We start from the raw sequence: 72,089 nt of genomic DNA on the forward strand, positions 1-72,089 counted from the left end.
GGCATACTGCTGGAAGACTGAGAAATACAAGCATTATCAGACATCAGGAGGAAGGTCTGGTGGTGAGGACAAAGAAGGTGTTGGGAGGAGGCCATGGGGAAGTAGCCCAGGGAGTTGTAGCTGTTGTGCAACTATACCAGGAGGCACTCTAGACAGCTGCAGTCCACAGGGCCCTGGGCTGGAGCCCAGAGTAGAGGGCGGGACCGGGTTCCCCCAAACCTCCCAACTCCTGATCAAACACAGGAGGAGTTGACCTGGACGGTAGCTTCTACCAGAGGGGAAGGTCTCTGGACTGTTTCCTGACCCACAGGGTGAATCTGTGAGGCAAGCAAATCTGCCAATAAGCTCAGGACCCACCAAGGTAGAGGAGGAACTTTGTCACAATGCTTATAATCAAACAGGGAGATAGAACTCTCTTCTTATGAACACTGGGCTGAATCCACAGTATGGCCTAACTCCACTCATCACTCCGGGGAAGCAGATAGGCAAAAGTGCATTATGCCACCCATCCCAGTCCTGGGACCAGCCATTCTCTGATTCATCTCACTGCAACACAGAGCAGACTCAAGGTTGTCCCAAGTTATGCTGACTGGTAACAGCTTCTGAAGGGCTGTAGTACCAGCCAGGGATTGCTGGAGTTCAGCAGAGCTCTGTCCATCCCCCAACTTAGGCCAGGAAGGGGGATATAGCACAGAGCTCCCAAACTGAATATTCCCCTATCTCAAATGCATCCCCAATTAGCCAGTTAAACCAGTTTCCTTGAGCAGCACAAAGTAGATGGAATACAGGCCAAGATAAGGCATATGGTCTATTTAACTACCCCAATTGCAAACCATTTTAAAACATGATTAATAAAATAGTAACTGGGCAGCAGTAATAGAGTCTTTCATAAGTGGAACCATAACGATTCCATTTGCTAACCATTATTCTTAGCTTAATAGTTGTGGGACTCTTATTAGTTTATAATCACCACAAGCATAGTCAGTGCTGCACAAAATACAGTTGCTGCCTTCAGTAATTTACAATCTAGAAGTTAGACAACAGGGTATGTCTACACTGAAGCTTCCCATCTCAGGTAGACAGACATGCACTAACTAGTTTGAACTAGCATACAAAAAGTAGCAGTGTAGCTGGTGACAGCCTGGGCAACAGCTCTGGATAGCTGCCTAAATGCAAACCCATCCAGATCCCCCTGCATATGTACTTGGTCAGGTAGCCCAAGCTGCTCCCCATGGTACCCCTGACTACACTGCTATTCTCATTGAACCAGCTAGAGCAGAACGAACGATTATCCTGGGAAATACCTCGTCCCACTGGGATGAGACGGAGCGCATTAACACAACCCTTTTCCTGGTCCACCAGTACTGGCTTCACGCTGTGTGACCCGAGCCATTGAGTCTTTCTTAGCGACTTCCTTCGCCTCGGGTAGCTAGATGCAGCTGCTGCCCTGCTGCAACTCCAATCGCTCTGAACATCTCTTGAATCTCTTTTTAACAGGGTGACTGGGCAACAAAATGGCAGATGAAATTCAGTGTTGATAAATGCAAAGTAAAATACATTGGAAAACATAATCCCAACTATACATATAAAATTATGGGGTCTAAATTAGCTGTTACCACTCAAGAAAGATCTTGGAGTCATTGTGGATAGTTCTCTGAAAACATATGCTCAATGTACAGCAGCAGTCAAAAAAGCGAACAGAATGTTGGACATCATTAAGAAAGGGATAGATAATAAGACAGAATGATTATGGGTATGGAACGGCTTCCGTATGAGGAGAGATTAATAAGACTGGGACTTTTCAGCTTGGAAAAAAGATGACTAAGGGGGGATATGGTAGGGGTTTATAAAATCATAAGTGATGTGGAGAAAGTAAATAAGGAAGCATTATTTACTCCTTCACATAACACAAGAACTAGGGGGTCACCAAATCAAATTAATAGGCAGCGGGTTTAAAACAAACAAAAGGAAGTATTTTTTCACACAATGCACAGTCAACCTATGGAACTCCTTGCCAGAGGATGTTGTGAAGGCCAAGACTATAACAAAAAAGAACTAGATAAATTCATGGAGGATAGGTCCATCAATGGTTATTAGCCAGGATGTGCAGGGATGGTGTCCCTAGCCTCTGTTTACCAGAAGCTGGGAATGGGCAACAAGGAATGGATCACCTGATGATTACCTGTTCTGTTCATTCCCTCTGGGGCACCTGGCATTGGCCACTGTTGGAAGACAGGATACTGGGCTAGATGGACCTTTGGTCTGACCCAGTATGGATATTCTTATGTTCTTAACAATGAAACTGTTGAATCAGGTTCCAGCTTTTGCTATCTGGGTTCTATACTTACCAGCTCTTCCAATTCTCACACTGAGGTTCTCATAGAATCATAGAATATCAGGGTTGGAAGGGACCTCAAGAGGTCATCTAGTCCAACCCCCTGCTCAAAGCAGGACCAATTCCCAACTAAATCATCCCAGCCAGGGCTTTGTCAAGCCAGGCCTTAAAAACCTCTAAGGAAGGAGATTCCACCACCTCCCTAGGTAACGCATTCCAGTGCTTCACCACCCTCCTAGTGAAATAGTGTTTCCTAATATCCAACCTGGACCTCCCCCACTGCAACTTGAGACCATTGCTCCTTGTTCTGTCATCTGCCACCACTGAGAACAGCCGAGCTCCTTCCTCTTTGGAACCCCCTTTGAGGTAGTTGAAGGCTGCTATCAAATCCCCCCTCATTCTTCTCTTCTGGAGACTAAACAATCCCAGTTCCCTCAGCCTCTCCTCATAAGTCATGTGCTCCAGACCCCTAATCATTTTTGTTGCCCTCCGCTGGACTCTTTCCAATTTTTCCACATCCTTCTTGTAGTGTGGGGCCCAAAACTGGACACAGTATTCCAGATGAGGCCTCACCCATGTCGAATAAAGGGGAACGATCACGTTCCTCAATCTGCTGGCAATGCCCCTACTTATACAGCCCAAAATGCCGTTAGCCTTCTTGGCAACAAGAGCACACTGTTGACTCATATCCAGCTTCTCGTCCACTGTGACCCCTAGGTCCTTTTCTGCAGAACTGCTACCTAGCCATTCGGTCCCTAGTCTGTAGCAGTGCATGGGATTCTTCCATCCTAAGTACAGGACTCTGCACTTGTCCTTGTTGAACCTCATCAGGGTTTTTTTGGCCCAGTCCTCTAATTTGTCTAGGTCCCTCTGTATCCGATCCCTACTCTCTAGTGTATCTACCAAGCCTCCTAGTCATCTGCAAACTTGCTGAGAGTGCAGTCCACACCATCCTCCAGATCATTAATAAAGATATTAAACAAAACCAGCCCCAGGACTGACCCTTGGGGCACTCTGCTTGAAACGGGCTGCCAACTAGACATGGAGCCATTGATCACTACCCGTTGAGCCCGACGATCTAGCCAGCTTTCTATCCACCTTACAGTCCATTCATCCAGCCCATACTTCTTTAACTTGGTGGCAAGAATAATGTGGGAGACCGTATCAAAAGCTTTGCTAAAGTCAAGGAATAACACATCCACTGCTTTCCCCTCATCCACAGAGCCAGTTATCTCATCATAGAAGGTAATTAGGTTAGTCAGGCATGACTTCCCCTTGGTGAATCTATGCTGACTGTTCCTGATCACTTTCCTCTCCTCTAAGATTTTTTATTATTTTTATTTTATTTTATTTTTATTTTTTTTTATTCTCCATCGGATTGGCATTGTAGTATCTACCATCAGCCGTTTACAACGGATATGGAATCAACATCATCTTTGTATGACAACCAAGTTAAGGATTTATTTGAGCTGCAATCTTCCCATACTGTTTTATGGCTGTGAAACATGGACACTGCACCACACAGACTGGAAAAAGCTGGAGGCTTTCCACACAAAATGTCAACGTCGTATATTGGGCAAAAAGTGGAATGACTTCATCTGTAATGCAGATGTTTATGATCATTCAGGTCTACAGACTACTGGGGCCATTGACCACCAGCGGCGCCTTACGCTTTTCGGACATGTCGCAAGGATGCCACAAGACGTTCCAGCGAATGCCGTTCTCCAGATGACTTGTAACATCCGGGATAAAATTCCACCAACTGAGGGGTAGAGGCGGCCCAGACGTAGACCCCCCATTACACAGGTTCATCAAGCCTGTTCCGATGTTGGACTCTTAGGCCGTCAAGCCTTTGCATTTGTGCAGGAACGGACCAAATGGCAAACGATCGCTACGGCCGATTGTCTGGATAAGCATTGAAGAAGAAGCAGCTGGAGCAGAGAAAGAGTGGGTGTCTGTCTACCCAAGCTGGGAAGAATGCTCCCAGCTGCACTGCAGATGAACCCACAGTGGGAGACGCAAAGTGGAGAACTACTGGCTTTTTTTATTTTCTCTTTACACTTTATAGCTAGTAGCATCTCTCTTCTTGTGGGCATCAAATCCTTAAAAATTCACTTTTTCCTTGAGTGATGAAAGGTTTTATCTATCCATTTTGGCTCCCATACCATGCCCCTCAACACACTTAAATGCACCCTGTTCCCTAGAACTTTTGACTTGTGGATCTTAAACTTCCCAAGTGGCATAGGCACTCTATTCGTAGATGAGTATCTATAGCATGAAATAGCAAGAATTTAAAAATGTGAGAAGGAACAAATGAATATTCCATGAAAGTTGGCTTTAGAAAAAAAGTCATTTTTGCAATGAATGACACACTTACGATCTCCATTTTATCGTCTAAGAATGCAGAGTGGAGACACAGTGGTCTTGGTGAGTAAAATACATGTTACAAGGTCAGAAGAAAATCACCAAGCAAATTTTATTGTCTGTTTTTCATCAAGATGCTGAAAGTTGAAAATTTCACTCAGTGTTAATAATACAGTATTAGTTACACATGACTGCTTTATTGGAGCTAAACCAACATGACTCCTGCTCATTCAGTCCTAAATTTCTCTAGCGGCCAGCTATTTAAGAAAACAAAAGCCTTCATAATTTGTAATATAGGTCAGTGCTTAGCTATGGGAGTTTTAACACACACCAAGTGTTATTTTGAACTCTGAACATTTGAGAAGCATGCCACAGGAACATTGCCTTTATAATGAAAAACATTGGAAAATTCACATTTACAAACAACAATTTTTATTTTTTTTTTAAACTGCTTGAAAAATAGGCAGTTCCTTGTGTTGGGAAGATATCTTGACATGATTGTGGGTCAGATTCTCAGATGGTGTAAACTGACATAGCTCCGTTGGATCTGAACAATTAATTTTGATACACTGTGGGTTCCCAGGCTAAGGTGTCACCCCTGAAAAATCTCCAGGGGAAAAAAAAGACTCCTGCACAATAATGTACATCTCCTGTGAAGGTGAATAGAAGTCAAAAGCACACAGCAACTCCCAAGGGACCTTCATCATTTTGCAGGATCAGCCGTCTAGCTTTTCCTGGAAAATTTTCCAAGGTGACACCTTGGATTGCAAATCCATTCTTTGAAAAAAAAATGTCATTGCTATTCTATCAGTGGGAACTGAAAGCACTCAGCACCTTTCAGTACTGGATCATGGGTATTTCCCAGATTTACCATTTGACTACACCAGTTTTATGCCGCTGTAACAGAGTGGAGAATTAGGCCCACGTTTAATTACAGTATTAATTGATCGCATTCCACTCCTGGAAGAAATTAGCTTTAAGTTAAAGGTCGACTCTCTTTAATATATACAGACATCTTATTTTTATTAGCACCAATGAATGCTGTGACTACTATGCAATGAAGGGAAAAGAGACCCTGAGAAATGGGATAAATATTTGGGATATAAAATATTTTAAAGGGATTACAAAAATCTCCACATTAAGTTAATGTTGCAATTGCACTCAAAAGTCAGGAAATGCCAAAGTTTTTTCCGGTGACAGCAGTGGGAGTTGAAGTATTGTGTAATGTTCCCAAATCTTCTGACTTGAACTCATCCAGCACAGTTGTGATCAGCTGTGAAAGCCAGGAACTTTTACATGTTTGGACATTCTTTTCTATGTGACTTGACTTTAAATTTGTATCCATCAACAGTTTAAGTTTTTGGCTTTATTTATTTATTTGGCATGTGTCTTTTATAGGTTGTATATTTGATTAAACAATTTGTAAGAAACATATGAAGAACAAGGCATTTGAAAATTAAGCTTTCTCCAGTCCTTCGTGTTCAGAATATAATCTCCCCGTGTCAATTTGTTTTGAGGACAGGGATTCATGGGTCCTATACTCTGCTAGTGTAAATCGGCATGGTGCAATTGAAAGCTATAGAGGCATGCGGGATTTACACAAGACAAGAATCTGATACCATGTGTCTTCTTTCTTTTTATTTGTTTCCATGTCAGATTTCAAAGTAAAAACAAATAAGGCTGGGAGGCAGAAAACTTGATAGTATCTACAATAAACTAAGGAGACCATTTTTATTATGTTTTTGTAAGGAAACACATGTCACAATAGTGTTTATGACCTAGATTAGGTATCTTCTAAAAATTATCTACTCAATTGGTGAATATGGACCCAACAAAGCAGCCCTTTTGTGAGAAGTCCCACTTAAGTAAATAACCCTCTCTAAGGGTGACTACTTTACGCTGAAATCAATGGGAGTTTAGCATTGACTTCAGTGGGAACAGGATCAAGACTAGAACTGGATGGAAAACAAGAATTCCATTTCACAAAATCTGTTGAGGTTTTGACATTTTGTCTTGTTTCATATTGTGATGAGCAGGAGACCTTTCAGAAATTTTTGGAATAAAAACAGAGGAAGTGCTACACCCCAGGATAGTCAATAGCCCAGTAGTTTGGGCATTCACCTAGAATATAGAAAACCCAGGTTCGAGTCCCAGCTCTGAATCAGATAAAGTAGGGACTTCATAGATTATAAAGGGACTGCTGTGATCACCTAGTCCTGCCTAACACAAGCCATAGGACTTCCCTTAATTTATTCCTCTTTGAACTAGAACTAGAACTTCTCTCTTAGAAAAACATCCAATCTTGATTTAAAGGTAGGTCCATCCTAAGTGAGTGCCCTAATCAGTGCGTTACTGGCTACCAGAAATTCCACCCTGGACCTGAAAATCCTTTCCTGACAAAAGTTTTGTCAAAACTATTAACATTTCTGAAAAAAGTTTCAGGATCAACACATCAGTATTTTCCAACAAAAATCCTTTTCATCAAAAAATTCCCAACCAATGAGGCCAGGGTTTGCCACAGGGCATTTGAAATTTTCACCACCCCTTCATGAAGAGGCAAGACCACGCTGCCCGGTGCTTAGGAGGACAGTACATTAAACAGAGAGTCCGAGGGCTCCTCCATCTCCTCTGCTTGGAGGTGGAGGCTTGATGCCACCCTTTTTAAGAGTTCTTGGTGGGCCCCAATGTCCTCCTGCAGGACAGAGGGAGGAGGGGCCGCAATCGCCTCATCTGGGGAGGGTGAGGAGGCCGGTGCGGTACTTTGTGTATCCACCGGCACTGGAGGGTCCACCGCCTGGCCGGTCTCTGGGCACGGTGCACGTCCCACCGACTCCTTCCTCGGAGGTCTGGAGAAGGAGGCCGATGGTCCTTCTCAGGCTCCGGCCACCGAGTGAGCCCCCACCGTGGGCTGTGTCAGGGGCCACAGTGCACAATGGTACCATTGGGCCAGCCATGGGACAGCCTGCTATGGCACCAGTGGAGCCAGCTGTTCGGCCTGGCTGGCCTGGCCCATCGATGGATGACTACAAAGGGAGGCTGGGCTGACATACGACCTGCCGCTGTCCCTGGACCGGGAGGAGCGGCAGTGCCAGGAGCGATGCTGACCATGGGACTGCAATCCCAACATGGAGGACCAGTTGGTAACAGCTGCTCCGCAATCGGCTCTGGCGGGCGGACCCACGACAGTGAGACGAAAGCGATCGATGCCAGGGGCTGCGGAGGTGGTGCCATGACGGGGTCCTGGAGCGGGACGCCGAACGGGAGCAACGTTAACATTCGTGCCGTGACCGGCTGTGATAGCCCCTCTGAGATGAGGACCTTTGGCGTTGTCTGCCTCGGTCCCGTCAGTGTTCGCGCCTCGAGGCGGAGTGGTGCCAAGAGTCTTGGTCAAACGGAACCCAACCAGACAGCCTGGTAGGCATCGAGGGCGATCCATGTGGACTTTGCCCTGAATGGTCGCTGAATGGTGTCGGGAATGTTCCCTTGACTAAGACTGGTACCGAACCGGGGGCGACTGTGGTGATCCCAGCGGCAGCTTGCCTCTGGAGTGTGGAGCCAACATCGGCGGTGCTCCTGGTACTGGCATGGACATAACATCCCGGGCCGCCTGCAGGGCCTCCGGTGTTGAGAGCATCTGGACATCCAAAGAGGCCTGCTCTGAATGGGCTGGGCTACTCCACTTGAGTTGGAGGCCTAAAGGCCGGTGGGGATTGAGGACTGCCCAACATGGGTCTAGCCTCTGTCCCGAGTTAACTCTGGTGTTGAAGCAAAGAAGGCCTCTTCCTAACCTCCTTGGTGTGCCCCGTGGACAGGGAGCGGTGCCGACTAGTCGATGGTGCCAGAGGGTCGCCGCACCCCAACACTGCGGTGCCCGGTGCAGACTCGGAGTGGCGCGCCAGAGCCGGAGTCAGCGCCGACTCCATCAGAATAGCCTAATGTCCCTTTCTCTCTTGGTCTGAAGCTTAAACGACTTGCAAATCTTGCAGCAATCGCTGAGATGGATTTTCCCCCAAATAGTAAAGGCAGTCCGCGTGCGGATCACTCAGTGGCATAGATCACCTACAAGTATTGCATGACTTAAAACCCGGGACACAGGACATGCCCCGGCCTGGGCACTCTAGCTAAACTAAATAAATAAATAAATAACTACAGGTACCATACATTGAATGAACAAGCAGTTTTGGGGACGAGCCACAGCAAAGCTGGAGCAGAGCAGTTCCGAAGCACCTTCACTGGCGGCAAGAAGGAACTGAGGGTGGGGGGAGCGTGCAGCACTCCTTATACCGTGCCATGGAGGCACCACTGTAGGGGTCATTGGGGCACTCCCCTACGGATACTGCTAGGGGGAAAACTTCTGGCACCAGTGCATGTGGCGAGCACACACATCTATTGTGGAATATACATGAGTAATCACACGAAGAAGAACAGATTTTGTCCAGGAGTGTTTGTAGAGTACAGAGGAATCATCAAATAATGGTGGTCAAGTCATTTTCCCCAACTGTGACAGGGGGCTTGCCTCACTGCTGGATGGTGCAACTTCCTACCCGTTTTGAAGATTAGCTCTGCCAGGCCAACGCTCCTTCCGGCGATTGCATTCTGTCACTCTGGCTTTATCGCTCTCTGCAGCCTCCTCTTCAAGTCTCAGGCCTCCAGCCAGGTCACTATGTGGGTTCCCCTTCCAGAGGTTACCCCAAGTCCTTCCGCATGGACAGTCTCAGGAAGTGTTCTTAGGCACTGCCCTGATGGTCTCACTTCCTCAGCAGCTGGTAGGAGAACCCAGGCCTATTTAATACTCCAGGTTCCATTCCAGGAATCCTGGACTTGGCAACTGTGGTCTCCTTTTCCTAGGACCCTGTTGCTCCTTCCCTGGACCCCTTCCTACAGATTCTGATTCACCCTCCCTCTTCCCCCTCATGTACCAGCTCAAACTCCCTCCTCCTAGGGAGTAACTATAGACTACTGAACCCTGTAGTCTCAAATACCTCCCTACACCCAGGGAGTAGGGTTGCCAGGCATCCAGTTTTCGACCAGAACACCCGGTTGAAAAGAGACCTTGGCATCTCTGGTCAGCACCACTGACTGGGCCATTAAAAGTCAGGTTGGCAGCGCAGCGGGGGTAAGGTAGGCTCTCTGCCTTCCATGGCTCCACACAGCTCCTGGAAGCAGCGGCATGTCCCAGCTCCTAGATCTAGGGGCAGCCAGGGGGCTCCCTGTGCTGCTCCCACCGCAAGTGCTGGCTCTGCAGCTCTCATTGGCCGGGAACCAGAGCCAATGGGGCTGTGGGAGTGGCACCCGTGGCACTGCACAGAGCCGCTTGGCCCCACTTCTGCCTAGGAGCTGGAGGGGGGACATGCCGCTGCTTCTGGGAGCTTCCTGGGTAAACGTCACCTGGAGCTTGCACCTCTCACTCCCTCCCGCACCCTAACCCCCTGCCCCAGCCCTGATCTCGCTCCTGCCCTCCAAACCCCTCGGTCCCAGCCACAGCCCCCTCTTGCATCCCAAATCCCTCATCCCCTGGCCCACACCAGAGCCTTCACCCCCCCCCTCGCACCCCAACCCTTGGCCCCAGCCCAGAGTCCCCTCCTGCACCCCAAACCCCTTGTCCCTGGCCCCACCCCAGAGCCTGCACCCCCAGCCCTCATCCCCCCACACACCCCAACCCTCTGTCCCACCTCGGAGTCCCATCCCACACTCTGAACCCCTCCTTTGTGGCCCCATCCCGGAGCCCTCACCCCCTCTCTCACCCCAACCTCCTGCCCCAGCCCAGAGCCATCTTCTACACCCCAAACCCCTCATTCCCAGCCCCACCTCAGAGCCCACACCCCCAGCCAGAGCCCTCACCCCTTCCCAGACCCCAACCCCCTGCCCCAGCACAGTGAAAATGAGCAAGTGAGTGAGGGTGGGGGAGAACGAGTAACTGAGGACGGGGGATGGAGTGAGCAGAACTGGGGCCTCAGGTGGGGCAGGGCAAGGGTGTTCAGTTTTCTGCCATCAGAAAGTTGGCAACCCTACCAGGGAGTGACTGCAGACTACTTCCCTGCAGCCCCCTTTCTCTTGCCAGCTTCCTGGCTTTATAAGCCCAGCCCAGCTCCTTCCCTAGCTGGACTTTATCAGCCAGTTAGGCCTTAGCATTCCCTGGCTTTCCTCCAGGTGCAGCCTACAGGTTAACTGGCCTAATTTACCACTTCACGACTTGTTTGGGCGGCACATCTTGGCAGCACACACACAAAAATTCTCAGAATAAATGAGTGATGAAGAGCAGTCATGCAGAAATTTAACCATGACAAGAGCTGGTCTGAAAACGGAATTTCTGTCTCACTGGAGAGTCTGACATTTCAAAACTTGCTTTTGTCCTGGATCAGGAAGAAAAGTAAAAATCTTGAAACATTTTGCAGGATGGAAATTCCAAATTATTTCAGTTTGGAAGCATCCAGATGATCTTATCAAAACATTTATTTTCTATCATTAATATAATATAATAGTTTAAATGAAACAAGAAAGTGAACGCAAAATGAAACGAGTCAGAATGAAAGAAAATGAGAAAATCAAAATGAAATACTCTATTTCTATTTCAAATTGTTTCAAAACTTTTCAGTTGAAAGGTTTGTCAAAATCAAAAAGTTCCTGTGAAGCATTAATGGGAGCTGTTGGGTGCTCAGTATTTCTGAAAGATGAAACCGCTTATTGAATATGGATCGAGGAGCCTAATTTTAGGCTCTTTGTTTGAAAACCTTGGCTAATATGTTCAGGGTTTTTCTTAAACAAATTGAGCTTGTTCCAGCACGTAGCTCACATACTGGAGGCAGCCAGTAGAACCATACTAAAATATATCATAATACAATTTATTGTATATGATTGATACTGGGAGTAGCGATTGTAAATCAAAAGTAGGACATCTGAAATCACATCTTTATTTCATTCCCAAGTAATAAAGGATTGTTGCAGCCTGACATGTTTATAACTTCATGTGGAGGACTCAATTATGTACCAAACACTTGTCTATTGTTCAAGCTATAGCCCCTACGACTTATAGAATAAGATGTCATATTAAATTAACGCAAGACTTGCTAGTACAGCTGTTCTTTATATCAAGAGGACCACTAAGATGCAGCCTTATCAAAAGTCCATTGAAGACAATGGAAAGACTCCCATTGATTTCAATAGGCTTTAACCCACAGGTCAAAGTTGACTTCAATTTTCTCAAGTTCTAACAGTTATGGAGATGAGGGTCTTAATTTGCGATTTGAGATAAAAGGATTAGCAGGAAGGGTTAAGAATGTTGTGATTTTTTTATATAGCGTATAGAGTTGTGACTGACTGAATATGGCTGTCAATAAAGTAATAGACAGGTGTGGGAGAGGTGAGTTGCAGCTTTAAAAAAACTTCCCCCAGGCCAATGAAACTATCTTCCTCAATGAATTATGTGTCTGGCCTATCAGAAGCTACTTTTCTCCATGGGCAGACTGGTCTGGGAAATGCAGTTTCTAAGATGGGTCATCTGGTCTTTGAAAGGCAGCTATTAAAAACTGCTGTATCCTCAATCAGCTGTCTCTTAACCTTATTACCAAAAATAGTAAGTCCACAACTTTATTGTATGTAGGTAATGGGGATGGGATGGGGGGGAACTAATTTGGAGAATGGGTGAGTTCGTACCTAGATAGGCAAGTTGACCCACAGGAAGGAACAGGGGGAAGAGAGCTCTCTGAGATGAGCTAAAACAGACTCTCACGCTCTCTGGACAGTGTGGGATTAGAAGAACTGAGGCTTTGTCTACACTAGCACTTTTGTTGGCAAAACTTTTGTCAGTCAGGGGTGTGAAAAAAAAAAACCACCCTCTTAAGTGACATAAATTTCACTGACAAAAGTGCCAGTGTGGACAGCGCTATGTTGGAGGGAGACACTCTCCCACCAACATAGCTACTGCCACTCATTGGGGCATTTCTCCCGCTGCCATAGAGCGGCCACATGGGAGACTTTACAGTGGTGCAGCTGTAGCGGTACAGCTGTGTCGGTGTAAGGTCCGTAGTGTAGACATAGCCTGACGCTGGCATCAGGGCCACAGATTGCTTTTTTTGGAACAAGTAAACATTTTGTCTCCTTTCTGTAAAGGAAGCTGAGACTACCTTACCAAGTGCAGCCAATGCAAAGTGTAAATCTAGGCATTTTGAGCGTACTTTTTGTTTTTACTCCATTTTCTCTCTGGTTTTAATAAATGTGGTTCTTAAGAAATCTGCTGTTGAGGAAGGGTCACCGAGTCTGCTCTCAAGGAGAAAAGACCAGTGCTTAATTTGTAATGAAAGAGATGCTGGGGCTCAAGCAATTAGGTGCCAGGGCTCAAGCAATTTTTTTACATTCATAACTGATGTAGCAAAACCAAGAGGTGCTGGGGCTATGAGTTGCCAAGCCTAGAGGTGCCAGGGCTCAGCCCTGGCACAAATTAAGCACTGGAAAAGACACTCTGCAACCTTGAAAGTGAACTGGAAGCAAAGGAGCTTCAAATCTGGTTACTTGAGATTAATGCTCCTGTCGTTTATTTTTGTTTCACTATATTTTAGTTGCCTCACATCAAAATTCTGGATATTGGAAACAGGCTTGTAGCTCACAGCCTGAGAACATTAACTGACAACCTCATGTTTGTCCAGAGGACATGGGATCTCTCCACTTGTTTTCTTCCAAACCAGTCTGAGATGAGACCAGAAGTGAACAGAGGGAAGAGCATACTGGGGAGATGTAGATATGGCAAGACTGTTAAGCACATTCAACAATCATGTTAGTATTAGGGACAGCATGTCAGGCTAGGTAAATCTTATAACCCCTACAGACAGAGACACTTTAGAGACTAAGGGTACGTCTATACTTACCTCCGGGTCCGGCGGTAAGCAATTGATCTTCTGGGATCAATTTATCGCATCTTGTCTAGACGCGATAAATCGATCCCGGAAGTGCTCGCTGTCGACGCCGGTACTCCTGCTCTGCGAGAGGAGTACGCGCAGTCGATGGGGGAGCCTGCCTGCCATGTCTGGACCCGCAGTAAGTTCGAACTAAGGTACTTCGACTTCAGCTACGTTATTCACGTAGCTGAAGTTGCGTATCTTAGTTCGAAGTGGGGGGTTAGTGTGGACCAACCCTAATACTATGTAGACCTCTCTCTGTCTTTTCTTCAAAGACCAGAGCAAAGTTCCCACTCACAAGCCTTGTCTCCCTTTTAAGATTATTTAGCACTAAACTATGTTGTACTTCTACAGTGCCTCTTCCCTTTGTGTGGAATTTCTTCATACCAAGCCTCCCCCCTTTAAACAAAGAGAAGCACTTCACAAACCTGACAGCCTCTCTAATCTCCCTGAACATTTCACAATCACCATCACCATCCTTGTCAGGTGGTCAGTAGTATTCCTACTGCTACACTCTTATTATTCATGCATGGAATTTCTGTCCATAGACATTCTGTGGTATGGTTTGATTCATTTAAGATTTTTACTATATTTGACTCTATGCTTTCTTTTCACATATAGTGCCACTCCCCCCACCAGCGCAACCTACTTTGTCATTCCTATGTATTTTGTACTCTGGTATTATCGAGTCTTGTTGGTTGTCATGGTTCCACCAAATTTCTATGATGCCTATTATATCAATATCCTCATTTAATACCAGGCACTCGAATTCACCCATCGTAGTATTTAGACTTCTTGCATTTGTATACAAGCACTTATAAAATTTGTAAATATTTAGTCGTATGCTTTCATGTGATGTAACTGAATGGGCCTCTCTTTCATTTGACTGTTTCTCTTTAGTTCCTACCTTTAGTTCCATGTGCTAACATATTGTGCAGCACTTGACATGCAAATGGATGAGAAGAATTCTATTAAGTGCAAGATTAGGGCTTTGTAAATAATTGTGATAAATGATAGCATCTGCATGCACTAATTTCCCTCAAGATTTGTTAAATTAATGAAGTTAATGTCCAGAATATCCATTTTTGTGACCACCACTTGGAATCAGTTTGAGCCCTCCCACTCTTTATGTGGTTTCAAGTATCAGGAGGTAGCCGTGTTAGTCTGTATCTACAAAAACAACAAGGAGTCTGGTGGCACCTTAAAGACTAACAGATTTATTTGGGCATAAGCTTTCGTGGGTAAAAACCTCACTTCTTCGGATGCATAGAGTGCACTAAATAAATGCCCAAATAAATCTGTTAGTCTTTAAGGTGCCAGCAGACTCCTATGTGATTTCAAGGCATTGTCCGGGTAGGTAACAAAAGGAACGATGAGTCAGGGAGCCCAGTTTTCAAACATGGGTCCCTGAACTGGGTACTACATCTGTGCAATGAAATCATATTTAGGTGGATAAACCTGTTATTTAAGCATTTCAGTGTCTGTTTGAGCAGAATTTGGGCACTCAGTCAAGACATCCAAATTAAAATTGAGCCCATGATGCCACAAGATGGCTAAGGACCCATGCTTCCATTGGTTCTATAAGCATTCTTAAGGTAAGGAACGTTTATGTGATTTATTTATTATTAATGGTATGTGTTGTCTGGCCTGACCCTGCAATCTTTACACATGCCAGATTCCCAATGAACTCATTGGCATTTTGCCTAAGTAAAAGATTGCTGAATCAGGCCTGTTCTTGAAGCAGTGAATACTTAGTAACAGGCAGAGAATGCTGTCCTCAGATTCAGGGGGAAAGGCTGGTTTGCCCTGTGCAGACTCAGTATTAGAGGAAAAAGTGTGCAAGGAGCTACTTCCCCCACTTTGCTGGAACCATGCTGGTGCTGGCACTCCGTTAGTGCTGGGAGGGGGGCACTGTTACAATGCAGGTGTCATCTTTCAGCACAGATGTAAAACCGACATAAACCCTCTACTCCACCTCTCTTGGAGGTGGAGTTATTATGTTGGTGTAGTAGGGCACTTAGGCTACATCTACACTACAGGGGGGAGTCGATTTAAGATACGCAAATTCAGCTACATGAATAGCGTAGCTGAATTCGACGTATCGCAGCCGACTTACCCCGCTGTGAGGACGGCGGCAAAATCAACCTCTGCGGCTTCCCGTCGACGGTGCTTACTCCCACCTCCACTGGTGGAGTAAGAGCGTCCCAACGGGACGCGATAAATCGATCCCCGGGAAGTCGATTTCTACCCGCCGATTCAGGCGGGTAGTGTAGACCCTGCCTCACATGAATAGGAGCAAGGATGTAGTTTGTACACTAACATAATTAGGTCAACATAAACTGCCTTATGTAGAGCTAACTCTGTAGTTAAGCCTAAAAACAAAATATCTATGATTCCTCCCTCCTCCCCTTTCTTATGTGCTTTGATCATCTTAAGTGAAATAGGTAACTATGCTGACATTTACATTATCACTGTGGGCACCTGAGTTAACACCCTATTTAGATTACCTGGGCAGTTCACATCTCTCAGAGCTATTGTTTTAGGCTCTTTGAAGATGCAGGCAGATATCATGGCATCAGTTACATTTGTTTAACATTTGTAAGGTTTTCCCTGCAACTACAATGGCTAGAGATTTACTTTTCTCTCTCCCTCACTTTTTAAATAAAAACTCAGATTCCGGAGAACAAGATTGTGGTCTCTGAAAAGTACTGGATTACCAACTTGGTGCAACTCAGCCCAAATTGAGTCTTTATAAAGATTAAACCTATGGCTAACCTTTATGTATGCATCTGCTCTCCATCTATCAAAATAGTGCATAGAATTAGGCTATTCTGGACTCCTTATTGCTCCTTGACCACCAAGTACCATCATTAGAAAGAAATGGCTTTTACTACTTTCAGTTTGTCAGTAGATGATGCCCTTCCTTTCTGTCAGGAGTCTACAAATCCTGATCCTCCTCCAGAATTCATCACCTCCAGAATAGACTACTGTATCTCCCTCTAGCTGCAGCTGAACATCAAGGCCAAGCTTCAGATGAGCAACATACACCACTTGAGCAGGGCTGGATGCTGGAAACAGAGGCGGCTCCAGGCACCAGCGCATCAAGCGCGTGCCTGGGGCAGCAAGCCGCGGGGGGGGGGTGGCCTGCCGGTCACCGTGAGGGCGGCAGTCAGGCTGCCTTCAGCGGCATGCCTGCGGGAGGTCCACCGGTCCTGCGGCTTTGGCGGCAATTCGACGAGGGATACGCCCAAGGCACGGGACCGGCGGACCTCCCGCAGGCATGCCGCCAAAAGCCGCCTGACTGCTGTGCTTGGGGCGGCAAAATACATAGAGTTGCCCCTGGCTGGAAACATATCACCCCTGTGCTCTAGGGCCTCCTCTGAGTCCCTGTTCATTTCTGGGTCCATTTCCAGTCTGTGGTACTAATCTTTCAGACCCTTAACGGGCTAGGACTTACCTCAGAGGCACTCATCAGACTCAAAAATAATGAAGCTATCAGTGCCTAGAGGTGAAACTTTTGGAATTCATAGCCAAAGCATTCTCAGTGCTAGATCCTAGACAGGAGAAAGCCTTCCAGCAGAGATTTTTTTAAAGTCCCAGTATGGAGAGTTTTCAGAATCAGGTGAAACACAATTATTATTTTTTTACAGAAGCCTAATATTACAGGAGAGCTCTCTGTCTGTATATCTGTAAATAATCAGTTAATAGATAAAATGCCAGCAGAAGGTGCACGGGAGTTTGTAGCATTCCTGGGTGTTGTGGGACTAATAAAAGTTGCTTCTGTGCCCTGCAAAGGGCTTCCTCTCCGCCCTGCTTTCCATGGAGCTCTTCACACCCAGCAGCGATAAAAGTTGTAGAGCAATGGGAAATGGAAAAAGAAAAAGATGTACACAAAACAAAAGATAAAATAAGTACAGTTGTCTGAACCTAGCACAGCCAGAGCATAGCCCATGTCAAGTAATGTTTATGATCATCTTAATACTGGACTTCATACCTAGATATTATGGCAATTGCCACCTTCAGATTAAATTGAGCCTTACCGGGGAAGGCATTATCCTGGATGCTATTTCACTTACCATGAAATTATAACTATCTACCACTCCAATTGGTTACAAGCCCAAAAGGACATACAGCATATGCACAACTCCTCTCTGAGTGGGCATGATTTATGTTATGTTTTATATGTTTTCTAAAATATATATCAATATAAGTTTGATTCACACAAAACTGTAAAGGATGCTGTTATCTCCCGAAATCATTGAAGATATTTATAGTATTGTTCTATTAAAAACCTTATTTGGTTTTATGATTCATTTAAACTTCAAAATGTAAGGTGCCAAAGACAAAATAATATTTTTGGATAAACTATATTCAAATTGTGATGCATATTTCTTTGTACAGTGGTATTCACTCTTTCTATTTTTAAATAAATTTGGTGCTGAAGCATGCTGCAAACTTGGCAGTCCTGGCGATCAAATTCTTCTGTCCAAAGACATAGAGATGGGACTGACCCAGAAACCTAAATCCAAAGCACTCTACAAACATCAGCAAAGTTCAGATCCAAATCAAGATCTTAACTTCTCATTCAGCCCTCTTTATAAAATGTGCCCGAATCACTATGTCAAATTTGAACACCCTGAACTTTGGGAAAATTTGGATCTGAATTCATAACTGGATCTCAACTTTGTGGCTTATACCCATCTCTACACAGAATAGGTTATTTTTTAGATAAAGGCTTTAGTTAAACCTTGAAAAACAGGATAAGATTAAACAATGTGATGAAGAAGTATGTGATTGGGGAGACAACGGGAAGAGACAGGACTTTATGCTATCTCCAGTTATGGATGCATTAGGCCAAATTATATCTGCTGAGAAAGATCCGTGGCCACAGCCACTACAGTATGTCAACTATAGGGTAATTCCCTATAAAAAAAGAGAACTGGATACATTCATGGTGCTTAAGTCCATTAATGGCTATTAGCCAGGATGGGTAAGGAATGGTGTCCCTAGTCTCTGTTTGTCAGAGGGTGGAGATGGATGGCAGGAGAGAGATCACTTGATCATTGCCTGTTAGGTCCACTCCCTCTGGGGCACCTGGCATTGGCCACTGTCGGAAGACAGGATACTGGGCTAGATGGACCTTTGGTCTGACCTGGTACGGACGTTCTTATGTTCTTATGAATAGCGATCAACATGGCCCTCCTAATCAAATGTTAAAAGTGATCACAATCACTGTTTTGATCAGCGATCTTGCTGGAAAAAAACAAAGTCAATATTTTTATTTATATACAATGCAAAAACAGCCAAAGAACTTTCTCAAAACATCACAAAGAACAAAAAAAAGGAAAGGGCTTCCTCTCTGTGCAGAGACTAAGCATGAAAAATTTAATAATAAATTAGCAGTTTTCACAAAGTTGTGAGCTTGTGAAAAAAAAAAAGTTATAAGTAGAACCATTCTGCTACTTTAACCATAGTGTTTTCTACCAACCAAATACTGTAATCAAATATTTCAACAGCAATTTTAGTCTGTATCATGGATTAAAATAATATCAAGGTGCCAGGGGTTAGTAATATGCTCTCTAAAAGACTGTCTCATGATGGGAAAGAGAGCGAGCTAATGAAACTTGTCATTTTCATTCTGCAGAAAGTTTGCAAAAAATTACTTTGGTTTCAAACCATGTGGATTTCCCCATCAGAATTTCACTTTGGTTTTACAGATGAAACAGACACTCCCCCACTTCTCTTCAAACTCAAAACAAAACTCTGTCAACCCTGTCATGATTAGCCTACTTTTATGATGAGACCATGCAAGATTACAAATGATACAGAATTATAATCCTTGTTTAGGACTGTGATAGTTGTTCATTAATATATTCCTTCCAAAAATATGTTGATCAATTAATTAAAGGATGAATTTTATTTGTAATTTAAAAACCTGATAGATCCAGTTTAGCCCTTTAAAATAATTATTTTTATAAATTGCAACTAGTTATGATTTTGGTGTGTATGATAGTGGGCTGTTGTAACGATGTGGTATGTTTGGTATTAACTGTTGGTTCATTTCCTGTTCATGGTCTGAAAGTTTTATAAAATGTGTGAGTCTATCACCCACACAGAGTGCTATTAGCTTCAGTGAAACGCCACTCAGGCATAAGCTATCCCATAGCTTTATTTTATTACTGAGTCACAGCTTTTGTTGAGTCACAGCTACAACAGTATTGAGCTCTCTTTGGCTATTTATTAAGCAAACTAGTTTATAATATAGTTTTACAGGATATTGTAGAAGGGTTCGGTTGGGTTTGTCCTTCTCCGGGGGGGGTGGGGAACCAGACCGCCTCGCTATGTCCGTCGGGTTATTTCGGGGAAACTAGCCTGGCCGCGGAGTTTCATGCCGCGGCAATGGTAGAGACCAACAAACAGCTCTATTCCACAGACCCAGGCCCTAGTTCAGGGTGGGCAGTCGAGAGTCTTTGGCTCAGGCCCTTATGCAGGGTCTGAGCAAACAAATGAGTTCAGGAGACCTAGGCCCTGGCTTCGAAGGCCCTGGGGAGAGGAGGAGACTACCACCCACATGTTGGGTTGCAGGGGGGATGCAGGCCCACCCACTCCACTGCATCCCAGCTCGGGGCCCTAACAGTGGCAGATGGCCTGCTGCTGTGTCAGTGGGGATCCTGGCTGCAACACACTGACATCGGCTGTGGGGGTGCTGCAGCCAGACTAGGGTCGGCTGCCCCTGGGCTACTTCCTATCTCCCCCTCTAGAGGTACCTGTGTCTGGACGGCGCAGGGCTGCTCAGAGGATTTAGGGGGTCTCGGGCAAAGCAATTTCTGGGGCCCCTTCTATAAAATAAAGTTGCAATACTATAGAATACTATATTCTCGTGGGGGCCCTTGTGGGGCCCGAGCCTGGGGCAAATTGCCCCACTTGCCCCCTCCTCACCCCCCTGGGCAGCCCTGGGACAGCGTCCTTCACGGAATCAAGCACCATGGACTCCTCTGGGTAGCTTGCCACAGGCAGCCTTAACAGCTTCCCCGGGGTCTGGTCGTCATCAGGTCTCGGTTGGTCTGGCCAGTCCTCGGGTCGGTCACAGACTGTAGGAGTCTCCCCACCGGGAGCTAGGCCACAGGCGTCTGGCTTCTCCGGCGGCCGGGCCTCTAGTGAGCTCTGGGGTTGGGTTTTTGTACTTCCTGTCCTGCGCCCTGACCTCTGGGGGGCGGGCGCAAGCTCCACTGACTCTGCCCACTTTGGCAGCCGGAGGGGCTCGTCCCTCTCCGGGGCAGCGGGGAACCAGACCGCCTCGCTACAGATATATTTTCATTTTTATTACTCCTGTCTTCTTTCCTGTGTTTTCTGTACTAGCACATAAAATCCTTCCAATTGGAAAACAAGTGTTAGCACCCATCCTATGATGAGAAAATTTGAAAGATTCAAAACGAAAGATAACATTTTACAGGTGTAAAAAGATGTTGACAATCCTATCGGCATGTATACCATTCATTTCACTTGCAATAGCAGCTAGAACTCTATGTACACTTACAAGCATTTTGATTTTGTCTCTGTATTGTTTTCAATTAGAGGCTTTTTTGTATGTGATGCACCAAGGGAAAAACAACACTTACAGTTAGTACTAAGGTACTCCGGGAGACAAATATGATTAATGGGATAATCTTGTAGATTACAATAGTTAGAGGCATTTCCTGCCATTTCCCACTCTCCAAGGACTGGTTCTACTCACATCCAATACAAGCAGCTGCAGATTCCTCAATACCATTATTATCCAATGCAGGACTATGTTCTGCCTGTTAAAATTCCTATAACATGCATCTTTTATAATTGTCTATTGTTTTGTCTCAGTTTTACAAGTTAAATCTTCAAATTCTGTGACTGCTTTAAGAGAGGACTTTATAAAATTGCTATTGAGTTTAAAATAGTATATGTATGTATTTATACAAAAAAATTGATATATAGATGTATACATGAACATATACACTGACTGTTCATGTATATTGCGGAGCTAATCTTTTAAATTAGTTAGTTCCTACACTGAGATCCGGTAGGCCAAACTCTATTTAACAAGGTTGTCTTCATTTAAAAATCAGCAAGAAGTTGTACCATATGGATAATATAAGGGTAATGTTCACTGAGATCTTGATGTGATTTCTACAAAAGCAGATGGATTTAAACATTCGGAATAGGGAAGACCTTGTGCATGCTATAGCAAGCTTGACCTAAATTCTATGGCAAGGTGCTGCAGAAGTGAGAATTTGTGGCAGCTTCTGATACATTTAAAATATGAGACTGAATTAAATATTACTTGAATACTTTAACATTTAATTCAATTTGTTTTACACTGCCCCTCTAATTTTCAGTGTGTTGCAGAAGTTTGTATTGAAAAATGTATAACTATATTATGGATTTTCATAGAAGCTGAAAGTTTTGGCAAGTGAGTAGTAGATGTTAGGGCTCCTGGCACCTGGTGGAGCATGGGAGGGAGTTTGGGATTGTGGTATAAACACATTAGCTGGGTGCTTCTTCTAAACTGATCAGCAAGGAAAAGATTAATAATGTTGGTATGTAAATTGGTCATCATTAGTTCTCACAGTCAACACCGCATTGAGATCACTGGGGCAATTCACTCCTCTCAGAGGATTGTTTCAGGCTGTCCCACAGACTCAAGCGGATATCTATTCAGTTAATATTTTAAAGGTTTCCTATAAAGCCATAAGGTGACTAGAAAGATTGTAATGAAAGCTTGGATTCTAGAATGCATTTCAAAACAGAGGATGAGTTCTGTGGCAAATTCCACTACCACAGGGCCCTAAGATTAATGTTTAAAATGAGCACAATTACTTGTAGCTGTCTTTAGGCTCCACGTAACCTATGTTACATTGAATTGCTTTGATGACAGGGGCATTTTTTTTAAAATGGAGGCCTGAGGTCCATATGCAAAAAATGTCATACAAATGGCTAATTGAGTGCAAAACTAACCTCTTGCCTCGTCACTCAACTTGTATATACTGTCAACAGAGGCACCTTTTGGCATGCATTGTTTACACATGGACCTGAGCGTCTCCCATTTGAAAAGTTGGGTCTGCATTTCTTAACTCACTTTCAGTGAATACACTGAATCATATCCAGTGTTTAATTTGTGCCAGGGCTTGCCAAGGCTGAGCCCCAGAACCTCTAGTCTTGGCAGTTCATAGCTCCGGCACCTCTGGGCTTTCCTTGTCAGTTATGAAAATAAAAAAAAATTGCTTGAGCCCAGACACTTAATTGCTTGAGCCCCTGGAACCTCTTTCATTACAAATGAAGCACTGATCATATCAGATATGACTAGTGCTCATTTGTAAGTCATGAGATTTACATAAAGTTTGTAATTAATTATACCAACATTTCCTTTACATATATTAGAAATAATAAGCCATGCATTGGCCACTGGGCATCATCCATGATCTTGTGATTTGTGTTCTGAAATCCCTGCTTTGACTTTTCTCACCAGCTATCTTCTCATTTCCATTCTCTCCTTTCTCAATAAAACCTTGAATAATTTTTTCATGTAGCTCTCCCCACAAAACTCTCTCCTCAGCTAGTTAAATCTAACCTGAAATGGCTCTTCTACATTTGGTCTGGGTGTATTTTCATTCTCCCCTGGTTCCATTGTTCACTTCTTTCTTTCCTTAATATTGTTTCAGTTAGCAACTAGAACATGCTTCTCCATTGACTGGCACAGGTTACTGAAGTCTATCGCCTCTTGTTGTTTGGCTTCATTACTGCCTGGCCAATGAACCTTGAGTGTGAATAATAAACATCTTTTTTATAACTTCTTTATAATAAACACCCCAAGTCCTCAGTCATTAGCCCCCTCTCTAAACTCCTTTGGCCTCTTCTTTTCTGCTTTCAACTTTAGATATATTACTTCCATGCAGAAGAAACCCAAATCCATATCCCCTTCACTCACTTTGCCAACAAACATCCTCAGAAATTTTGGCTTCCTGTTTAGTTGAATCCAGTTAAAGTTTTCCTTCTAGTCCTATCCATGGGCTTGTTTAGGTTTCCAGCTTCCATCAGATGAAAACCACCCCTTGTAAGATTCCCCCTTCTGTCAGGGAGCCCTAAATCCTCATCTCTTCAGTCTCTCACTCCAAAATTCCCTCCCCTGACTCTACAAAAGCAATCAAACCATACTCTACATAATCATAACCTACTAGTTTCCATATGCTCATTCTCCTGAAAATTTGGCCACAACACCCTTGTCCAATGATACTGTAATCAGATATTACTACTTGTATTGTATATAAATGAGATTTTTTTAATTTGAAGTAATAGAAAACTTGCTCAAAGTACCACGCAGAAAAGTACAGGGAAAATCTCCAAACAGCTACAGAGAATTTTGACAACCATCCAAAGTACCCATGTAGAATTGCAATGAATGTATTTTAGCTGTGCTGCTAATGACATCTAGTGGAGAAAGTAGGAAACAATAGTTTATACTTTTATATTTATTTCAGCAGTGCATAGGGACCAACCAAAATTAGGGCCCTATTGTGCTAAACACTAAGATCACCGTAATAGGTCCTGCCTTGAAGATCTTATAATCTGGATGCATTTTATAATTATTTATGTTAATCAATACAGCATTAAATAAAATTCAGTGCTATAAGGAGTATTGCCAAACCAAAGCATAAATGGTGAATCAGGGTCCCAAATATCATGAGATTATTTTTAAGCCAATGTAATTTCAAAACAAAACAAAAACACCTGCATTTTGGGTTCCTGTTATTTACTCTCTGGAGTTTGCCTTTAAGGTACATTTGAGTCACATTTTCAAGATTTCCTCCACAACCATAACAGCCAGGAAAAACATAAAAATAAATGAAAGCTGAGATTCTTGCAAATTCACATTGGCAACACTGTTTTAAAAAAAAAAAAAGAAGAATATGGAGTTCAAATAATTCACATTTTTAACTAAATGTGATGGCTGATTTTTTTTAAACACCAAAACCTGCTTTAAATTTGACACTATTTCCAAGATTTAAATCCATTTCTAGGTTGTGTGTGGGTGTTTGTTGGTTTGTTTGGCTTTTTCTGTCCTTCTCCATTCTTCTTTAATAGTAAAGTATACTGCAATGTTCACAGCTTGGAAGTTCTGATTTGGACCCGTCTTTATGTTCAAAGGATGGAGGTGTGGGATTCTGACCCAGTGTTGGCCTACTGTTGCTCTTCAATAATATTACTAGGGTTTTGCCTTTATTCCATTGAAACTATGTTGCGTTAACAGGAACACCCTGTATTTGTACCTGATACAACTATATTTTGGCCTGATCCAACAAAGAAATCTATAGCTAAGGCAAATTTTTATGGCTATGCAAAGCCTCATTGACCCCAAGGATCTGAGCTCTTATATGTATTATCTTAGCACCAAGAATAAGTTTGGGGGAGTTTTGTTTCTTTGCCACAATCAAGATTTGGTTCAATCTACAATCTCGGGTGCACTGAAGATCTCCAGCATTAGTATTTTTATGTGGAAATTGATATACTTAACTTTCAATTTGCCATTTATTTTCTTGGAAGCTATAGGTGTGTCCACTCAGGTGGCCGTATTTCCAAGATGCTACAAAGTATGTGAAGTTCTTTGCATGCTTAAGGTTCCTAATATGAACTATCATAAGTACATTTGGTTACAAGAATACTTTAAAAAAAATAGGCAAGGTACTATTTCTGATTGCAAGTCAGCATTTTAATATCCAACATACATTTTATTTTATCTCGTTAAACAATAAAATCCACCCCTATGAAAAACAATAGGCAGCCTAACAATTAAACTTACAATAATGACTATCCAACAGCATTAAATACTCATGTACAGATAACAGGTACTCAGCCAGCCAGAAATATTTGATAACCACGAACAGGTAACTCAGACAGTCAATAAATCAAAACAACAAAAAAGCCACTTTAATGCTACCCACCCCTCCCCACTGTTCTACCACTACCACCACCATTAATTTTTAATAAATGTTGGAATACTGGAAAATTCCAAAAGATTGGAAATGTTGCAATGTTGTGACAATATTCAAAAAGGACAAGTTGGCTGACCATGCTAACCTGCTATAACTCCCAGACAAAATAATGGAAAAACTGACAGATTCAATCAATAAAAATTAAAGGAAGGGAATATAATTAATGCTATCAACATGGTTTTATGAAAACAGGTCATGTCAAACAAACCTGCATTTGCTATGACATTACAAGTTTGGTTGACAAAGGTAGCTATGTACAGACTTAGACTTTTGTAAGGCCTCTGACTTGGTACACCATGACAATCTGATTAAAAAGAATAGCATTGTATCATCAGTAAGGTGCCCGTTAAATGAATTAAGAACCAGCTAACTGACAGAATTCAAAGTAGTTGTCAGTGGGGAATCTAATGAGGGTTTTTCTAGTGGGGTTCCACAAGGATCTGTTCTAAGCCTGATATTAGTCAATATTTTTATCATTGATCTGGAAATATATATAAAATCTTTTATAAAATGTGTGGATGACACAAAGACTGGCAGAATGGTAAATGACTGGGCAGACTTACAGAGTGAACTGAATCTTGGTAAGCTTGGCCCATTCAAACAATGTATTTTAATATAGCCAAATGCAAAGTTACACAGCTAGGAACAAGGAATGCAGGCCACATTTACAGAAAGGGAGGCTGTACAGTCACTGCTTGCCAGCATCAAGGATTTAGAGATCACAATGGACAAGCAGCTGAACATAAAACTGATACTGGAACACTGCATCCAGTTCTGATGTCCACATTTTAAAGACGCTGTTGCAAAATGGAGAGGATGTAGAGAAGAGCCCAAAAAATGAGTCAAGGGCTGCACAGATGGTGTCAGCAGGAGGGGTTCAACTTCCTTGACACGGGAATGCTGTTCTGGGAAGGAGGACCGCTGGGAAGAGATAGGGTCCATCGGACCAAGAAGGGGAAGAGCACTTTCATGCACCGACTTGTCAACCTTGTGAGGAGCCAGGGCTTTAAACTAGGTTCAAAGGAGGCAGGTGACAAAAGCCCACAGTAAGCATAAAAAAAGGCACCCTTAACTGAGAGATAGATAATGGGGGGTAGGAGGAGACATGGCAAATTATAATAGGATCTAAGGAGCTCCAAGAGGCAAATCAATAGGAGGATCTTCTCAACATCTTAGATGTCTATATACAAATGCAAGAGGTATTGCAAACAACAGGAAGAACCGGAAATATTAGGGGGAGGGATAGCTCAGTGGTTTGAGCATTGGCCTGCTAAACCCAGGTTGTAAAGAGGCCATTTAGGGATCTGGGGCAAAAATCTGTCAGGGACAGTACTTGGTCCTGCTGTGAAGGCAGGGGACTGGACTTGATGACCTTTCAAGGTCCCTTCCAGCTCTATGAGATAGGAGATAGATAGGACATAAGCTAAGTTGGCATCAGAGACTTTGTGGGATAAATCTCATGACTAGAATATTGGTATAGATGGCTTGTTCAGGAATGACAGGGAAGGAGGTGTTGCATTATACATCAAGAATACATAGAATTGTTCTGAGGTCCAGAAAGAAGTGAGTGGCAGATCAGTTTAAAGTCTTTGGATGAAAATGAAAGGGGGAAAAATAGGGGAGACCAAATCAGGCAGAGGTGATGGATGAGACATTTCTAGAACAAAGAGAAATATCCAAAACACAATATCTGGTAGTAATGGAGGATTTTAACTAGGCAGACATCTGTTGGAAAAATAATATGGTAAAACACATTTCCAGTAAACTCTTGGAATGTATTGGGAACAACTTTTTGTTTCAGAAAGTGGAAAATGTAACCAGGGAGCAGCCAATTTAGATGTGATTCTGATCAACAGAGGAATTATTTGCAAATCTGAAGGCATAAGGCAATTTCAGTGAACACAATAATGAAATGATAGAGTTCATGATTCTAAGCAAAGAAAGGAGTGAGAGCAGCAGAATAAAGACAATGAACTTTAAAAAAGATGTTAAACTCAAGGAGCTGATAGGTAAGGTCCCATTGGAAGAAAATCTAAGGGGGAAAAAAGAATTCAGGAGAGCTGGCAGTTTTTCAAAGAGACAGTATTAGAAGGCACAACTTCAAACTATCCCGATGTGAAGAGCAGATAGGAAGAATAGTGAGAAACCAATATGGCTCCATCAATAGCTCTTTAATTGACCTGAAAATCAAAAAAGGAATCCTACCAAAAGTGGAAAGGAGGACAAATTGATAAGGAAGAGTACAAAAGAATAGCACAGACATGAAAGGACAAAATCAGGAAGGCTAAGGCACAATATGAGTTATACCTAGCCAGGGCTGGCTCCAGGCACCAGCCCACCAAGCATGTGCTTGGGGCAGCGCCTGGAGGGGGGCGGTGCGGCGGGGCGCTCCGGCCCGAGAGCGGGGCCGTGACTGGGCTCGCCGTCCTCCCCGCGGCGCTCCGGCCGCCAGGGAGAGCGGAGACACAGCGGGCTCTGGCCGGTCGGGGAGAGCGTGCCCTGGCCGGGCTCGCCGCCCTCCCCCCGGCGCTCTGGCCTGTCGGGGAGAGCTGAGAGCCGCGGCGGGCTCGCCGTCCTCCTCCCGGCGCTCTGGCCGCTGGGGGCTCGCCGCCCTCCCCCCGGCGCTCTGGTGGCCAGGGAGAGCGGAGAGACCTGGCCGGGCTCTCCACTCTGCTCCCAGCACTCTGGCTGCCGGGGGCTCTCCGCCCTGCTCCCGGCGCTCTGGCCGCCGGGGAGAGCAGAGCCGCGGCCAGGCTCGGCGCCCTCCCCTGCCGCGCTGTGTGGGGGGGGGGAGGGGGCGGCGGGTGGCTTTTCTGCCTAGGGTGGCAAAAAAGCCAGAGCCGGCCCTGTACCTAGCAAGGGACATAAAAGGCAATTAGAAGAGAGATTCTTTAAATACATTAGGAGCAAGAGAAAGATAAAGGAAAGTGTCAATTTTCTACTTCACAGGGGAGAGCTAATAACTGATGACATCAAAAAGGCTGAGATGTTTAGTGCCAATTTTGCTACAGACTTCGTTAAAAGGGTTAATGGTGACCAGATACTCAACACAATTTTATTAACAAGGGGGAAGAAACTTTCCCCATTTTGGGTTGTGAAAAGTTTAAAGAATATTTAGATATTTCCACCACCCAGGGAGATTGTGGAAGCTGCATCATTGGAGATTTTTAAGAACAGGTTAGACAAACACCTGTCAGGGATGGTCTAGATCAAGGGTTCTCAAACTTCATTGCACCATGACCCCCTTCTGACAACAAAAATTTCTATATGACCCCAGGAGGGGGGAACCAAAGCCTGAGTCCACCTGATTCCCACTGCCATGGGTGGGGGAGCCAAAGCCCAAACCCCAATACCTGCACAGAGTAGGGGTTAAAGTGGAATCCCAAGGTCTTCAATCCCAGACAGGTGGCCTGTAACCTCAGCCCCACCACCGAGGGCTTCAGCTTCGTGCAGTGGGGCTTGGGCTTCAGCTCCAAGCCCCAGTAAATCTAAGCCACTCCTAGCAACCCCATTTTAATGGGGTCACTGCCCACTTTGGGGTCCCAACCCAGTTTGAGAACCATTGGTCTAGACCAATGGTTCTCAAACTGGGGGTTAGGACCCCTCAGGGGTTGCAAGGTTATTACATGGGGGGGGTCGCAAGCTGTCAGCCTCCACCCCAAACCCTGCTTTGCCTCCAGCATTTATAATGGTGTTAAATATATAAACAAGTGTTTTTAATTTATAAGGGGTGGTCACACACAGAGCCTTGCTATGTGAAAGGGGTCACCAGTACAATAGTTTGAGAAACACTGGCCTAGATAATACTTAGTCGTGCCATGAATGCAGAGAATTGGACTAGATGACCTCTTGAGATCCCTTTCAGTCCTATGATTCTATAAGGTAGATGTATTCAAGTCAGCAGGGCCTGATGGAATTCATCCTAGAATACTTAAGGAACTAGATAAAGCAATCTTGGAACCATTAGCAATTATCTTAGTCCCAGAGGACACATGAAGTTCCAGAGGATAGGAGAAGGGCAAACATAGTACCTATCCTTAAAAAAGGGAACAAAGGGAATGCGGGAAATTATAGACCAGTCAGCCTAACTTTAATACCTGGAAAGATACTGGAACAAATTACACAATCAATTTTTAAGCACCTAGAGGATAATATAAAGAATAGCCAGCATGGATTGGTCAAGAAAAAAATTGCAATGAACCCCCCTAATTTCTTCCTTTGTTAGCATTACTGGCTTAGTGGAGTGCAGGGCAGAGGGAAAGCTGATGTGCTATATCTGGCTTTTAGTAACGCTTTTGATAGTCCTGTGTGTCATTCTCATAAGCAAACAGGGAAAATTCAGTCTACATGAAAATACTATAAGGTGGGCACACAACTGGTTGAAAGACTACTCAAAGAATGATTGTCAATGGTTTGCTGTTGAACTAGGATGGCATAGCTAAGGGGTCAGTCCTAATCAATATTTTCATTAATGACTTGGATAAGGGAGTGGAAAGTATACTTATAAAACTTGCAGATAACACCCAATTGTTAGGGGTTGTAAGCACTTTGGAGGCCAGGATTAGAATTCAAAATTACCTTGACAAAAATAAGAGAATTCGTTTGCACTTTATTGAATTTCATCCTGTTGATTTCAATGTACTACAATTAAGAAAAAATTTAAATACACAAATACAAAAGCAGGAATAACTGACTAGATGGCAGTACTACTGAAAAGGAACATGGGATTATACTAGCTCACAAATTAAATGGGTCAATGTGATACCGTTGCAAAAAAGGTTAATATTCTGGGGTGTATTAACAGGTGCATTGTATATAAGACACAGGACATACTTGTCCCATTCAACTTGGCCCTCAGCAGTGTGTCCAATTCTGGGCACCATACTTTAGAAGAGATGTGGATAAAATGGACAGTCCATAGGAGAGCAACCTGCCCTATGAGGAAAGATTAAAAAACTGGGCACGTTTAGTCTTGAGAAAAGATGACTGAGGGGGAACCAGATAAAGTCTTCAGCTATGTTAAGGGCTGCTATAAAGAGGACAGAGGTCAATGGTTCTTCCTGTCCACTGAAGGTAAGATACAAAGTAAAGGGCTTAATCTGCAGCAAAGAAGATTTAGGTTAGATATTAGCTATCATTATAGTTATAAAAAATTTCCTAAGTTCTAGAATAGGTTTCCAAGGGTGGTTGTGGAATCTCCATCATCGGAGGTTTTTAAGAACAGGTAGGACAAACACTTGGTCCTCCCTCACTGTAGGGGGCGGGATTTAAAAGAGCTCGAGGTCCCTTCCAGCCCTACATTTCTATGAATTTATATAAACAGCATATGCTAAATCAGGATACATTTAACTGGGATGCATCCCAGAAAACTGGCTTAAAGACAGTGAATGTTAGTGACTGTTGCTTACGTGAACCAATATTCAACTCCATTTAATGGACATGGCATTTGGATTATGTCAAGTGGTGTAAAACCACATGTACTAAGTGGAAAAGTAATTCTAGTTTATTAATTTAGAATAATCAAATACAGATCAAGTGCAAGGAAGTAGCTTTCCTGCATTAAGAAAGCAGTTACTCAAAGCAATAAACAAAATAAGTGAGTTTTCTACCATATACCCTTATATTCGTGTTTGTTTCAACGTTTAGGATTACTTCAGGACATCTTTTCTCCTAAAGAGTGAAATTATCAGAATTTCAGCTTTGTATTTTTGATATGCATGATTTTAATAACTCTTTCCATCAATTGAACATGTTACAGTTGCCTCTAAACATTAGATCTATTTACATTGTATAATTATGGGAAGTATGCACCATGCAACCAATGAAGTCACAGAAGAGGCAAACAATACAAATCTGACCTTTTACAAAGATGAGAATCACTAGGTTATCAAATTCTCTCAGGTATCAATAGTATGAGGTAAGTAATAGTTAAGATGAGGCACTTTCACAATAACCCAAAAGGTAGTTCGTGTACAAAATTATAAACAGAAAGTTATTCATATTGCCCTTGATTATATTGAAAAGTGATTTTAAATTCTATATACAGTGTCTCAGATACCTCATATCCCATTTAAGCAAAATATTTAGGAATTACAAAAGAAATCAAGGCATTAATGCCATTAAATATGTGCAATACCAAAGGATGAGTAAAGAGGGGTATGTAGCAATACAGTTTTAAGGAAGTGCCTCATAGAAAGTATAGTTTTCTGCACAACCTCAAACTTTTTCAAAGAAAATCTCTATGCAGAGAAAGTTAGCTTGGTATAAATGTGTAAATCTGCCAAGCCAGTATGGAAGAATCCCTACTGTGTTAAAGAAAAGAATGCCAATTAGAACAGGATTTAATTCTTATTGGGATTTATTGTAATTAGAAATGCAACAAATTTAACTTTACAAAGGAACTAATTATGCCAATTAAAAACCACTTAGTAAAACTTTACAGGAATTTATTTATTAAAATTACTTAGGGCACTTTTCCAAGGAATTTTAGCAAAAAAGCTTTTAAGCAGTTGAGCACAGACCCATCCTTTAAGGAATTCAGATTAAGATGTAAGAATGGTATCTGCAATGAGCATTTCTATATCAAGATAGAGAGAAAAATATAATGCCCAATTAAGTTCAGCCGTAACAAAGGGATCTTATAAACCTACAGGCATCAGTAGTGCCTGGCTATTTCCTGAACTGCATATCCTGTGAGTGTGTGTGTAGGCTAACAAGTTCACAATTTTCCAACTGGAGATGGTATTTTGAAAGACTAACGAGAATTTTCACGGTGCCTAATTTGTAGTGAACTGTCATATCCTACCATTTGCTTCATCTGATGTGCAACTTGTGACAAATGAGCAAGTTAAGTTGATGCAACAGTAATTTGAAATATGCTTCCTCACACTATATTTTTGGACGGGAAAAGGGAGACTAAGAAAAAATTATTCCCTTTGAGAAATATCCATATTGTGTCAACGTTGATCATAAACTAGCACAGGCTTATAAGAAAGTAGCTCTGGATTTTATTTTTAAATGTACTTTCAGAAAATCAAAGATGATTTACTTAAATTTGACATTTTAAACTAATTAAACAAATGCAGGCTACATTAAGTCTTCTGTTTTTAAAGATAAGCCAGTCCAGTTTTGAAATTTAAATGAAACTGTAAAAAAAGCCTTAGTTATTACAATGACAAAATTAAACTTGGCAAAAGTAATGAATTTTATTTACAAATACATGTACCAAGATTACAACAGAAATACTCTAGTGAAACTCCATCTCAACAAAAGCAATGGTTTATTGGTAATGGCATTAAATGAAACAGATTGACAGTCTCTGGCTACAGTCAAGCAATTATCCAGGAGCTGTAGATAAAGTGAAGATCCCATTGATTTCAATAAGGCGATCCAGTGTTTCTTGCATCTTAGTGGCTCTCTCCTTTCTTGCCTACCACCTGATAAAAGAAAAATAGAAAATAATCTCTAATGAAAGTTATGTTGGAAAACAAACAGCTCCCCCAACCAATTTTTTATAAGCTTCAAACTAAATGAAGTGGCTCCGTTTACAGTTGTATTAATGGATTTTTCAGCACACATTCTAGTGCTGTATACACAGGGAGCTGTAAATTCCTGCAAGAATTAAACAGGACATGGGATATATGTGAGGAAATCCCCAACTTCAAGTATTTTTAATCCAGATTGCAAAGAACTCGTTTGTTTGAGACAAGTTAGGAAAAAGCAACAGCCCACATATTTTTATTATTCACAAAACCAAGTTAGGTGTCAAGAATCAGACCTGAACGCACAACAAAAGTGTAGTGGTAAGACTACCCCAAACCTAGCCTCCTGGGCCCAAATTTCAAGTAGTTGTTGTAGGAGATGAACTAGGTCTATATTAAAGATAGGTCTTTGAGAAATTTTTGCTTTATAATGTAATTCAACACTGTAAAGTAACTAAAAGCAGCAGCATTCCACATTTATTGTCAATGACTTTGATGTCAAGTGTGCTCAATGATAGTGAAAAAAAATTCTAACTGCCAGCTCTGCAAACTCAGTCTGGAATCAGATTCAAGTAAAAAAATCTGTGTTAACAATTGAATAATTATAGCACAGGTCTGGAGGATAGAAGCTGCTCTAATTTTGATTCTGCCCCTGATTTACTACGTGGCCTTGGGCAAGTCATCCTCAGGTTCTTTGTTTACCTTTCTAAACTTGAGAGCAGTACTTACCTACCTGCGGTGTTACCAGGATTATGCTTTGAAGCTGAAGTTCTATTTAAATCCTATGTATTTAATAGGACAAGTTTACAGCATTATAACAGTGGTAATGCTGAAATCTTTGAAAAGTAAAAATCCCTGTATTTTAATAAATTAACTACTGTGGTAAAATATGTTAATGGGATAGTATGGTTACCTTTGCAGTACATGGCTTCCCAAGGACACAGCATGTTCTCACAAAGGTTCATACAGCTCTGTACTTTAGTACTGGCTGAAAAGATGAAGATTGGTGTACCTGGTTGGAACAGCGATTATGTTCTGCTGTGACACATGGGAGATATGGTTATTTTTCCCAGTATTTCCCTCCTCGCAAGGTCTGCAACAGCTGAAAGGAAATGCCTTTCACCACTCAGCTGCAATTGCTTGGACTAAAAAAAATATGCTGATTGAATTCCCTTGTAAAGAGCTTTGGTATCTATTGGTCATCTCCTCCTCCAAAGAGCTGGTGGCCAGGAGGATGCTCATTGAACTGCAGAGACTAACGTGTAGGTCCAAGAGAATTCTAGTTGCACGGCAATGTTGAGGTGCCCGTAAAAAAAAATCCATTCACTTGTGTTAAAGTTTGATTAATCAAGTTAAAAAAATAAGATTAAACTCAACAAATAAGTAAATGAAATATATATTCTTTGATTGTGTATCTTAAGCCCCAAGCACAATGCCCAGATTTGGATTAAGCAGGAAAACACTAATATATTAAAGATTATTAAGATGTTAGCAGATGTGTAACATCAATCAAGAAATAGAGCTATACCATTCAGAGGTGGGAATTGTCAACTTGCCCATGTGTATTATCTGCAAAAATTAAGCACCAGAATGGATATTTTGTCATTACATGCCAAAAAGGCTCATTTCCCCATCTACCCCAAATGGAGGATGGTTGTAAGAACAGCAGTTTCTTACTTTCTACAAGAAATTCATCTCCCTCCCATCATTTATGGGACACTTTATATGGCAGTTGTTTGTAAGATACCATACCTTAACTATGAATAGGTACTGCAATTGTGACATAATACAAATCTTTAACATTAGACATTTTGTAAAAAATTAACTATATAATTTCTTGATCTGACTGGCCCAACAATGGAAAGGGAAATTAAATTGGTGTGATTTGCTAAACATCTTTCTACTAAAAAATTAGCCAACTAAACTAAAAGTTTTGAAACAATAACTGGAGATGAAAAATCCTAAATTGTCTTCATGATAGATTACACCTTAAAATCAACCTGTTCTAATGTTATTCCCCATGCAATAAATTGTATAAAAGCCAAATTAAAATACTTGCCAAAGTCTCAAACTGCATCTCAAATTGCTTTACAGAATTAAATAGATGGACTACAAAAATCACAGAAAACAGGTCTAAAAGCGTTGTATAACAAATCTACTATCTAGTTTTAATGTTAACAAGCATAAAAATTAAAAAGCAAAGTTGAGAAAGAAAAGATTTTAAAATGGAATTTAAAAAAGATGAGTCGATGAAGCAGAGAGGTACAGGAAAGCTGTTCCAAAGCACAGGAGCTGCAGAGGAGAAGGCTCTTGCACCAGTGGCGAGATTGTGGAAAGGGTGAGAGACAGATGCTAGATGAACGGAGGGAGCAGGGAGGGGTGTGGTGCGAGACAAGGTCACTCTTAATATTCATTTTAAAACATTTTCTTCTGCATTTTTAGTTCTTTGGGGTTGGGAAGTTAAGCTGAAAAAATAAAAACAAAATGTTAGAAAAAAGGAAAAGCAGCCTGGTGTGCAGTTTTAAGAAGAAAGGAAAAGCTATGATCATCTGGGGCTTGGGAACCTACTTTTTACATGCACCTAAGCCCCCATTCCAAAAAGGAGCAGTAGCTTATAAGGGTTCTAGAATGCAGATATTAATGAGTAATGAATATAAAGTGAAATCTATGTTAAAAGCCTACTGGGACATGAGTGAAAGATCCTCCTTCCTCTCCCCAAAAAATTCAGACTGCAAGTTCACTACAATATTCAACAGCAAGACACCTAGAACTCTGATGCTAACAAATGGGAAATAAAACAAACCCACTTCTTTGACCCATCTCACTTGGTTGGTCTGGCTGGCAGGGTAACCTAGCCTAGCAAAGTCTCTGGAGGGAAACATCTTAAAAGTAATATGCTATAATAATTTAATATGCACTATATAGATATGGTAGCTTTAATGAATACATAGCTTGCATTGGCAGACAGGCAAAAACTAGACGTCAACATACCAATGGTGTTTAGTTCTCACAACTATCACACTGTCCCATCTTATTACATTTATAAAGAGGGCCATAAAGCAAGCATTTCAAGTATTCTTATTGTGCATTGACTTTCCAGGAAAATACAAGTATTTTATTTACCCTCTCCTGCTGCTCATGATGTCACTTAAGCAGGGCAATAGAGAGTCTCTTTTCTCCCCTGCCCCCATGTACCTCAATTTAGCACAATCCACTCAAGTTTTGTATTAAAAAAGTTTTAGAGCATTTAACAGTTCCCACTTCTCATCAGCTAAATCAAGTTTCAGAGAAGAGGGAGGAGCTGCAGCCTATCAATCTAAGTTTAAAAGCCACTTGTATTTTGCATCATTTTATTCATTGACCTAACATAAATAGCTAGATCCATGTGTCACAGTTAGCTGTCACAGATAACAAGTTACGTTATCATTGAAAGACCAACCAGCAGCTGCTTATTGTTTTTACTAATTTTCAATACACGATTAAATTAATCACAAACTCCACATTTGATATTCTAAGTACTGGATGCTGTGGCCCTTTTCTGTTTACTTTTTTCCACTTGAGCAGCTGCTCAGTTTAAGCTTTGTTACCTATATAGCACTTTTGATGCTCATAGTACTTTAAACACAAAAAAGATGGTCGTGTCCCCCCCAATGAACTACTGTCTAAATCTGACAAGTTATACAAAGTGTTAAGACAGCAGAAGATTGGGAAAAAGGAAAGCATCTACTGGGAGCACTGATAAGGAATTGTTATAGTTATATTGCAGTTATATCTTTATTTGTATTATAATTACAAGAGCACAATGGAGTCTAGTTTGAGCCAAAATTGAGATTAGTGAGCAAAGTTAAAATAGTGAGTTCTCAGGAGTTATACATAGTTACCTGTAGATGAAGAGAAAATGGGTTTTGAAGAGTTTTCCGGTTAACATTTTATTCAATACCCTTTTTATACACTTGAATAGAATGTCTAACACTGTTACCAGAACATTAACGTTGTACAGCTAAATTGCAAAAAGTCTGGAAACGCAAAAGTTAAAATTCCTATGGGAACCATAACTCTGCCAGACTCCACATCCCACATGTTATGGTAAAATACTTAATTCCAGAATATGTAATTTAATATTACTGTTAAAATAGGGACTATTACAGATGTATATACATAGTTAATTTGGTGGCTAAATTTTGTCCTCTGAGTCTTGGACAAATTCATATCTGGTTAAACCAGTCCTGAATTTATCCCTTTAACTTCGGCATTTCCTGACTGCTTTTAACTGTACAACTTTAAATAAAATATTAACATTCGTTTTCATATTTTTTAAAATGGAGGCTACAGATGCACAAGTACATTCTTTTCTACTTAGAAGTGTGTATTCCTTTGACTGCAACACTTATGTGTACACTTCAGGGAGCATGCACTCAGATGCACTGGTGAGTTATTTACCAGAACTATACAAGTGCTTCCAAGAAGTCCACCAAGGAGCAGCTTTAGGACGTGCTCTCCACAGAGGCAAGGACTGACATCTGGATTCACTCACCCAAACCAGAACAGAGAAAGCAAGAGATGCCTGGAGAACTGCACCAGTTCTAGGTGTTTGCACAGCTTTATGAAGACATAGTAAGTCTGAATTGAATGTGAGAGCCAATGAGTGCATTAAAAAAACAACCCACACCCACTAATGGGAAGATGACAGATGGCCATAGCGGAGAGTCCAGACAGAGGCAGCAGTTTGGGACAGCTGTGTGCTGTATCATGAACTGTGCAGCTTAAAAATTAGTGAGGTTTTCCACTGTCTGGGCTCAGTGCTATATTCAAGTGTTTTAATTTTTTCCCTAAACTTAGCAAGTATGCACCTCATTGAGCACTACTTATATAACAAGCCTGAAATCCAGTTCATTAGTGAATAAAATAGTGTTCAACATTTTTAAAATGCAGAAAGTCTTTCACTTTCAACTCTAATTTTTCCTCAAATAGTTAAAAAAAGATCTTCCTGGAATGGAGACCAAGATGTCAGTGTGAAAAATGAATTTCAGATTATGAAGCAGTGAAAATTATGAAAAACTATTTCACAGACTTAATAGCAATGATTACTCTAGAATGCTGTAAAACTAACACAAAATAGTAAAAGTTGTTTTAAAAAAACAACAACAGCATAACAGATGTCTTTTGGCTACTCATTGTAATTGGGTGGTAAGAGACTTATCTACACATTTCTTCTGGTTTTGAGCCAACTGAAAACACTATTAAACAATTCTAAATCAGTAATCGAATCACGTTTTAGCACATTTAACACAGCCTTTTCATTGTCTTTTCAAGTTTGAGTGTATTGAACCAAGTGTTAAAACTGTACAGTTTTGCAGGATCACATTTCAAGCGGGCTGGGTAATGGGGATGGGGTGACCCTCACGTGGCGGGATTCAGCTAGGTTTGGTGGGTTTAGGGCTCAGGGGATAGGGTCCAGCAGGGGGTGTGTGTGGGTGCACGAGGTCTCCCCGGCTCATTCTTGGTATTGGCGGTGGCCGGTGATGTTGCATCCGAAGAAGTGAGGTTTTTACTCACGAAAGCTTATGCCCAAATAAATCTGTTAGTCTTTAAGGTGCCACCAGACTCTTTGTTGATTTAATCTAATGGATATAAATTTATCTGTAAATCCTTACAATACTAAAGGTTATCAAGACTTCCAGATATTTTTTTGGCAAATACTATTGGTGTAAAGAATCAAGTTTTGTTTACTACTGCGGTGAAGTTATCCACTTAAAGAGTGTGGTAATACTAGTTATCTGCACCAGTATGGGACTAATTACATACTGAATTGATTGGCTCGAACACATTTTAATTCGGAATAGTAAAACCACCCCCCTCAAACAGCAGAAGCTATGTCAGCAACAGAAGCTGTCCTGCCAACATAGCGCTGTCCACACTGGCACTTATGTCAGTATAACTCATGTTGCTCGGAGGGGTGTGTGGGGGGAGTGGTGGTTTATTCACACTCCGGAGCAACATAAGTTCTGCCAACATAAGCTGTAGTGCAGACATATCCTTAGAGTTGGCTACCCATGGAGTACTCCATTTCCTTTAAACCCTTAAAGCACCCACTTTCAGTCCCACCCAGGGTGATCCAAAAGCAGCTCCAAAGGAATAGCCAGACAAACATTAGGAATAAACAGCCCTTAAATGATATTGGAACAAATTAAAGCTAGATTAGAGTTATGTTATGAAATTGTATAAAGATAAATACACTGTATGTTATTGAAGAAACACCCTTATAACCAAGTATTTCCAAATCTCTCTAGTCTATTTAAAATTGCCTCCTGAACAAAATCTTCAGGCATAGATTTATTTTGGTTTACTTATGCTTCCTATTTTCCAATCTGTGCAATGGCTTTTCTACAAACTGCCCACCCGCAGGGCACAGGAATATTCACAGACACCATGAACATTGCAACTATTACATATAATCTTTAAGGGAGCATTGTTTATCAACTTTGAACCCCTAAGCTGTTATTTTACATTTCCAAAATGCCTTTCACCTTGAAAGATTCTCAGGCATGTTACACACCACAGACAAAGTTGCACCAAAGCCAAAATTTCAAAGGCACATGTGTTGCACTGAGAGGAATAAGAGGTATCTTAACAGAAAATGAACAATTATAGAAAGAATCCACTTCGTTGAAAATGAAACTACCAATCCACTGACATACACTTGTTTTAAAAATGTAATTAAACATTCATGTGTGTGTTCTGGAATCCAACTTACTCGCTTGAAGTCATTCATGTTTGTTGCTTGGACTGGAGTTCCAATAAATGTAAAATATGTAATTCTTGTCGTCTCTTCATCACCATGATTGGACTGGACAAATAACTAAAAAAAGATAGTACATCGGTATTAATTCTAACTTTGTTTAATATACATGGTGTAGTTACAGCAGTTTGGCTAACACTACAATCCTTCCCTTAAATGAGGTATTACACTTGTTAGGTTTCTCAAATTTTTAGAGAAAAGTGGGGGCAGACAATCCAACAGCTTCAGAAGTATACCCCAAAAAATATTACTTTGTGAGAAGTACTATAAAAGTATAAATAGCTACAGAGTTATTTAAATAGAGGCCACTCTCTTCATTTAACCTCTCTGCTCACCTCTGTAAAAATGACTACCAATCAAGTAGTCAAATCAAGTCATTTATTATGCGCTAATAAATTTGTTAGTCTCTAAGGTGCCACAAGTACTCCTGTTCTTCTTTTTGCGGATACAGACTAACACGGCTGTTACTCTGAAACCTACCAATCAAGTATGCAGCAAGGTAGAATCTAGGTTTCTCCAACTTTCAGGTCTGTGGTTAAGTCAGAAGACCACACTCAGCAAGCAAGAAGCTTTTAAATCTGAGGTATCAAAGTAACTGCAGGTGAACAGTTAATTTACCTACGTTTACAGTAGTTACCTACCTACCAAACGGCTGTTTAACCATTTTCTATATTTATTGAAATCAGCATTACCTCTTCATAGCAAATTGGGTTATTACGTTCTTTCAATATGAAGATTTGCTAGAATTCAACAGGAGCTCAGTAGGGAAAACTTACATGGCTCCATAAATTAGGGTTACCATATTAAAGGTTTTTAAAAAGAGGACACCCCACGGGGCCCTGGCCCCACCCTTCCCCGCCCCCAACTCTGCCCCTTCCCCAAAGTCCCCGCCCCAACTCCGCCCCCTCCGCTGAGCGCCCCGCATTCCCCCTCCTTCTCCCTCCCAGCCACACGAAAAGGGCTGCCCGAGCACTACCGGCTTCACGGTTTGCCGGGCAGCCCCCAGACCCTGTGCCCCGGGCCGGGCGCTTCCCCAGCGCAGCCGGAGCCCGGGAGGGGAAGTGCCCGGCTGGGGGGCGCAGGGTCTGGAGGGTGCCCGGCAAACCGTGAAGCCGGTAGCGCTCGGGCAGCTCCGCTCTTCAGCAACACAGAGCTGAGGTGTCTGGGGGGAGCAGCAGCAGCCGCCGCAGCGGGGAATCCACCTGCAGCTCACAGTCTGCTGGAGCTGCTCAGGTAAGCGGGGGCCTGGGGCAGGGATGCCGGCATTTTCCCCAGACACGTTCGGCTTTTTGGCAATTCCCCTCGGACGGGGATTTGAGCACCAAAAAGCTGGACATGTCCGGGAAAATCTGGACGTCTGGTAACCCTACATAAATGCTGTCCTATATGGACTTCGTATTCTCTATCACTTTCGCTCCTTAAAAAAGCATTAATTGGTAATAAGAAATCTATAAAACCAAAATATGTTTTCTAATTTGGTTTAAGCTGGCTTTATGTCACAAAAACCAATACATACTATAAAATGGACAAATGAAAAACAAATCAATTATCTCAGGAAAGGGAAATGGTCAGGAACAGGGACCAGCAGACAGTGGGGGAGTGCAAGGAAGAGATCCTGTGGGTCTCCTGCACCCTTACAGCAAAGTAGCAACAAGAGCCCTCTCCCTCCCCAGGAGGAGGGAGAGCAGCAAAGATTAGGGGGCTACTATGGGCCCTGTGCCTCATGCCACGGGGAGCAGCGTTAGTTGCCCTTTTTAAAAATAAATATTCCAATGACAGTGAGTCGAAATGTTTTTCCTATAAGGGCTGGATAGCATGAAGAGAGGGAATCTGCGGTGAATAAGGGCGGTGAAGGAATGTGCCTGGCAGAGGCACAGGAGGGGATTGTTTTCCCAGGGAAAGTCGGAAGAAATTATACTGTAACTTTTGACAAATTGCATATTTATTGTCTTTTTTGCAAGCATCTTGGAGCATAGACTTTCTGCTAGTACAGTCCTCGCACAATGGGGTCCCAATCCTGGCTGGGGCCTTTAGGTTTTCCACAATAAAATACTATTACACAGGGGGGAAATCTACCTTTGGAGAAGATGATGTTCACTGTGGCAATGACATAGTAATAGCTTAGCACTCGTCCTTGAAACTCTTGGGCATATGCTTACCATTATGAAAGCGAGTAGTTCTATAGAAGTCAATCGAACTGTTCGCATACTTAAAGTGAAGCATGTGTCTTTGCAGGACTGGGGACTATATTTGCATCCATCATTTCCTGATGATGCATCCGCTACCTGAATCAAATTTTGGTAAATTTTTCTCTGATGTACAAGTCTTCACATAACAGTTGAAACCAGCACTTCAGAGAGCAACACTGGATCAGACACTTTTTTGGTGCCAAGACCTCTGTCCCTCTATGTCTACGAGCTACTTAGCTGCATCATGCCCCCCATTATAAAACCCACAGGAAGTTATATTATATTGTTCAGTTAACAATTAAATGTAGATTCCACAGTTAACAGGATGTTGTTCATATACTGTTTAATAAGATAAATTTACAAATGCATACAAGATTCTCACACCTAAGAACCCATTAGACTGCAGGAGACTATTGGGAATTAACAAGCAGCAGATACGAGAAAAAACTTGGAACTGACCACAGTGCAGATAAAGAAGAACCATTACTATATGGATATCAGTCTGTACTAAATGCTAAGTTGGTACACCATGCAAATTTCATTTTAAGACTGTCCATATAACCTGTCCGTGCAAATGCTATGATCTTGTCAAGTGGGTTCAATCCCAGAGGAGTGATTCACATATTCTACTGTGAGCTTCTGTGACTACTTGATATGATTCAGTCTAGCTATTGTGGCTTTGTTGGGAAGCATTACATTCCAACTAGTTGTCAGAGCATGTCCATGACCAACCTCTGTTGGAAAAAAAAAAAAAAAAAAAAAAAAAAAAAAAAAGGCTGTGGCTTGCAATTCATTTACATAAGTGGTGGTCTAGAGAGCAGACAATTCCACAATCACAAGGACAACTGACTAAAAACCCAACCCTATTCAATGGCTAAGTGAAGGCAGCAATTTGGAAAAAAAACGCGAAGCATAATAAATGGAAAAGAGGGGAAATAGATAGACAATATAAATTAGTAAATTATGAGGTGCAGAAAATTGATAAGGGAAGGCAAAGTCATAAGAAAAAAAAAAATCAATGCCTGGCAAAGGTAAGGACAATAAAGAGTAATCCCCCCCAACCTCCCGGCTGAGGTGGAGCTCAGCTCCGCTGATGTTAATTTAATAAATTTTGGAATACCAGGGAAAATCCAGAAGTCTGAAAAATTGCTAATGTTGTGCCAATATTCAAAAAAAGGCAAGCAGGATGACCTGGATAACTATAGGTAGTTAGTTGAACATCAACCCCACGCAAGTTAAAGGAATCACTGCTATAGGATTCAATTAATACAGAATAGCAATATAACTAATGCCAGTCAACACGGTTTTATGAAAAATAGGTAATTTCAAACAAGCCTGATTTCAATTTTTGACAAGATAAGTTTGGTTGAAAGGCAGCTGCATAGATGTAATATACTTAAGACTTTTGTAAAGCACAAATACCACACAACATTCTAATTAAAAATCAGCACTATACTGTACCAAACCACAGGTTACATGGATTAAAACTGGCAAATGATACCTCAAGAAGTAGTTGTCAATGGGGGTGTTTCTATTGGTGTTCTACAAGGATCTGTATTAGGCCCAATGCTATTCAACATCATCAATGATCTAAAAGTAAATATGGAGTATCTGCTGATAAAGTTGGGGATGACACAAAGATTAGTGGAGTGGTAAATAATGAGGACAGGACCGTCATATCATCTGGATTTGGTAAACCAGGCCCATTCAAACAGTGAGTTTTAACAGACAGATGCAAGGTTACACATGAAGGAACAAGGAATGCAGGCTGTACCTACAAAATGGGGGACTGTACCCTGGAAAACAGTGACTGAAAAGGATTTAGGAGTCACAGTGGACAAGCAACTCAACATACGCTCCCAGTGTGATGATGTGGCAAAAAGGGCTAATGCAATCCTTTGATGTATACACAGGGACGTAGTGAATAGGAAGGTAATTTTACCTCTGTATACAACATTGATACTACAATACTGCATCTAGTTTGACGTCCACATTTTGAAGAGGATGTGGGGAGGGTACAGAAAAGAGCCACAAAAATTATTTGAGGGTTAGAGAAAATGCACTAAAGTGAAAGACAAAGATCTCAAGCTATTCAGTTTATCAAAAAGATTCAGAGATTATCTGATTAAAGTATACAAGAACCTTCCTGGGAACAAAATGTTGGGTACTAGAGGGCTGTTTAATTTAGCAGCCAACAGCAAAACAAAAACTGAAGGCTGGAAGTTGAAGCTAGACAAATTCACATTAGAAATAAAGCCCCCTTTTTAATAAGCAGGGAGTGAATAACCATCAGGAACAAACTACCAAGGGAAGTGCTCAGATGCCCTTTTGGAATATATGCTTTATTCAAACAAGTTATTGAGTTCAATACAGGGGTAACCCAGAGAAAGGTAATGCCCTGTGACATACACAAAGTATTAAAGCTTTCGTGGATCACAACCAGAATAAATCAACAACGTGATTCAGCCGAAAAAAAGGTGAACACACCCCAGAATATTAGCAGCAGTGTTGTATGTAAGACAAGGGACATAACTGTCCCACTCTACACAGCACTGGCGAGGCCTGCATTAGAATACTGTGTCCAGTTCTGGATGCCACACTTTAGTACATGTGTATAAATTGGAGAGAGTACAGAGGAGACCAACTAAAATAATAAAAGGTTTAGAAAACCAGACTTATGAGGAAAGGTTAAAAAACTGAGCATGTTTAATCTTAATCTGCAACATGGGAGACAAAGTTTTTCCCAATATCTAATTTAACTATAAGGGTAGTTAAGCACAGAATGGGCTTCCAAAAGATGCTGTGGAATCCCCATCATTCGGTTTTTAAGAACAGGCTGGACAAACATCTTGCAGAGATGGTCTAGGTTTACTTGGTCCTACCTCAACACAGGGGTCTGGACTTGGCTCCCATCCAGCCCTAGATTTCGATAATTCTGTAAGTCCAACTGGATGTCTTATAGTCCCTTTCTTGCCTTAAATTCTATGAACCTATGTTTGGCATAAGTGTGTAGTCACTCTGAAATGATAAGACTGTTATAAGAAAACCTGGCTAAGCTTTGAAACCTTTGTCACCTCAACAATTATTTTGTCCCAGAGTATTTTAAAGTAGACTTCCAAACTTCATATAGCTACATTCACATGAAGCTTGGAAGAGAAGGCTTTACTTACAGTTACGCTGTTAACATTCTGAAATTTTACATAGCGAAGCTGGACAATACCATCTTCTTTTATATCATCCGGCGTTAGTTCCAAGGCTTGGGTTGGTTCACTTCTTTCTGCCTCTTCAAAGTCCATAGATCGGGGAAGGTTGATGAAGATTTTTATATACTTGGGACCTTGACCTGTGTTAAAACAAATCAGCAATTTTAAGTAACTGAACCACATTTTAAAGTATAAAATTCCAAAAACATCTTTAGGACAGTTTGTTATATAAACACCTAGTGATAATTAAATATTTTAGTTTTGCAACATAAAAATGTGGTTTCTGTACTCATATCTTGCATAGATTCAGAAATTTGTACTTCTACCTTACTCTAATGTATTGTCAATATAAACATCTGTGCTATATCAAAAATAAAGCATAGGGATAGCATGAGATTACATTAAATTATTTTTTTAAAGAACAAACAAATCTATTGTATGGATTCCCCCACAATTTCAACAAAGCTGCTACAGGACTTCCAGAGAGCAATAGAATCCATACTGCCCATGAATACATGGGACTTGCTAATAGTTATAATAATACTGCTCAGAAAACAGGAACTGCGGCTATTAGATTCAGGATGCTGAAATAAGGGTCTAGTTAAACCTGGGAGAACACTTAAGCCTTTAAAAATGGTGTAAGCAGAACTTATTAGGAACAATTTGATGGAGTGAAGGAACAGATGCATTTTACTCACCATTATCTGGCCCTTGAAGTTTCATGGAATAAAGCTTGACAGGTTGATTAAAAGCTACAGTAATAAGGAGCTGTAGAGAAAAAGTTTATCAAAGTATTTTTGAATGCAGAAAAAAATATTTAAACTAGAAAAATAAGTCAAAACTCTGTTTAGTTCAGGAAAAGTAGCTGTGATTGCCAGGATGTGATTAATATTCTCAGTCTTTATATGTAAGTATTATTAGAGAATAGGGAATATCCTCCTTTTACTCTGTTTGTAAGAAGGGTCATTTTAATGAAAGCCATTCTACTAGAACCCTGAACCAAGTATCTCAGAGATTTTGGCCAACACTTTTGAAAACGGGTACCTAAAGTTAAGAGTCCTAATCCAAACATCTTGGGCAAGATTTTCAAAAGAGACTAGTCATTTTGGGTGCCTCAATTTTGGATGCTTCATCTGAGATGCCTTAATGAAGCCCAATTTTCAAGACTGTGGAATATCCAACAGTTTCCAAACATTTGAATAGGAGTTTAAAAGCTTAACTTTAGATATCCATTTCCAAAAAATCTTGGCCTTCATCTGTATTAGTTACAGGGCAGCCCCCATCTCACCCAAGTCCCTGAAAGCCTCCATAAATTTAGAATTCTGTTTAATATCAAAACATTTTATGAAGCATCAAGAGCTGTGTTTTATCTAAAGGGAAAAAACCATTTAAAAGCTATGTGAGATTACAGTTTTCTTCCCCAAGTCAATTCTGCACTGTTTAAAATAAACCCTTCAGCTTGCAATTAATATTTAGTAACAGGTTTACTGCATTCATCATCAAGTGCTGGGGTGGGCAAATGGCCTGCTGGAGAGCGGGGTTGGGGGTTTGCCGTGCAGCTCCCAGAAGCGGTGACATATCCCTGCTCCAGCTCCTACGTGTAGGGATAGCCAGGGGGCTCCGCACACCATCCCCACAGCTCCCATAGGCCGGGAACTGCGGCCAATAGGAGCTGCATGGGTGGCGCCTGCGGATGGGACAGTGCACAGAGCCCCCTGGCTGCTCCTCCGTGTAGGAGCCGTAGGGGGGGACATGCGGCTGCTTCCTGTAACTGCTTGAGGTAAGCACCACCCAGAGTCTGCAACCCTGAGCCCACACCCCAACCCTGAGCCTGCACCCCAACCCCCTGCCCTGATCCCCCTCCCATGCTCTGAACCCCTTGGTCCCAGCCTGGAGCACCCTCCTACACCCCAAACCACTCATCCCCACCCCAGAGCCTGCACCCCCAGCCAGAGCCCTCAACCCCCCTCTACCCCAGCCATGATCTCCCCGCCCGCTGAACATGGTCCCAGCCCAGAGCACCCTCCTGCACCCCAAATCCCTCATTCTCAGCTTCACCCCAGAGCCCGCTCCCCCAGCTGGAGCGCTCACCCCTCCCCAGCCCCCAATTTCGAGAGCATTCATGGCATGCCATACAATTTCTATACCCAGATGTGGTCTTCAGGCCAAAAAGTTTGCCCACCCTGATCAAGTGTATAGTTTATTATTGTAGGCTTGCTGCTGGTAAGTACTGTGTTGTTTGACTAGCCAGAAAGAGAAAGATAGGAAGAGCTATTACTCTCCACACACAAACACAAGTTATTTCTCCTGCTTTTTAATCCCAAGACTATTGTAAACATATGAGAATTAGATAACTGTATTAGATCAATACAATGAAAAAACTGCCCTTTAAAATTATATTCAACCTCTGAAATAAACTGAAATTATACCTGCTCGTCACAGTCAGATTCCAGGTAGGTAGAGTCTTTACGTAAACAGTTATCGAATCCATGTTCATCACTTTCATTAAGACATTCACAGCCAGCTTTATTAATAAATGGCATTAAATCCATCTAAAAAAAAAAAAAAAGGCCAACAGTGTTGCTTGCTGGGTGCTTGAAAATCTGCCATCTACTAATTGAAAAGGATTAGTCAATATGTGGATGAGTGAAACTCCTCACTGTATATAGGAGGTAAAATAATAAAACTGGTCAGACAACTTAATTAGGAACACAACACATTCAAGCATTCAACTTACATTTTAGTTAAACTCCCCCAACCTTTCCAAATTTTATAATCACATATTCCCTGGAATGCAAATTCACAGAAGTCCACAGCAAGAGACACCGATAATAAAGTGAATTATCTGAGGCTGTATTTTGGTTTAAGCACAAAAACTATATCCTAAAAAATTATTCATAATGCATTTGCAAAAACAAGCATAAAGACTGAAGTTTTTACAAAGTCCTAAAGTAAGCCTACTCAAAGATGAATCATGTACAGTTAATGGAACAGTTTAGAATGCTGTCACTGTAAACGTTACTAGACTCCACCTGCAGAGCTAATCTTGTTACCTCTCACACGTAGCGCTGAAAAAGAAGCTGCTAGTTTATAAAAGGCTTTGATGACTAGATTGCACTCATTTCTAACAAGTTTTAGTATTTAATTAAGATTGTTTCATCAGGCATTAAGAATTCCCCAGCCCTTTTCCTTGTGCCTACTAGAGCTTTCAGTACAGCAAATAGCAGCAATTGCTTGATTCACTGAAGAGTAGATTTCTTCATAGTTGAACTTTTTCTTATGAAGTATCCAACTAAGGGTATTCGCATCACGAAAGAAAACATGGAAATACTACCAATGTACCAATAGGGTACAAAATCTAGATCAAGATACACTCAAGATATCTGTTTGGAGGAAAAAGTGGTGGTTTTTCCCCCGTCCCAAGATAATAAGAGTCTACTGTGCCTTCAAGAAGGCTTAAGTTCTACCCCAAGGATAATATCTGATCTGGACCACTAAAAAGCTGTGACATCACTGTGTAATGCAGTTAAGTACACAGCTAATAACTCAATGGAATTCTTTACTAGGCTTGCACACTCTTGAATTTTCAAACTTGTTTAAAACATTCCACCCCAAGAAGAGGCAAAAAAAATACATTACCAAGGACAATGTATATGCTCAGTTTATAGACTTAATATTCAGTTGTTTTCCAACTCTTGTTATGAAAAATGAGGTGGCCAGAATTCCATCCCCTTCTCAGCAGGGAAGGTGGATTTCATGTTTTCCTTACTCAAAATCTTTTGAGCCTTCTGTTTAAAAAGCTTTCCAGATAATTATCACCTTTATGTAGAGACTGAACTTAGAAAAAAAACTGTTCGTTTTATGAAGTTACTCAAGTTTCAAAAAAGCAGATGTATACCTACTTTGTGCTCATGTTACTTAAATTACTTCTAATGTGTTTTGGGCTGTGAAGCTAAAAAAACAGCCTTTTGCCTCTTTGTATTACAATGTTGCCATGCTGAATGTTACATTAACTATTAGTGTAAGTATTTACATTCACAACTAGATGCAACACTAACGCTGATACCATAGTGTGTAATTGAACTGTTGCAAATTCAAGTGGCCTGTATTCCTACTGTTTATTTACATAAGAACGATTCAACAGGAAGATTATGTTATTTGTATGGTAGATGTCTCTCTATTTAGCTATGAATTTAAAGTACTTAGCATCCAAAGAGATGCATTTTTACATTTAACATAATTTTAGGTTTCACAACTACTATTCAGAGTTAAGTTTAATGTATTATATTTCCTAATACTAAATATAAACCTTCATACTACCGTAGTGAAGCTATCATGTTATTGAACCTATTAGCAGTTTTAGTTTTTCTGAAACATAATACCAGGTATTCAATCAAAAGTGTTTTTATATTGCTGCCAGAACAATAAACCATCCCTTTTTAAGTAGAAACATTATACCAAATATTGCTCAGAGAACGCCACCTCAGATGACAGCTCTATCAGAGTGTTTTGTCACATTAAGTTTCTCATTTACATGTGTTTGTTGGTACAGCTGTCAGACATGCTTAAGATTTGCAATGCACAGTTGCCTTAGGGTAACATGAAAACAAGCAGAACAGCACTTTCAGGAAATGTTTTTTTCTTTAAGTTTCAAACCATATTACTCTTTAGCATCATAGTTTGACAACAGTGATTCAAAACTCCAACTATCCTGTTAAAAGGTTTGATTTGTTTGAAAATTAATGGAATTACCACAAAAAATATTGGGAAACAGTGTTTCCCAAGTGTTTGGCTAAAACAAATTCATATCGTCAAAAAAAGGACACCTGTCAGGTTATTTAGTCTCAACATAGCTATTATGACACTACGGCTTTATAAAAAGCAGCAATGTTTCCACAAACTTTCAAATTCCAGTTCAGTTTCTGTTGAATTAGACATTCCCGTGCAGCTTTTACAATTCAAGCATTTCAGCGAAGTGCTAATGAGAACCAAACAACTTCTGGTTTTCACTGATCAACTTTTACCAGTTTTTTTTTTTATTTTGTGCATTAACATGCAAGAGAAAGAGGGTCAAAAAAATGTTGATTTTTCATATATCAGTTTTAAAATATGGACTTCCCTCCAAATCTTAGTACGTGAAGTTAAAATGCTGTCTACTCCAGCCCTCTCATTAGTTGCTGTGTGATTAAGTGTTGGAAAACAACCATTAGGAATAAAGGTACTTCAAGGAGATATTTTAATAAAACACACTTACTAATAGAGGTGAGGAAAGGAAAACACACACACACACACACACCATTCAAGCAGAACACTTTCTAAGTCCAGCTTCACCACGTTTTCTGTAAGGCATCAGAAGTTCTAACAAACCAAGGAAAAATGTTTGCTCTTTTTCATACTTACCCTTTCCATTTTAAGTTGCTATGTTTTTTGTATGTATTCATGCAGTTTAAATTTAAATTGTCAAGGTGTCTATTACATATTTCTCTAAACATTCCCCCCCCAGGAATGAATTTATCTTAATTTCTGTGAACATTTATGCCTCAAGCAAAAAGTTTTATGTATCCTGTGACTATGCTATGCCACAATTTTCTGCAACAGGCTAAAAACTAGTTTTTGGTTTTAAAGATATAATCTGTAGCTTTTAGAAAATATATGAAAGATTATGCACTAATCACTCCATAGCAAAGGATGAGAGAGAAGTGAAACAAATTCAGGTTATCTAGAACTGTATTTGCCCATTCCTATTCTGCTGTGATACTGTAACCCACAGAGAACTTTTTAAGACCCTTTTTGTACAACCCCGAAACAAGAGCTACTTTATATCGCTCTGTTCCACGGTGAGGGAGAAATCAGGTAAACAGAGTTTGGCAGTATGGTCCAGTTTTGCAAATATTCTTCGAAGCTATTAATGACCAAACTATGATAAGTCACCACACCACCCCTTCCAATAAGCAGCTTCCAACAAGCTTCTGGGGGAGCTGCAACATTATAGCATGAAAAGATTAAGAAAAAGTTACAAGAAAAGGAAGATACTGAAAAGGTAGCAAAGAGGACTCACTGAGGAACAGTCCAAAAAACCTTTAAGGCTTTAGTAGTTACAGAAATAACTGTCACTTTCTAGGAGAGAGATCTCCACTTTCTAAAAATGTACAGGGAAACAGACAGACATCTGGTAGAAGCAAAGCGATAGTAAATATCTACAGCAAAATTTTCAACATGAAACATGAAATCCAATGTTTCAGACCTAGAGGAATATTTTGGATGAGGGGATTTTTAGTTACACCATTTTCAAACATTACTATAATGTATTACTATGCACAAGTCACTCTAAAAGTTTGCTTGGAAAAGAAAGTGAAAAAGCAGGTGATATTTCAAAAAAGCTTAAGACACTTAAGTTTCTGCCTAAACTTACCCTGATCTAACTAAAGTGGGTAAGTTTAGAAAACAGGACAACATTAACATAAGTTTCAATAATTTACTTTAAAAAAAATCTTAAAATAAGGTATGCATACATATCCTTTCGGAATATCTGTGTCCTCATTACTTCCAGGATCATTCTCTAGATGCTGTTTAATTTTTTCTTCTAATCCTACAGCATCAGCTCCTTGATACTGGTCGATTCGCACTTTGTTTCGGAAAAACAGAAATGTTGGTGTTGCTGATATATTATTGGTTGCAGCTGTTCCCTAGAATTCACAAATTGATCATTAGTGGTGTGTAATAAAATGTTAGCTACAAACATTTGTAAACATGAAAAAAGTATTGTGCTACAAGAAGTGGCTTTATTAATATGCAGGAGTATTAGCAATCATTGATCATTTGCATCTTGGCACATCTAGAAAAGAAGTTTAGATTGTAATTAACTGTTGCTGTGGAATAGCCCTAGAACTAAAGACCATTCACTCTGAGGTAAGTTGGTAGCTCTTAAAGCTCTTCACCCTCCCCTGCCAACACATATCAGGGTTAAAGCCATGATTGCAAACCGACAGACATGGCTGCTAATAAAATGAAGAACAATGTATAGCAACCTTATTTGTTCCCTTTCCCACGATTGCCCTTAACCAGACATTTTATATTTTTAAGCATACAATATACATACACTAAATATTGATTAGGACATTCAGTTGTACCACTGCTGCCTGTAGCATTACAAAAGGATTTTCATTTTGTTATCCGCCTGTGTTTCTAATCTCTTCAGATGCCTTTGTATTAGTTATCTATCCTGACTGGTTCTCATAATCTATTACAATTCAGTATTATCTGCAAGTTCTGTTAATGTTATCTATTCACCTTTTTCCACTAATGAAAGTAAGACTACTGGTCATTTCAAGATACTTCCTAGCCTCTATATGTTGATGTAAATCATTTAACCATTTTGTTCAGCCAGTGACAGTACTGCTCTACTCCCAACCCCACTAGAAATAAGTTTTAGTAACATTTCAGAAGTCACTAATAAATGCTTAACTAAAATCTGGTATTATATCCGATGCATTCCCAACACCTACTTATTTGTTTTTTGGGTTTTTTTGGAAATATACGTAGACTTGTTTGGTAAGATTTATTCTTCATAATTCATGCTACTATTGCTCATGGTTTTTTAGATATTTAGCAATTCCTGCTGGACACTCCCCCCAGCCAGGTACACTAGTTAGGAATTTCAGGGTAGTAACGACTAGGATCATTTTATTTTTGAATTAAACAAATGCAGTAATTTCTCCTGTCTTATTGGTACCACCCTAATACTCCAAGAATTTTCTAATATAACAGTCAGCAGTGCAGTAAGTTTATTAGTTAATTGCCATAGTGTCCTAAGATACATAGTTTGGACCCAGATGACATGTTTATTCACAGTTTCCAGATATTATATTGTCCACTCTTTTATAAAGAGCAGCTTATAAGGCAGGGGTGGGCAAACTTTTCGGCGAGAGGGCCACATCTGGGAATAGAAATTGTATGGCGGGCCATGAATGCTCACAAAATTGGGGTTGGGCTGCAGGAGGGAGTGAGGCCAGAAATGAGGAGCTCAGAGTGCGGGAGGGGGCTCCAGGCTGGGAATGAGGAGTTTGGGGTGTAGGAGGGTGCTCTGGGCTTGGACCAAGGAGTTTGGAGGGCAGGAGGGGGATCAGGGCTGGGGCAGGGGGTTGGGATGCGGGGGAAGGCTCAGGGTTGAAGGCTCTGGGTGGCGCTTACCTCAAGCAGCTCCTGGAAGCAGTGGCATGTCCCTTCTCTGGCTCCTACGCAGAGGCGCAGCCAGGCGGCTCTGCATGCTGCCCCATCCGCAGGCACTGCCTCTGCTGCTCCCATTGGCCGCGGTTCCCAACCAATTGTAGCTGTGGGGGTGGCACTTGGGGTGTGGGCAGCATGCAGAGTGGCATGCCCTGGCTGCCCCTACATGTAGGAGCCAGAGGGGGGCCGTGGAGTGGCCCCTGACTCTGCTGCCCAGCTGGAGCACCGGAGCAGGGGCAAGCAGTGGGAGCTCAAGTGTTGGATCCGGCCGGCAGGCCATAGTTTGCCCACCCCTGTTATAAGGTCTTTTACTTCCCAATGGTCAAAATGTATTTTTGTATACTACTCACCTGGCACTGATGTACATCCACTTCCAAAAAAGTTGCCTGGGGATATTTATTACTCAAAGCATTGAAAGCTGGGGCTATCCTCAAACAAGGGCCACATCTGTTAAGGCAAAAATAGATGTAAGCTTGTCCAATTTTTGCAATTGGGGCTATATTTTGCCCCTAGATACACTATCCAATCTCTACTGAAGTCAATGGGAGTTATGTATGCATTTGGCCCTTACAGATGTAAGTTTCAAAACCCCTTTCATAGTTGGTTGGCAAACCTGGTTAGATATTTGTAAATGACAGACAAAATAATGTGAGAAATATAAATAATGTGTCCCGCTTCCTGCTTACACAGTTCTGATTTAACAGTGATAAGCTTCATCTGTTAACTCTAAACTTTATACTTTAGGTCTAGTTTGGTTAGCGTTACCACATATCACTATCAAGGGAGATCATACCAGGTAAAAAGGAGGCTGTCCACTTTGGGCAGAGTTCTTTGCTGCTCTGAAAGAACCGAAGTACACTCACAGTGGAAACACAGAAATCAATAGCTCTGACTAACCCTACTTAGTATTTTAATAAATATACTGAATTGTCACTTTATTAACTGTAGTTATATAATTAATGCCTTTTTCCATAGTAGTTGGTGTGTCTATAATTCCATGTTTTCTGCTAAAGGTTTACCATAAGTGACATTAGCTTCTACTACAGTATCCACTCAGCCATGAATGCGATGTAGTTCATCTTCTCTTTCCTCCTGCATTCAGCATGAGAAGTCACTGATCCCCAGCAGCAGTGTCTGCAGGAAGGCTCATCATTAGAAATTTCATGAGGTTACTCAGGGTCAGATCTTCAAAGTATTTAGGTTCCTAAATTCTATTGAAATCAATGGAAGTTTGTAACCTAAATACCTTTGATAATGTGGACCTAAGCTACTGCTCTCCTAACTAGAACTTGTTAACTCAGCACTCTTTTTTAATTGTAACCTCTTAACAGTTGCTACCCCAAAAACGTTATTTATTATAGTGAGGAAGTAGTACAACTATAGTTAAAAATGAGACTAGCTTACTTAAAATCCCAATCACTATAATATCTAGGAAGTATCAAAATATAAAGAGGCTAAGGGGGTTTCCTCTACTCCCCTCAATTTTTATTAAAGTAACTTTTCTGGCAGACAACTTATGCCCTGTTGTCTACAATACTTCTGCTGTTCCTGCCAATTGTAAGACATTGAGCTACAAACACTGTAGTAGATCAAAATATTAAACATGCCTATTTAAGACAAGGAGGTCTAAGATACAATTTCATTAAAACTGGGTCATATCAGTCAAGTTTAACAGCTTACCTGTATAGAAGAAATAAAATGCATTATTTGTTATAACAGTGCTAACAGTTATAGTGTTTTACTTGCTTGGGGCAAGTAAATGGTTCTTATGAGCAAGTGGAAGAGTAGGATTCTACAAGGCTGCAATACGATAGAGCCAAGTTTCTATAAAGCATTAGAAATTAGAGTATTATAATAAAAACTGAAGAAGATTTAAATTCTGCTTAGATTTTAATCTCTTTGGGACAGGGACTATCTTTGTTCTGTGTTTGTACAGCGCCTAGCACAATGTTGTCCAGGTCCATTACTGAGGCGCCTAGGATCTATAATGTTAATAATTAAGATTACATGACTTCAGTACCAAAACCAGAGTACCCACAAATATGCAGATCCAAACTGCAAAATGGGTTCGAGGAATTACGACAGCAAACTGATTACAATGAGATTGGATTCAATACAATAAAGCAGAAACACAGGCCCTCCTCCCACTTCCGAGGCCATAATTAATTAATGTGCAACTCACTGTTATGTAAAATACTACATGCAAGATAGGCTTGCTTTCTGGTTCAAATGCTAAATATATTCTTTGATTTAGAGTACCGCAGTTTCATTATTACTTAAGCATGCTGTTTAAAACTCAAACACTTTAATTTTGTATTGACACTTTGCAATCAGAACTACAGGTATTATTAAAACAAAGATTAATAACTGGTTCCCTAATCCTTTCCACAGTATTTTTTTCAACAGCCAAGATGATGTAGCATTCTGACAACTAACTAAAAAGTTATTTAAGTTAGATGTCTGATATTTTTAATTTTAATTACTGTAAGATTTCCAAGGGCAGACTATTTTCAAAGTTAAAATGCAAAAGGTACAGTAAGCATTTGCTAAACCTAAATTACCACTAAAATTAGACACGCCTGATCCACCTACCACAATCTACTGAAATTAAATTAGCAAAAAGCAGAGGGATAGTCACCCTTTCCATACAAGAGTATCTTCTACACATTCAGGCTTTTAAACAACCACAGGGGAGTCACCTGGACCTATTTGAGACTGGGACATTATTAGCAAATGATCAGCGTGTGTCCCACTAAACTCACACAGCACAATGTTTGCTTCACAATCAGGAGAGATCACAAACTCTGCCCTTAAACCGCTCCCCAGTAAGGGAATCTGACACCCGACACAAAGCTTGGTGCAGGGCTGTGATTCGGACTACAGTCTCCCCAACTCCACACGCTCCCCTAGGCCCTAGAGCTCCGAGTGACAGGTAGGGGGAGAAGCCCCTTACACAACCCATGTCACCCCGAGCAAGAGACCCAGCCGCACCCATCACTCCTAGGAGACAGAGGGGAAGCGAAGTTAGCACATCGCCTCCCATGCTCCAGGATCCCCGTCCCGCACAGGGCAGAGGTGCAGTAGGGCGGCGAGGAGGCAGAGCAGGGTGTACGAGACGGGACGCCCAGGGCCTTGAGCGAGGGGTGCCTGAAACAGGGAGAGACCAGGGCCCTGCGGGGGAGTAGCGCCCCAGGGCCCAGGAAAGGCGCGTCTCTCTCCCCAGGGAGGGGGCAGCCGGGCCCCGGCCGCAGGGAGAGGCTCGGGGTGCTCGGCTCTCCTCTCACTCACCCCCGCATGGTGAACTTGACCACGGCGAGCCGGGAGCCGGCGGCGCTGAGCTCAGGCTGGAACTCGGTGTCATTCGCGATTACCTTCACCCCGACCATCCTGGCCGGGGGTCCCCGCCACAAGCGGAGGCCGCGAGCCGCAGACGCCTTCGCTTATCTGCAAAGTCACCGCGGGAAAGGGGTGCGCCCAGCATGCATCGCACCCGCGCAGGCGCAGTCAGGCCCCTCTCCCGCGGCTTACTTCCGGGGGGCGGGGCCGACGAGCATGACGCCGCGCACGCCCCCGGCAGCCATCTTGCTGTAGGGCGGATAACGCCGTGGGTGACATGTAGCAGCCATTTTGAATGAGGGACTGGGGCAGCGCTATAAAAAGTGGCGCCCTACCACTAGCAGCCATCTTGGTGTGGGGAGGGGAGCAGCCTTGTGTGGGTGTTAACCCCCAGCGTATCTCGGGATCCTAGCTGAAGCCAGAGGGATTGAGTAGGGAGGGGGAAGCCTGGGTTGAATGTTATAATCTGAATCCCTTACCGGTGTCTTGAGCCCAGATCCGTAGTGGGAGACAGATATGCAGGAGCTACTGGCACCAAGGCAGCGCCTGAGCTCTCGTCTCGACTTAGCCTGCCCGGTCTGAAATGCTGGGTTAGGAGATCTGGTGGCTTGAGTCTCACCAGGTGTCTTTCTATTGAAGGCTCCTAATAATAATACTTAGCGCTGATGTAGCACTTCCCAGTCATGTATTTCTCGGTGTCAGGTATTTTCATCCCCATTTTTCAAACGAGGACCCTAACCCATGGTTATGTGGCTTGACAATGGTCAGATGGAAAGTTACCAGCAGAATCAGAACTTGGGTTTACTGCTTCACAGGTCTGTGGCCTCTCCGCGCCACCACACTATCTCTTGCTGTAAAAGAGGGTTCTCAAACTGGGGGTTGTGAGGTTATTACATGGGGGGGGGGGCACGAGCTGCCAGCCTCCACCCCAAACTCCAGTTTGCCTCCAGTATTTATAATGGTGTTAAATATATAAAAAAGTGTTTTTAATTTCTAAGGGGGGGGGGGTTGCACTCAGAGGCTTGCTATGTGAAAGGGGTCACCAGTACAAAAGTTTGAGAACCACGCCTGTAAAAAAAACAGTCCTTAAACCAGGGGTTCTCAAACAGGTTGTCATGACTCCTCAGCCAGTTATGAGGTTATTATATGAGGGTCAGAGCTGTCAGCCACCACCCCAAACCCACTTTCCCTTCAACATTTATAATGGTGTTAAATATTTTTAAAATGTGTTTTTAATTTATGGGGGGGGGTGTTGCACTCTGAGGCTTGTTGTGTGAAAGGGGTCACCAATACAAAAGTTTGAGAACCATTGCCTTAAATACTATAGAGACAAGCACCTTTACAATGTGATATTGCTAAAATAGAAGTGGTGCCAACTCTGAAGCAAAGTTATAAATCTGTTGTTAATAAAGTGATGAAGTATTGGAAGGGAAGAAGTTGATCAGTGAAGCTGGAACTTTACTGCCTTGTTGGGGTAGTGTCCTTTTGTAATTTTTTTAGCCAGGATGATGGGGCCGATGTCCTGCCACCTTGCTACAGCAGTGGCTCTACAATGGCTTTGTGTATAATGAATAATTATACCATGTGTAATTAAAATAGTAGTAGTGGTCCATGAAAGCATATTTAACTACCGTAATGATCCTCGTTAAATAACAAACCAGTAATGAAAAAGGAATAAAATGAACTGGAAAGCGTCTCTGGTGAACAGCTGCACACAGCCAGCGGTGTTCCCCATAGGTGCTGGAACTAGGGGTGCTGCCGCACTCCCTGGCTTGATGTGGTTTCCATAACATACAGGGTTTACAGTTTGGTTCAATGGCGCTCAGCACCCCCACTATGCAAATTGTTCCAGCATCCCTGGTGTTCCCAACTCCCGCTTACAGGGCACATCTCCAAATTCCTATGTTCATAATACTGTCCCTTATGAGGGAGCATCTCTGAATTATAATCTTCTACAAACATATCTCTACATCTCCCCTCTTAAAGAAAAACATTAACTCATACACATATATATAAACAACTATCTATCTAAGAACAAATGTATATTCTCAACCCATGTAATACATTTCCATAAACCCAATGTGTTGACTACCTAGAGAGGGGAGGTTACTAGCACATTGCTTTCGAGTGAGTCTTTACCACTCACTTTCCTCAAATACCCCTTCTCCATGCAGGTTAGCAAGTCTCTATAAGTCTTTCAGGACATTTAATCTCTCACGCTGATCTTCTCAGTATCAGCCTTTCACTAGTGTCTGAGTTGTTCTTTTGTTCCTTGACAATTTCTCCTTTGTGTGTTGACAAAGGATCAATCAGATGGGAAATGCCAGGGTCCACATCTACTGTCAACAGTGTTTTCCCCAGGAATTGAAATTGGGGATGGGGGGAGAGGGTCAGGGCCGATGAGGGGAGAGACCGTGAGAGTGAAGGTGGGTTGTATGGCACCATAGTAAAAACTGAAAAATGTTTCATGACCATTTTATTAGATTTAACTCATGTTTTAAAATCATCACACAAATTAAAGTTGGCTACTCAAGCTTTCTATGAAGCACTACATCTACATCCTTCTTGGTTTCTTGTTATAATTTTGCACAACTCTGTTAATGAACTTCTTGAATGCAATGTGTTCATCTTTGGTAGGTTCTCATGTGTCCGATACTTCCATTCCTTCAATTGATATGCTCATTAGTTCATTCACATAATAAGGCAGAAGGCGACTTCTTTCACTAAATTCTATTCAATGATGAAAAAGAACGCTCAACTGTAGCTGTTGTGACTGGGAGTAGCAAGAGATGAATTCCTACTTCTTTCATCTCAGGAAACATAGCATAAAGATCAGGTCGAGCCACTAGTGTTGATAAAAAAGAATTTGAAGTCAAATCTTCATTCATTCGTTGTATGATATTCCACTCTGTGTTAAAATTCTCTATTCTGTCCCGAGCACATGGCATCTGTAAAAGCTACGTAGAGGTTGAGTAGAATCTAGAAGTCACTGTTGCAGATTTTTAAGAATCAAGTCTGTGTACTTTTTTCGGTTGTCTTAACAAACACTTCTTGTCCTCTTCACTTAAGGATTCAATATAAATGCCTTCATTAGTCAACTTCTGGACTGAAGTCTTTGCTTCTTCCAGTACTTTTTCAATAGATAGCTCTCTGATTGATCCAAATGTAGCTTCTATTACTGGACAAAGATCTACTACTGTTGTAGCAGATTCCTGGATGGTATTGTTTAATGACCCAAGTGGTTTCAACAGTAGACTTACAAGAGAAAGAATGGCAATAGTCTTCTCTGAACGTAGTAGCAAAAGTAATCCACCGACCTCACTACTTAGATCCATCTCATCTTGGTAGATACTTTCCAAAGCCAGTAATAACGGCTGTAGTAATTTTAAGACAACAACCAAGGATCACTCATGAGAATGCCAGAGGGCTTTCCCAGGTTGGACTAATTTGAACTTCAGTCCCAGTGTATCTTCTACATTTTCCAAGATATTGTCTTTTTGGACTCTTGCTGAAAAAATAATATAATGAAGACATTAAATTTATAGCTTTTTAAAAATGTTTTTCGAAGAGTCTGCAGCTCGTACTAGCGCTACTTAGAGTAGATGGCCTCTGCAGTGTGTATAGGAGAGATTAGAGTTACACTATTTTCTGAGCAAAGCTTGTGCTCTACAGTGTCTTCCAGAGAAGTTTGCACTCCATCAGATGCACAAGCAGCCATCTGTTTGGGGTCCAATTGACAAGCATTTAACTCTTTAAGATGTGGGTTGTCACAGATGCAGACGCTCTATCTTCTATAACTTGAACATCTAGAAATTCATCTACTGGCCTATCACTGACATCAAGATAATGTACACAATGACTTAATATTTGATGCCCATTTGCATCGGTGCATTCATTAGCCATGTATGCAAATTTTTTGAATGTGGTGAGATAGTTCTTCACTTTTTCAACTGTTGAGTCTTTCACTGTTGCACCACATGCTTCTAGCCAGTCAGCTGAGTTTCTTGCAGAAAGATAGTGAGCATTTGCTGGTCTTGTTCGGAACCAGTGTTCAACTTCAGGATGAACAAGTGACAATACACTTAACATTAGCCTCCAGTTTGTAGTGTATGGTATCTCTTAAATAGAAAGTATGATGCCACAGCCGTGTTTGTTCGCATGAACTGTGTTGTGTCTCCAGCATTCTTAACAGCCTCATTAGCACTCACCAGTGTTGTTCTTGGTCAGTGGAGACTCAGAGTTCAGAGGTGCTTTCACATGGGTTCACCTCCACGTGGGGGGCAAGAAGGCACCTTGCTCATTCCTCCAGCTGCTCACTGTTCACTCTGGCCACTGTTGTTCATTGTGCCACTGTTCACTCCATTGCTCTGTTGCCAATGGCCCTGCACTATCACCTTCTGCTGCCACCTGCCACTGTGATCTCTGCGAGTTGGTCTCTTGAGGTTCCACACAGCTCTCAGTGATTTCAGCTGAGCTCTAAGTGGGGGAACCTCACTGCTAGTGCAGACTGGGCCGTTTCTGGCTCAGCAAGACAGGGTGCTGGGGTCCCAAGCTGGCAGGGAAAGCAGGGGCAGAAGTAGTCTTGGCAAATCAGTTGGCAGTTCTCAAGGCGGTTTCTGTGATTCAACCCGTCACAAAACCATTCTGCCGGGGTGTACTTCAGTAAACCAGTAATGCTTTATACAAATTACCCCCACTGTCAAAAGTCTTTTTCATAAGGTTCTTTACTGTCTGTACGGACCTTTCCATAAGTGCATTTGATTAGGGGTAATTTGGACTTGATGTTTTGTGATGAAAATTCCAAGCTATGGCAAATTGCCTAAAATCTGCCCTGGAAAATGGCGGCCCATTATCGTTAAAGACTTCATCTGGAATTCCATGTCTGGAGAAGATTCCCTTCATGCTGGCTATCACCGACTTAGGCCATGTCTACACTACAGAGTTAAGCCGACCTAAGTTTCGTTGACAATCATAAGCTGCTTTAATTACATCGGTTGTGCACATCCACACGATGCTCCTTGTGCCAGTGGAGCGCATCCACAGTCAGTGCTCTTGCACCAACAGAGAGAGTGTTGCATCGTGGTCAGCTATCCCACCGACTCATAGGATTTCCGAATCCGGGTGTAAGAGGTTTCCCATTCTGTCCTGTATCTGCACTGTCTTTCTTGTTTTTTGGTAGTTGGCTCTTCCCTTGCCATTGCCATTTTGGGTGGGGTTTTCGGCTGAAAACCGTTAGCTAGATAGTTAGCCACTGAAAAGAACTGCACAGTCTCTGTGCTTCTTACGTGTCATTACGTGCCCACTGTAGTTTGTCCAAGGGTATGCATGTGGTTCAGAACTGTAAACTACATATCCCTACCTTAAATTGTGTTACACCTGCAAACAACCTGAAAAACCCAAATTGCCAGTCGATAACATAGAGCACAGTCGGGTTTAATGGGACATTCCCAATCGACTTCTTTGCTATTTCACTATCAAATTTTAAATTTTACCTGAATATGGGACAAATGGCGTCCCGATTGTACATCAAGCAGATGTACACCACCAGGTGCAATCCCTGCTTGCCAATGCGGGGAAGTGAACTGGGCAGCAGCTTAGCAGTGCTCAGCCTCCCTGGGTGGAATCAGCACGTGCCTGGGGGGGACAGGGCCCATTGGTGTGGGGGTCACGAGCCCATGTAGCAGGGGACAAAGCCCAGGCGGGGGCAGGGTCCGGGGGGTGCTGGCTGTGTGAGGCAGATGGGGAGAGGGGCAGCCCTCCCCCAAACATGGACTGCTGCTGGGTCCAAAGCTTCCAGGCTCATGCCACTGCTGCCTTTCGCCAGCAGAGTCTCATTTGCTCCAGGAGGGGGGAGGTGCTTGCTATGTGCACATTTGAACCTCGCCCCATCCTAGGGGCTCGCCCCCCACTGCCGCCCAGGGCCTCATGCCGGCACCTGGGAGTGCGCACGCATTGGGAATGTAGTGGAGGGTGCTCAGGTTGCTGCTGCTGCAGGGACAGGAGTGGGCTCTGCACTGAGTGTCCCAGCCCCTGTGCATCAAGTGGGGGGTGGGGAGTGGAGAGGAGCCAGCGGGCTTGGTGGGGCATGGGGGCGCAGCAGAAGCGGAGCTGTCCATGCCAGGGCCCCTTCTGAGTGTGGGCCTGGTGCCACTGAGTCACCTTTGTAAACCTCGTACTGGAACAAGCTGCCCTTTTGGAGCTCTCTCCCCACCCCCCTCCTTCAGCTTTATTCCTCCCCGACCTATTTCTTCCCTTGGACATAGGCTAGTGTCATTGTGAGGCCAGTGGAGTGGGCTGGGGCTCCTTCCCGGAGCTGTCCATTCATCCCAGCACGTCAGGGCATGCGTGTGTGAGGCAATAAGGCATGGTGATCGCTGTGTATGTCCCCCGAGAGGTGGTGAATCCAGATCCATACAGAACAATCTGCCTCCTGCATGGCATGCAGTGCGTGGTGGTTTTGTTTGGCTCCTCTCTGCCCCCTGCCCTGGTCGGACTCCAGTGCAGCTCCCACCTTTGGACAGTCTCGTGCCCATCACCTCTAGGGCCCCGCTTGTCTCCCCAGAGCCTAGCCAACTGGAACCGGTGCAGAAGTGGGGCCAGTCTCAGCCAGTGAGGGGAGGGGAGTGTGTGAGGGGGCTTGGTTGGGCCCCTCCAGGCAAGTGGATCCTGAAGAAGCCTGGCAGGGGCAGGCCCTGGCTTGGCTGATCACGCTGCTCCCAAGTGATCACGCTGCTCCCAAGAGTGATTCCCTACCCCGGGACTGGCCCGGGCCACACTGCTGGCTCAGCCCAGCTGACACTCACTTCGGGGACTACAGACTCTGTAGGGCCTCTGTGGGTACCTTGGTGTCTGCCTGGGATGTGGTGTCTCTGCCTCCCATAGTCTTGGGCTTCGGCTGATCCTTGGCTGGAGCCAGCAGCATACGTCCTTCCTCCCTGGCGGTCAGCAGGAGCAGCAACTGAGCAGAGCTGCTCCCTTTTATATTAGTGCATTTGGAGTATGCCCAGTAAAGTTGAGGGGGCGTGGTTTCCTCAGCCCATAATGTAGGGTTAACCCTTCCCTGTCCAGTGTGGGCGAGTGTGCCCCATCACAGTGCCTCATAGCCAAGTTCAGTATGATCGTGTAGTGAGAGCACCCATTTTACCAGATTGAGTTTCTCACATGCAGCTAGGCCTAAAATTGGTGTCACCTCCTTTGGCACTACAATGAAAGAGAGGGTGTACATAGTGTTTGTATGGTTGATGCTAGCAATGCACCCCTCCTTCACTGGTACATTTGTTCCAGAATAACCAGTTACATTTTTTTTTGTTGGTCCCAGTTTTGATTTTATCATCTCATAATCTTGTTCAGACAGCGTATTAATCTGAGCTCCTATGCCCAGTTTCAGTGGAACATTTGTTCCATTCACTGTCATAGGTAGTATTCAGTCCCTCTCATCAGGCTTGCTAGATCCCAGTAAGACTATGAAAAACTTCTTAACCAGATTGTCTTTAACTGAATACACTTGACTTTTCTGCATTTGGGATGTACAGCATTTTGCAAAATGACTATTTCCCCTACATTTATGACAGAGTTTCCTGAAGGCAACACACAGTTTGGGACCATGCAATGATCCACATCTTTCACATTACCATGTGTACCCAGTCATAGGCGCCAACTTTCTCTGGCGCCGGTGGGAGCTTGCGCCCCCCCGCCCCTGGACCCGACTCCACCCTTTCTCCACCCAAGGCCCCGCCCCCATTCCAACCCCTTCCCCAAAGTCCCCACCCCCTCCCTACCCCATTGGATCCCTTCCCCAAATCCCCGCCCTGGCCCTGCCTCTTCCCCCAGTGGGCTGCTTTCCCCCTCTTCCCCCCTCCCTCCCTGCCCCATGAAACAGCTTTTTCGCAGTGCAAGTGCTGGGAGGGAGGGAAGAGAAGCAGGATGTGGCAGCGCACTCGTGGAGGAGGCAGAAGTGAGCTGGAGCAGGGGGGCAGGGTGGTGAGCTGGAGCAGGGGGGGCGGGGAGCTGCTGGTGGGTGCTCAGCACCCACCAATTTTTCTCCGTAGGTGCTCCAGCCCTGGAGCACCCACAGAGTCAGCGCCTATGTACCCAATGGTTTTCATAGTTAGGGGTTTCATTCGTCCTATTCTGCCTATATTCTTTTATACATAATACAAGGATAACCCCTTCTAGAGCAGTGGTTCTCAACCTTTCCAGACTACAGTACCCTTTTCAGGAGTCTGATTTGTTGTGCATACCCCAAGTTTCACCTCACTTAAAAACTACTTGCTTACAAAATCAGATATAAAAATACAAAGTGTCACAGCACATTATTACTGAAAAATTGCTTTCACATTTTGTCTGTATGAAATTTTAATGTGTACTGACTTCGTTAGTGCTTTTTATTTAGCCTGTTGTAAAACTAGGCAAATATCTAGATGAGTTGATGTACTCCCTGGAAGACCTCTGCAAACCTTCTCAAGATAAGTTGAGAACCACTCTAGTGAATTCAGCTTTTTGGTTTCCCAGTTTCTGCTGCCCTACATATTTGGAGAGCTTTTTCTAAAGTTAAGCCTCCTTCATAGAGTAGTCTGTCTCTTAACACATTGTCTTGAATGCCATAAATGATTCTACCTCCGACCAGAGAATTTGTAAGCTCACCAAAGTTATAGATTTTACTGAGTTTCCTTAATTCTGTGACATATTGCTTGGAGTCACAGTCTTGGTGCTCTGGAACCACTCTGAATGAAGTCAGATAGGACCCTATTGCAGTGTCACCCCCCTCAGGGCACTCTCTTACTAGGGCAAGCCTCCTTGATTTTTTTCTAATTCTCTGCCACATTCCCTGACAATTGCAGAGTGGATGGAGGTTGCAACACATCTATTTTTGGCTTTTCCTCCCCTTCTTAAGCTAGTCAAGCTACTACTGTGCTCACCAAATACATGCAAAAGTCTGTGTGCCTGGTGCTCCAAGTGCTTCTCTGGGGGCTCACTTTGTCTCTGCTTTCAGTTGCAAACACAGGCGTTAACTTCAAAATGACTGGAGTTTCCTTCTCATTCAGCACTTCTGACACCATGTAATGATCCGAGGGTTCATTAAATAACCAGGGATGAAAGTAACTTACAGGACTTACCGGTACTGCTGGAGTCCTGAGGGGGGCGTGGCATCATCCGGAAGAGGGGGGGTCTCAACCGAAGAGGCAGGGCCTCTCAAGATTTAAAGGCCCTGGGGCACCGGCTGTGGCTGGGAGCTCCAGGGCCTTTAAATCAACCTGGGGCTCCCAGCTGCAGAGGTGGCTGGGAGCCCCCGGGACTCAGGGGCAAATTAAAGGGCCCGGGGCTCCAGCCACCATGGAGCTCCGGGCCCTTTAAATCCCCACCACAGATCCAGCTGCCGGAGCTGTGGGCGGGATTTAAAGGGCCCGGAGCTCCCGCGGCTGCAGGGAGCCCCGAGCCCTTTAAATCCTGGCCCCAGACCAGCCGCCGGAGCTGCAAGCGGGATTTAAAGGGCTCGGGGCTCCCCGCTGCGATGGAGAGCTCTGAGCCCTTTCAATCCCGGCCCCAGCTCAGCCGCCGGAGCTGCGGGCGGGATTTAAAGGGCTCTGGGCTGCCCACAGCCCCGGGAGCTCTGAGCCCTTTAAATCCCGGCCCCAGCCCAGCCGCCGGAGCTGCGGGCGGGATTTAAAGGGCTCTGGGCTCCTAGCGGAAGCTGGTGCGGTCTGGCATGGCGTACTGGCTCTTGCCAGTGCGCTGTACCAGCTTACTTTCACCTCTGTAAATAACAAACCAGTGAATAAAACTTTAATAAAACAAACTGGAGAGCATCTCTGGTGAACAGCGGCACACAGCCATGCAGTGTTCCCACCCCTGCTTTCAGGGCACATCTCCAAATTCCTATGTTCATAGTACCATGGTGGATTTGATTTAAATCATGATTTAAATCACTAGTCAGGAAGACTCGATTTAATCATGGATTTCTACATAAAAGTGCATTCTTGTTGATTAATAATACATATTCTTAATAACTCAGAGATAGATGTAAGTTTCATTTTTAGAAGGTACACACTATACCAGGGGTAGGCAACCTATGGCACATGTGCCAAAGGCGGCACCCGAGCTGATTTGCAGTGGCACTCACACTGCCCGGATCTTGGCCACCGGTCTGGGGGGCTCTGCATTTTAATTTAATTTTAAATGAAGCTTCTTAAATATTTTTATACCCTTTTTACTTTACATACAACAATAGTTTCATTATATATTATAGACTTATAGAAAGAGACCTTCTAAAAACGTTAAAATGTATGACTGGCACGCGAAACCTTAAATCAGATTGAATAAATGAAGACTCGGCACAGCACTTCTGAAAGGTTGCCGACCCCTGCACTATACATTTTTAAAGTGATTTATTTTGAAAACTTTTCAGATTAGTTTTACAGCTATATCACAAAATGAATGATTGTTTGGTTATTTCATTTACCAAAGGTAATTGAAGCAGATATTTATGAAGTCATTGGGAGGTGAACTATCTTTATCAACAGGTTAATTGTTAATATTTGAAGGATTTTCTTGCCATGCTGTATTAGGAGGAGAACAACACCAGACAGACATTTAAATTGTTTTATTTAACTAAAACAACAACGTTATGTATTCTGGATTTTTTTTCTTCAACAGCAAACATATAATATTTTAACAAAACAAGCATATGAATTTTTGAATTTAGTTAAACATTCAAGTTTTTTTTAAATCAGGTTTGTTTTTGTTTAAATTGTTTTTAACTAAAATAATTAAATTAAATATAAAAAAAAATTAAACCAACTACATCAGCCATGTCAACATGAGAAACTTAAAATATTGGCTTCTGCAGCTAACTCAGTCGTCTTCACCTTCATTTTCCTGTTTGTTCATAATCTGGAAAAGAAAAACAAGCATTCCTGCTTTTTCAGGTCCCAAATGATTTCTCAATTTGGAATGAATTAGTCCAAAGGAAGAAAATTTTCTTTCTACACCAGCAGAAGAAGCTACTGCTGTTAAAAGTGAGATTATCACTTCAACAGTCTCTGAATCCAAGTGCGTAAGTGACTTCCATCAGTTCACTGGTGTGATTTTCTTTAAAACATCATCAGCAAACCTATATTTCTTGAATGGTTCACCCTTAGCTCTGAAGTTTATTATAGATGGCATTATGGAGGGATGATTCCTGGATGTCCATGTCATAGCCAACTCCTCTTCTTCAGCAGTTAAGGTTTGACCCTGGTACCGAGTATTGAGAATATGGGCAAGAAAATGAGCTGGAGATAGTGCTTGTCCCATTTGTTTTTTTAATGCTTGTAATTTAACTCTGTCATTGCATATTTCTCTTTTTAAGAACTCACTCAGTTCCTTCCAAATTTCAACAGGGTCAGCAATAAAACAGCTATTTCCCTGTATTTTGTTCAAGGCTAAAGAAATAGGCTTCAGGGTGCTCAGCATGTGTTCAACATTTCTTTTAAGCCCAATGTTGAGAACTTTGGATATGACAGTGCCATCTATTTTTTCACGATTTTGTTCACAAATTGTCATCAGAATAGGTCAGTTCTTAATATAGTGCTCAAAACAGTCCACTACTAAGTTCCATCACATGTCTTGTGAGAGAGTTAGCTTGGTTCCTCCCACTTTTTTCAGAGCAGCTGCTGCAAAGTGGTTACCCACAGGTAGAGGAACGTCATTAAAATATTCCCGAACTGGGTCTCTTTTACGGCCTGCTGCCATTAGGTTTTCCCTTCTAATGAGAGAATGGTATAGTAGATCTCAAATCAATGAAGGCTACACTCAGAAAGACCTCAAGACTTCTGGAATATGCTGCTCAAACAGTTTCACTTTTGTTTCTACTGCCTGTCCCTCCCTTCTCACATTTATCTCCAGACTTCTTCTCCAGATCTTGTCCAGAACTATTCCTTCCCCAACAATCTTCTATTCATTGAACTTTTTCAAACTTTGCACTTTTAGAGAGAGGTAACGGATTGACTCTGTGTACAGAAATTTGCAGAGGGACAATAGGGTTAAGGTCTGTTATTTCTCACCTCTCTATATTATTTATTTATTTATTTAAAAACATTTTTGCTGTTAACAAGCATGTTATCTCTGGAGACACAAATCCACAGTTTGAGAACTGCAAAGCTAAGCATCTCTGATGGTATCTTCTAGACTGATCACTGAGTCCCATTGGGTATATAAGAAAGATTAACCTAAATAATCTATACAGAAGCCCCTGGATTCCCATAAAATTGGGTCCCTAATCCATGAACTATTGGAACTCATTTACAAAACTTTTCTAAAACATTACATGAATGTATTGTCTCATACTATAGAATTAGAATTTATAATCCGTATTCCATGATGCGATATCTTTGATCTATAATGTATCTTAATTAAAACTATGTTTAGATAGGTTTTTTCCCTCAAAAAGCATTTTATCAAAAAAATCCAATTTTTTTTATTTAAAAATAAATCACTGATTTTTATCCACCCTGCATAGTACTGTCCCTTATGAGGGAGCATCTCTTAATTATAATATTCTACAAACATATCTCTACAACTACCAATCCTGTTTCACTCTTATTTATCCCCTGTCCACGTGCAGCAGTATAATAAAGTGGCACCTCCCAGGAACCTATCCTGCTATTCCTGACCAAACTGCTATTTGCACTTGCCTATGCAAAGACAAAAAAGCAGATCAGACAAAGGAGTGACTGGTGTTTGCAGGATTAATTATAACATGCCAGCAAGTTCACCAGCACCCTTTGTCTACACAAGCAGCATGATATTACAAAGTAATAGTTGCCATCTTGGCCAACACCAGAGACTGGAATCTGGATTTTCAGAGCTGGAAGCATGAGTCTCTATAGCTTAAGCTGGGTCTCAGGGTGACAGCTATAAAAGACCTATAACCTCTATGGATTAGGCACAGAGAATGACACACGTAAATACGGATTACATACTTCTCCTGGACAGAGGAAGTTTGTCCCGAGCATTTGAGGTTCACAGTAGTTTGAATCCCAGATGAGCTCCCACTTATGTCTTGATAGACGACAGAGATCTCCAGATCTAAAACTATAAATTGCTTTAGCCTGAGTTAAAGAACCAGGCCCTGAAGCTTACGCTGTAACAGGCATAATGGGGTATGCATAACATACAGTGACCAGTATAGTTATGTATTATTTGTAATACGGTAGTGTCTAGATGTTAAAGGGAAAGGACTGAAAGACAAAGGAGGAGTGTGTGTGTGATAAGACAAGAGACCCTTATGCTTTCTGTCTCCCTAGGTTCGGCCTCCCTGTCCAGCGTCTGTCATCTGGTAGGATCTCTTCTCCTGCAAAAAGGACCCCTCCCACCCTAAAAAATGAGGAGTCAATCAGTAAAGCTAAAATCAAAAAGTGTATTGAAGGGTTTATAACAAAGAGTGGGACAAATAAGAAGGGGAATAAACAGCAAAATTGCGCAATACAGTGATTACCCCCAAACTCAATCCTACAAAACAGACATAAAAACCTTCTTCACAGATCAAAGTAGGGTGACCAGATAGCAAATCTGAAAAATCAGGACAGGGGGCGGGGGGTAATAGGAGCCTATATAAGAAAAAGACCCAAAAATCGGGACTGTCCCTATAAAATCGGGACATCTGATCACCCTAGATTAAAGTGATGGCAGGTCCTTGGGACCTCAATCGTCTGGCTAATGACAAGCCTTTGGAGAGGAGCTCCAAGGAGTCCCCTGATGTTCCTTCAGGATCATGGGAAACAAAACAGATGGTACACTCAGGAGAACAGTGGCGGATGATGACAAAGGTAAGTGTTGTTTCTTCTCCTTCTCTCTCTTCTCTTTACAGGTGAGGAAGCTGTTGGAGGAAAATCCCTAGTCCTTCTATCACTAGGATGGATAGATGCCTGCAGGTAAGACCTGTGACTGTCCCTGGCTGCCACTCAGATGGACAGCCCTGAGGCTATGTTCTCACTTGCCCGAGAAACTCCTTAGAAAGGTGGGAAGCCCCTCTGGGAAACCCCTTGGGAAAACCAGTTCTGACTGGAAGTTATTTACAAATCCAGGACAAATAAAAGAGCGGGAAAATGGACCTATAGCACACGTGGGTACAAAACTCCATTTTGGAACCAACACGGATTCCTGTAGTAACAAAACATACGAAAGTGAACCCAACCTAACAATCCCCTCCTTGGAGATGTTATAGCCAAATAAGGCATAACAGCTCCAAATAACGTCACTATTGAACTATTAAAATATCAAACTAGTAACCCTAGAGCATTAATATCAAAAGGTAACATCTTCTTTTTCTTGCTCTTACGCTTCAGTTGATGTAGGCTAACGTTAAGACCTATTACATAGATTAGCAAAATACCTTGAATGATTAACAAAACCACAATTGGATGTAAAAGGATGTACCATGCTGACCTTATGTTTCCTATATCGGTGCTGAAAATTGTTTCCCACCAATAGGCAGGAATGGTCTCATCCCTAATTCTCTTTGAGATACATTTTATTTCCGAGATAGAATGTTGTACTGTGACAAGGGTTTTTTGCCCTTCAATCTTCAGATTATCTAGGTACTGAGCTAATTCCTGATGGTGTAGAAGCTTGCGAATGGCTTCTAAATTTGCCCCAATATGAATTGGTGTTAACGCATTATACAGTTTATATTCACCATACATGTCATTAGTATATACATTGTGCACCATTACATTGATGTCACAACCAGTAATTTGCATAGCTTGACATATACACAAGTTTCCTATCCCTAGGTTACTGATTGTATATAAACCATTCACCAAAAAGTGTGAACACAAACTTTGAATACAAAAACAATGAGTGTCTACCTAGACTATTGCTGAGGCTTTGCTGAGGGAATGATGAAATACCTCATAATGACAAGCTCTCTCTATGGGATTTAGACAAGTAGAGTCTTCTTCCCACACCTGATTAGTACAGGTGTATCCCAAATTGGGTTGATAATAGAAGGTGGTGTCACCACTTGTATCTCTATTTTATGTTCAAATTCTAGTGGGCCTCGTATAGTCCATAGTCCAGAGTGTGTCAAGGTAACATTTATGGTAAAAACATTCATACACAATTCCTTAAACTTATTAATTTCATTATCTGAGATACAAAACTTTGAATTAGTGTGATCCTTCAAGGAGATATTATAACCAGATGTGAGAGAGTCACAGGTCAACCTTAACACAGTGTCATTGTGATTAGGAGGTTTTATATAGATG

The 72,089-nt window shown here is 42.2% G+C and overlaps 1 protein-coding gene across 2 annotated transcripts; it reads right to left on the reverse strand.

Moving 5' to 3' along the window:
* Positions 1-31,313: 31,313 nt before the first annotated feature.
* On the reverse strand, positions 31,314-57,009 carry TXNL1 (thioredoxin like 1). 2 transcript variants are annotated; one of them, XM_034773633.1, is made up of 9 exons: positions 56,797-57,009; positions 53,859-53,955; positions 51,795-51,968; positions 47,712-47,834; positions 45,981-46,050; positions 45,250-45,422; positions 39,846-39,950; positions 34,620-34,660; positions 31,314-33,046 (listed from the first exon to the last, which is right to left on the reverse strand). In XM_034773633.1, exons 1-9 carry the CDS (start codon positions 56,892-56,894, stop codon positions 33,040-33,042), a joined length of 888 nt encoding a protein of 295 aa, XP_034629524.1. In that variant the 5' UTR covers positions 56,895-57,009; the 3' UTR covers positions 31,314-33,039. The 2 variants fall into 2 exon arrangements, with proteins under 2 accessions (XP_034629524.1, XP_034629523.1); XM_034773632.1 differs by lacking the exon at positions 34,620-34,660 and having other exon boundaries at positions 56,797-56,953.
* Between the last annotated feature and the right edge of the window lie 15,080 nt (positions 57,010-72,089).

Source organism: Trachemys scripta, chromosome 6 (assembly GCF_013100865.1).
Source record: "Trachemys scripta elegans isolate TJP31775 chromosome 6, CAS_Tse_1.0, whole genome shotgun sequence".
Classification (NCBI taxonomy): domain Eukaryota; kingdom Metazoa; phylum Chordata; order Testudines; family Emydidae; genus Trachemys; species Trachemys scripta.

What these genes read in the sequence shown, in the direction of transcription:
- TXNL1 (XM_034773633.1), bottom strand. Translation starts at nt 56,894, where the DNA reads ATGGTCGGGGTGAAGGTAATCGCGAATGACACCGAGTTCCAGCCTGAG. An exon ending in GTCAAGTTCACCATGCGGGG is followed by an intron (nt 53,956 to 56,796) that starts GTGAGTGAGAGG and finishes TTGCCTTAACAG; the next exon opens with ATGTGGCCCTTGTTTGAGGA. An exon ending in AATCTGACTGTGACGAGCAG is followed by an intron (nt 46,051 to 47,711) that starts GTATAATTTCAG and finishes TTTTCTCTACAG; the next exon opens with CTCCTTATTACTGTAGCTTT.